The sequence below is a fragment of the Panulirus ornatus genome, chromosome 61 (assembly GCF_036320965.1).
Source record: "Panulirus ornatus isolate Po-2019 chromosome 61, ASM3632096v1, whole genome shotgun sequence".
In the NCBI taxonomy this organism is placed as follows: domain Eukaryota; kingdom Metazoa; phylum Arthropoda; class Malacostraca; order Decapoda; family Palinuridae; genus Panulirus; species Panulirus ornatus.
The window spans coordinates 7,138,196-7,206,587 of record NC_092284.1 but is presented as its reverse complement, the minus strand read 5'-3'; the positions used below and the strand labels follow the sequence as shown (position 1 = coordinate 7,206,587).

The following is a 68,392-nucleotide window of genomic DNA, read 5'->3' as shown; positions in this document are numbered from 1 at the left end:
GTTAGAATACGTGAAATGTTCCAAGACGCAGGAGGTCGAAACTACTTGGTATAAAGCAGTGGAGAACCCCAGCCTAGCCATTACTGTGGCCATAATAAACTTACCATTTGGTCAACATGATGGGTCATGGTGGCTTGACCTGACCACCAGGGAACATGATACAGGAATATGACTATAACAATGATCGTGACCTGACCACCAGGGAACATGATACAGGAATATGACTATAACAATGATCGTGACCTGACCACCAGGGAACATGATACAGGAATATGACTATAACAATGATCGTGACCTGACCACCAGGGAACATGATACAGGAATATGACTATAACAATGATCATGACCTGACCACCAGGGAACATGATACAGGAATATGACTATAACAATGATCATGACCTGACCACCAGGGAACATGATACAGGAATATGACTATAACAATGATCATGACCTGACCACCAGGGAACATGATACAGGAATATGACTATAACAATGATCATGACCTGACCACCAGGGAACATGATACAGGAATATGACTATAACAATGATCATGACCTGACCACCAGGGAACATGATACAGGAATATGACTATAACAATGATCATGACCTGACCACCAGGGAACATGATACAGGAATATGACTATAACAATGATCATGACCTGACCACCAGGGAACATGATACAGGAATATGACTATAACAATGATCATGACCTGACCACCAGGGAACATGATACAGGAATATGACTATAACAATGATCATGACCTGACCACCAGGGAACATGATACAGGAATATGACTATAACAATGATCATGACCTGACCACCAGGGAACATGATACAGGAATATGACTATAACAATGATCGTGACCTGACCACCAGGGAACATGATACAGGAATATGACTATAACAATGATCGTGACCTGACCACCAGGGAACATGATACAGGAATATGACTATAACAATGATCATGACCTGACCACCAGGGAACATGATACAGGAATATGACTATAACAATGATCATGACCTGACCCTTGACCTCGTCTGGGTCTTTAACACAATTGCACTTTCCTCCGTAAAATGACTTGTATATTCCCTACAATTTCTACCTACAACACACGAATAATATAACCTTTCCACAACTTACGGTATTTGAAACCTATAACCAAATTATTTCTTTATCTATTTAGTTATAATTACGTGCCATGTTATTACTACGTACTATCACCTCTATTTACTACGTACAATCACCTACACATCGTCACAACTCCTGGAAATATAAGTGTAAACAAGTCTCTTAAGTGTAAGTAAGAGTCACTTTATTAAAAGTCATATGAAATAGAAATGAGCATTGTTGATCATCAGAGACGCACAACACCAACCTTCCTCAACACCAGCCTGACGGCAACTGGTCGCTGGCTGACCCGCACACCCCGGCAACAAGTCATACTTGCCAGATATGACTTTATAAACCATCAAATTACACTTATTACATAAATAACAAAGATATTTATCATTATAATCATTACTTATTATACTCATAAATCATAATATATATCAATAGTTGAAGTAATTCTCAACGAAAGGTTTAAAATACGTATTTTTTATATTATTAATGATGGAGCCGCTGTGGGCAACACTGATATGTAAACATTGGCCAAATTAAATCCGGGTTGGACTAACTATCGTCCTATTGTTACCATCCTCATCTTAACAACACATCTAGGCATTAATTACCATCCCATTAATACACAGAAGACTGATTAATAAACGTATATATATGTAATGACAAGAGACAGGTCAGTAAACGTACATATATGCTGAAAATCATGAGTAAATATAAGCCAACTGGCGAATGACATAGTTTGAGGATTTCTCTCCTATTCTAAGGACTTAATCTTGCTTCTAGAATTATATATAATTATTTTATCTTTATTTATCATGTAGATAAACGTAGGATAATTGAGCGAGGTCACCACTGGAGACCAGCAAGGTCACTACTGGAGGCAGGTCAACCACTGACCTTGTTGGTCTGATCTAGTGACCTTCCCCGCTTGTGTTGTGACCTACAGTGACCTTCCCCGCTTGTGTTGTGACCTACAGTGACCTTCCCCGCTTGTGTTGTGACCTACAGTGACCTTCCCCGTTTGTGTTGTGACCTACAGTGACCTTCTCCGCTTGTGTTGTGACCTACAGTGACCTTCCCAGCTTGTGTTGTGACCTACAGTGACCTCCTGCTTCTTAGTGTGACCAATCACAGTCCAGTTTAAACTCCCTGAGGGAGATGGACGCCTTTATAGTGCTAGTTAAATCAGTGATCGAGGCATTTAAAGCCAATGGCCTCATTTTAAATGTCTCTTGTGGGCGCTGGCGTTTAAATATCCCAAACACAGGTGTGACCTGGCGAGACCCGCTGGCCTTTAAATGCCTCAGACCCGCTGGCCTATTAAATGCCTCAGACCCGCTGGCCTTTTAAATGGCTCAGACCCACTGGCCTTTAAAATGACTCAAACCCGCTGGTCTTTAAATGGCTCAGACCCACTGGCCTTTTAAGTGCCTCAAACCCTCTGGCCTTTAAATACTTGAGACATGTCCTTTTAAATGTCTCTCCGACACGAGTCTTAATGGCGCACTTATGAATTTAAATGTCTCACGAGGCGGCCATTTTGGGTGGGATAATCCCAATAATTCTGGGTGGGATAATCCCAATAATTCTGGGATAATTTGATAATTACGACATAAAAGCCAGTGTCCCAAAAACACTGGGTAATTGACCAGGTCACACCATGCTATTTCTAACCATTTTTTTTTAAATTTTTGATTAAATTAAGGCCTTTATCTCTTGTTTCTAGGCCATTTAATTTAAATGCCTTTCTCAGTAAAGTAATATGGTGTTCGAGAGAAGGATCTCGTAATGTACGAGAATTTGTATCAAACATGGTTCTAACATGTCGTTGGAATAGCTCTGGAAACATGGAGGTCAGCCACTCTGTTTTCTGGTACATTTTTGTGCTTTTTTCTGTCATTTTGTGGTACGAAAAACCTTCTAAATATGTCTAAATAAACCTAAATACTGCTACTGTATCCCTGGGGCTACTCGCCTCCCTCTTATTTTGAGGTACTGTACTAATTTTACCTCTAAATCTACACTTTCGAATGTTACAATAGGTTTAAAAGAGTCCCCCTTCTACTACCATAGAAAACTGAGTATGTCAAGTACTCACAGAAAACGGCTTCAAATAAGGGTATACTAGTCAAAGCTCACGTTGAAAGAGTTTCTCGAAAAATAAGAGAAAAACGGCTTTAATTTCAGGGTATACTGGTCAAAGTTCGCATTTAAGGACTTTATAAAGTGTTATGTTCATGTGTGATCTACCAACACAAAATATCAAAGAGCTTAAATGTTACTATAAAGAACTCTACTCGTTTAATTAATGCAAAAATACAATACTCAATACTTTCAGTCTCTCTAAGTGAAGTTCCCAGCCTAAAATATACAGTAAATATTTATATTTCTGAATACACAATTGACATATATTTAACATACAAGTTAAGCCTAAAGTTCACTCTAACATCTAATAGGATTTACTGACAGTACTCATTTTCATGCCTATCTACTCTTGTTCTCAATTCTTTTACATCCTTTATTACCATTCTTAAGGCTTCTGTTTCTAGAAAAGGCTTTATACAATTACAATTTGACTCCTGCTCTCCCACAGGCCTATGTGGAGGTGAGGGAATCCACAGTAGTTTCATATGAACCCCCTTGAGGAGCAGTATGCACTTCCCCTTATATCTGGCTTATTACAGACAAGTTACATTCTGGTTTCTGGTTATCTGTGACCTATCATTGAGGTCACACACATACACATGATTAACAAGGTGACCAGCCCCAGAGATGGTGGGGTTACAAGGAACAAAGTCCCCGGTTGGGCATTTGAAGAAAGGGAAATGTATCACAAAAATACTGATAACTTAATTGGTCACATCACAGAAAATATGATAAACAATTTTCATATTAGGTTATCATTATTGTCTTCAATTGTGTGGGTTTTATCAACCAAAATGACAAGACAAAGACTGTCACTGGCTTTGTGTGTATGTGGTTTAAAATGGTTGGGTTGTGGACACGCAACTTCCAATGGTTAGCATTTCACTCATCTGCATATCACACCACACTCAAAGCTTCTCCTTTTATTCTAATTCTACTCAGGACTATTATCATATTCCTTCTGTTGATTTGCCTCTCTCGCCCTAAGTCCCTTCTTAATGGTATACCTCATTAAAGACAAGAAAAGATGATGGTGCAGATGAACTCAAACTCATTGGTCTTGCCTTCATCTTACAACCTTCTTGGGAACAAGGACTGGTTTTCCCTCATTCTTCTCACTGCTGTCCCATGATTTGTCTTCTACTATATTGCTCAATCTGATTTTCTTGAACACCTTGGGTCTCAGACTTTCCTCTGGACAACAGTATGGCTTTTGTAAATAAAAATTATAATTGACATTCGTTCTTCTCAAAACTGTTTCTGGTCCTCCATTTCAGACCTCAAGGGATATTCTTCCTAATGACCCTATATAGTTGTTGAACTTTGGGTAGGGTCCAGCATGTCTCATTTCTAAATTTCCATCCACTAGATTCACATCCTTGATCTGTACAATTCCTTTCCAAATTGTTATATTAATTTCCTGTTACCTGTAACTGAAAATAAAAAAACGCTGGGTGCCATTGTGAGCAGAAGTGGTGAAGAAGTAATTTCCTGTTACCTGTAACTGAAAATAAAAAAAAGCTGGGTGCCATTGTGAGCAGAAGTGGTGAAGAAGTAATTTCCTGTTACCTGTAACTGAAAATAAAAAAAAGCTGGGTGCCATTGTGAGCAGAAGTGGTGAAGAAGTAATTTCCTGTTACCTGTAACTGTGAGTAGAAGTGGTGAAGAAGTAATTTCCTGTTACCTGTAACTGTGAGCAGAAGTGGTGAAGAAGAACCCCAGACACTTCTCACAACAACTGCTTCCCCCAACTTGTATCAACTGTGATGTTCATCTGAGAACTGGTCGAGTCTTACCCTAATCCTTCTCTTACCAGTGATATCTTTGTTCTACTATGATAATGATTCAACTCTACATTCTTCCAGTTATTTTAAATAATGTATAAAGCTTCCTCATTTATGTATCCTGGTTCCCTTCTCACTCCCAAGTACTTTCTTCATTACAAACTTGGACATTTCAGTCAAATAGTTGTGATCAAAGTCAATGGTTCTACAATACAACTTCCTACACTTAAACTTTTGACTTGTTATTTCCTTTTAAGACTCTGTTGCACAACCCCTCAACTCTATCAACATATTTGACATTAATTCAACCTCTACTTTATTTCCTAGAAGAACTACACAGAAAGATTTTAGAATCATTAACTAGCAACTATATCAAATTTTAGAATCACTAGCAACTATATCAAATTTTAGAATCACTAGCAACTATATCAAATTTTAGAATCACTAGCAACTATATCAAATTCCGACATAATGAACTACTATAAGAAACCTTTGGACAAAGGTGGTCTAAGTTTTACTTGTATTCACTTACTTTCCACAAATGATCCTTCTTTTAGATCTTCCACAATACTTCGCATTAATCATCAGTTGTATGTCTTTCCGTACTTTCTTCTATCGTATCTTTGAGTACTTCTTCTTCAACACAATTAGCTCCATGAACGTTTCATTTTTCATCCATAAACTTCTAGCATTTTGTCCCTTTCTTGACTACTATTTGCCTTCCTCAATACCCACATTTCAACTGCTCAAAAACAATTATATCCTGTTGGAATCATAACCATATAAGACTATGCAAAATAGTTGCATTATTGTTAGTTCAATACAAAATAATTGTTAAATCCCAAGCTTGAAGCACCTTATGTCTTTAAATATATACAACTTTATCAACAACCAGAATAATATGGTAACGTGATCAATCAAGGTGTAAAAACTGGCAGTTTATGGTCTTAACAACACCCAAACTGGCAGTTTATGGTCTTAACAACACCCAAACTGGCAGTCTATGGTCTTAACAACACCCAAACTGGCAGTTTATGGTCTTAACAACACCCAAACTGGCAGTTTATGGTCTTAACAACACCCAAACTGAGTAGCAGAGAGACAGTATGGCTTGGTCCTAGGGTGTGATGCCATATACATCATTAGGGTGTGATGCCATATACATCATTAGGGTGTGATGCCAATGTTGACATTTGCCAATGTAGTTTTTTCCAATACAAGAAACAGTGTGTAGGGTAATGGTGCTGATATCTATAGTGAAAATAAAGTTCTGTCTATTACTTTACATCAATAGAGTCATCTAAACAACATGTACTCATGTATCAAAATAAATAATTATGCCCAGCAACAAATCATACTAGTGTGATGTGATTAAGTGTATATAGAATGCAGTCACGTGTGTAAATAGCCAATAATTACATTATACTTACTAAAGAGACGAGGCATCAGCGCACACTCTTCCCCATCACCTCAATGTTCTCCAACATGGAAGAAAGTAGACTCATTCTCCGAGGGGAACTTCCTTTGATAAACAATAATATATACATCTGCGAAGAGAAAGAAAAAATAATGTTTAGAATATTTCATATTATTCACTTATTGGGATGAACTTACAATATTTCAGATTATTCACTTATTGGGATGAACTTACAATATTTCAGATTATTCACTTATTGGGATGAACTTACAATATTTCAGATTATTCACTTATTGGGATGACCTACAATGTATGTGGATGACCTACACTCTGGGGAGACAGGATACTGCCTACACTTCCTACATGTCATGGAGGGTCACTTGGAAGGGAGGGAGTCAATGTGTAACTCCTTCCCTCCTGTATTACTGCTCCCGATCACATGGGATGAATCATGTGTACAGACAACTTCTTAAACCACTTAATATATACCTTCTCAACTCATGTCTATTATGATAAAAGTAAGATGTGAACTACACATATATGTGGGCATTTTCCTTCCTCACTAAAGCAAATTGGTTTGAGTGAAACCAACGTTACCAGTCACACAACCTCTGCATGGTTCCACTCTATTCAGTTGCACATCATTCCACTCACATCCTCATCTGAAATGCCTCTCAGTCTTAAACCAAAGTCTCTGAATACAATTTTTCCAGTCTACCGATCCTCCATGTATCCTCAACTATGCTCTTATACATGTTCACTAACTATTTGTCTATCATAAAATCTACATAACACCCTTTAAAATACTTCTATCCATGTACTTTTTATATTTCTCTACACCATGTATCCTCACATCTTTGTTCTCAATCTATCCTTCCAAGTCCAACTATACTATGCAAGTTATCTATGTCCACTGTTCTTATTGTTTCTATCTATCTTAACATCTATACACTTGATTTGTGACAACCAAACATTTTTGCAAACTTCTTATTTACTATGTCAAGTTTTCTGTTCACTGGAGCTTTGAACACACCTGCCAAACACTCAAACTGATCCACACTCATTATCAAACTCACACACTGGGGAATAAAGTAGAGTAAGTATGGTAATAAAGGTTATAGTTGTCTTACAAGTGAGAAAACTAATGGTGGTCCACTGAAATGCTTTGGTTTACATAAAAATAATTTAGTTATATGTAAACTACACATGACAGGTGACTAGATGTGTGTAAATGGAACTATTGTTTCTAACACTAGATTTTTGAAGTAGGAATGGCAATTAGGGAGAAAAAAGAACTATCCAATTTTTCAGGTTGTATTCCAATTTATGTAAGTAAATACATATTCATATAAAACTTTTATTAACAGTTCACAGATTCTATCATTGTTAACTCCATTTACATGGGGGTGGATAAAGTGCATAGGGTTATGCACCTTCTGTGGTACTGGATTCAGCAGGACTGGGGTTCCCAACCCAATCCTGAAGGCAGGTCATTTATAAAAGTCAATTAGTCTCCAGATCTTGAGACTTATTTCTGCACTTAGAATGGGATATACGGACTGGTAGTTATTACAAACGGTGGGGAGAGGCAGTTACACAAATACGAGAAGAATGCCAAACTACCATAGTAATGTGTCTGCTCCTCATCCAAACCACTAACTGCCCTGGTCTATAACCAGCTGTCTAATCAGCAAACAAACTGCCAGGCAATGTGTCATTTAACCCTATGTTACATGTGGAATAACTCCAAAATTTGGTTGGTCATACTTCAAACACTCATAACATACACGTCAAGCACAGTTAGACAAGGAGAAGAGAGTCTGTCAACTTGAGTACAATCTTCCAATAATGTGATGAACAATCTATCCATCTCTCTGTATCTCTGATGCCCATTCCCTTTGGGAACACCCCCCTTCAAAGGGGGGGCCACAGCAAAAGGGTCCCCATAACTTTCCTATCGGTAAAGTTACTGACAAAGATTTGGGAGATGATGGTGAAGACGTATTTAATAACTTGCCTGGAAAAATGCCTCAGGTCTTGATTTAACTGATGATCAAGACATTGGTAATATAAACATTGAATCAGACATAAAACCTGCTTACAATGAACAAAAGACAGTGACTGAATCTATGGAGAAGTGAACATAAAGATGGTCAGCATCAAAATATGGAAGTGAAAAGCCCACAAAATAGATTTTGATCATAACAGAATCTCTCTGAATTATTTCTTGCCCACAAAATAGATTTTGATCATAACAGAATCTCTCTGAATTATTTCTTGCCCACAAAATAGATTTTGATCATAACAGAATCTCTCTGAATTATTTCTTGCCCACAAAATAGATTTTGATCATAACAGAACCTCTCTTAATTATTTCTTGATAACATTTATAATTATACAGAAAAATGTGTACTTTAAAGTTACAAATAATCAAATCCAGGGATATCCTTTGTGCAGTGAGCACATAGTGCTAACCCAGCCTTTTGGCAAAATGGTAGGATCAATAAACAGAATGAACATTTAAGCAGGAGCAGTAGGTAATAGTAGTAGTAGTAGTAGTAGAGGTAGGAACATTAGGCAGGAGCAGTAGGTAGTGGTCAGTAGGATCATTAGATCAAAACCTTTAAACACTGTGCTGGAGTTGCACTTTGCTGATGATCCATTAAAGATGAGGCACTAATGGCTCAGAAGTGGCACTGGATTCCTCTAGTTATGGAGACTTGACTGCCACCTTGAGGGAGTTGCAGGTGAGCATCAGAGATACAGATATAGATAGATGGCTTCCTTAATGTCAAACTCATATCATATTTGAAGATTGTAGAGATAAGGATGATCAAAGAAGTTTGTGACGGTAGGACTGAAAATATGCCCATTGTTGAATACAAATGAAATTCAAATAAGTGAATGATCATCAATTTCAGGCTATGAAAATGACAAGATAAACATAAGGACATGATGGTAATAGTACTGAAATATGTTCTCCAGTGATATAAGCACAGAACCATGCATCTAGTAACTTGTTACTCTTCTCAACGGAAGAAAAAGCTTTAAATAAATTAGCCACTTGCACTCAAACCTCTTTGGAAGGCATATGGGATGTGTGGATAAGATGGGTCAAAATACATACAAGTACAGAGTGAACAGTAAGAGCAAAGAAACATGATTCATTATCATCTATCTGTTTATAACTCTGATTCCCATTCCCACTGGGAACTCCCATCAACAGGGTGACACAGCAAGAGTCTCCACTTATCCCTGTCCTTACATACACCATTCCACACATTCCTTCACCATTTCTCTCCCCCCCAGCATAATCTTCCACTCTATTTGCCCAGGTCACAGGTGGCCTTCCTCTCACCAACCCCTTTAACTGTATTATCATACACTCTCCTTGTAAGCTCCAAGACTTCCATTATCATTGTGGAGATAAACAATACATCACAGCTATACAAAAAGGGAGGCATATGTTCCTTCAGATCTGGATTTCAAAGATATGTTTCTCACTTCAATCTGGAATTTTAAGCATATCCAGCATGCCAGGGGAGCAAAATAGCAGACCAACACATGATATTACATGATTTCCCAGTGGATGGGGTCTCACAGCAAAAGAAATCCTATGTATACAATGCCATCCAAAAGCCACATGATGGGAAGAAAAGTTAAAAAGGCATACAAGAAGGGGATTGGGGTGGAAATCCTATATATAGGATATAATTAATGTCACTGTTCTATGCAGCTTCCTTTTTTTATATTGAATCCTAATTGTTTTATATTTGTCTCATTCAACCTTATCACAGTGAAGTACAAATACATTTCCAAAGCATGTCTATTTAGGCATATGTAGCTTAATCATACAACTGATGTATACAATTATCCTACGTTTGCACATAAAGCATGAGGGACCAAGTGACCATTGGAACACAGCCATCCCAGTTAATTCAGTTCCAAAGTTCCTTACAGCTCCAGTATCATACTCAAGCATACAGATGAAGTATTCCGATCCATTATTCCAACCATCAAAATCAACTGGCTTAACATCAAATTCAACAATAAAGTATGGCGAATACAGATAATAAATCACACTCAAAACCCATTTTGAAAAAAAAATGGAGGAACACCAATGCATCTAGATATGGGCCTGTCTCTTTGAGACCAAAAGTTTTGGAAGAAACGTTAGCGAGGATAAGCCTTCCTTGCAGAATTACAACCTACATACGACTCAGGTAATTTTGATGATAAGTTCTCAGAACATTTAATAAAGTCATTTGTACTTCATCAGTCCACTTGCTGCTGCACAGATGAAACAAAAAGGTGTGGCCTTGTGTATATTGTATGACATGCTTGACCTCTGACAATAGTCATCAACACTAAATTTCACAGCGCACTCACAAATGCCCGAGCCAATGACAAATGAGACCAAGATCCACAAAAACAATATTAGGAAAAAATTAAAGAAAAACATATTTCAATGCTTTTCAATCAAATTTCTGACAAAATTCTTTCTTTCCTATCCTTTGGGAAGAAAGAATACTTCCCACACATCTTGTGTGTCATGGGTGACTACAGGTTTGGGAGGCTGGGAATTTTCCCCTCTTGTATCACTTTTCAAAAATAAAGGAATAAAACAAATAATCAAATGAGGATTTCATATCCTCTATGGCTTAGTCAACTGTCCTGGGTGCTACCTTGCTCACGCAGAAGTAACAGCAAAAATGTATGACAATGAAAAAGAGAATAATTGAAAAATAATGCATTTTGCAGGAGGGAAAAAGCCACATTCCACCTTCCTTGTTTCACCTCAGGTACTCAAGTCTTCCATAATGGTACAGTGGTTCTACATGACAACAGATGGCTTCACTTGCAGCTCATGTGCTCATCAATTTCTCATTAAATAAAGATTGGAGAACTCATGGCAGTTAATGACTGGCAAGAAAAAAGCAGACACCTTTACTTTGGTAGTCTGGCTTCCACTCACTGGTAACCTAGCCGCAAATCTCACCCAGATGTCCAAGTCTGTATCTCTTAGTGTCAAGTGAAGAAATAAATGAGATCTTAACGTTGAAGTTTCATAAAAATATTGTGCTGTGAAAACCCAGCTGTACTTCAAATTGAATGTAAGAAAATACTGATTACAAAATCACATTATGCAGTTAATTCCTGTTATAACCAATCAATATAATAATCATACATTCACTAAAGAAATCCAACCAAGTACAGATACCCAAATGGTTCTAAAAAAACAGTAGAGCTGGAAAAGTGAATTACCTTCATCCTGATAAGCATTTACCATACTAAAATAACCCACTATTCAATGGAACACTGAATAGTATATATCAACTTGGATTACCAAAACAATATGAACAATTGGTATCTTAACACCTACTATATACATAGCGATACCAATCCTATTCAACTTAATACATTTATATCAATGGAGACTTGAAATAGTCTACCATATTTTTGGGTAAACATACTGACCAGTCAACAAAAAATGGCATGAGAGTAGGTAGGCCTTTATTCACCAACAATATAGTGAGTAAAACTTTGGGGAATGTACACTATATACATCCTTGTTTGATTACTGATGTGTCAGATTGGAAACATACTTTATGCCTAACACGACAAACACTTTCTGAAAAACACAACAGAATGTACTAGTTAACATATTTCACATAATAGTAGGTTTACATATGTTAACCTCTAGTTAACACAAATAAATGTTGTGCTTTTCCATCTTTGTGTAATTACATGGCTTCTACTGTTTGTCTGACAACAAAGGCCTAACACAAAAAAATTACAAGTTAAAATGCTGTCAGTTTATGTGGACCCAGGCACCTTTACATTGACTTGAATGAATTCTGTACAATGGTAAATCTACCTTCTGCCTTCATCTACAAACTCAAAGTCATATCTGAAAACTTAAAAAAAAGGAAAACATATTAACAACCATGAAAATAGTGAAGTCTGAACACGACTCATAACTCAATAACCCTTATATGTACAGTACTTCACATTTTGGGTCTAAACAACCCCCATGTGTACTCTGCATCTTGGGTGCAAACAACTTTCATGCGTGCTTCACATCTTGGGTATAAACAACCCTCATGTGTACTTTGCATCTTAGGTATAAACAACCCTAATGTGTGCTTCACATCTTGGGTACAAACAACCCTCATGTGTATTTCACATCTTGGGTATAAATGGCATCAAAGGCATCTATTCTGATTCTGAGGCTGCTGATGATCGCTCCTGACGTTTCATTGACAGTAAGGCTTTTTCTCGCAGTTTTCGCTCCAACTCCTCCCCGCCGATGCTTTCGCCCGACTCACTCTCAGACTCCTGATAAAGGAATCAGTTGTGAGTGACACATGCTACTGAAAAGAACATACAAGAAAATTTTCATCTATCTATCTATATCTCTGAGGCTCATTCCCTTTGGGAACTCACTCAAAGCAAAAGTTTTCAAAACTGGTGAATTTCATTGTGACTTCTTAGCCACTGGCAATGGGGAATTCAAACACTGCAAAGGCCTAGGGGAAAATTATGAAAGCTTACAGTAACTTAAAGAGCTAATAAAGCCCAAAACCTACTTACCCACGTACTTTCCTGGTACATTACATCACCAATTCAACCTTCCCTTCTAGAAAAGATGTTCTGCTTCACAATGCTAGGAAATGGTGTATGGTATAATTACATTATGAATGCAACCATAACTTCTTTTGCACAAAGCATATGCTTCAGTGTTCTTTGATGGACAAATGGAAATGCTATTTTCCCAGGGCCTGCCCATCTCCAACAGACTGCTTCTTCCAAGACCCTTGCAAACAGCCATGGTGACATCACATGTCCCTGCCACTGACCCATCCTCACCTGGAACCACTCGCTATCCTCTCTGCTGACAAGAACTTCTCACTGATTTCAGCAGCTTTTCCCCCTCACAGCATATTCGTAACACCTTCCACAAAGCATCCCTATCAATTCTTATACTTTTTTTCCTGATACATAAATACCACATAGAAATCCCTCTGTTTCTCAAAGCATCTCTTACAAAAATTCTTAAAACATCTGTTCCACACATCCTCTACCACTCCTGACACCATATTCTTCCTCACATGTCACTCACTACCCTCTCAATCACAACTCTCCCATATACAACTTACTGGGATACTCAACCAACTTCTACCTCTGTAATTCGAACACTCATGTTTGTACTAGACAGTCATTCTGGTACCTCACCTTGAGCCATACATGTACAACAATCCTAACTAACCAATCAAAAATACCATCAGCCCCTTTAGTGAGAAACTTAATTGCAACCCCATCCTATCCAGCTGCTTTGCCGGATTTCATCTTACTCATGGTATTTACCACCACTTATCTTTTCACCTAACCACTTGCCATGACTCTCATGATGTATATGTTCAGCTTGTGGCTCTTCCTATAACAGCACTGTAATGATGGATAATACACTGAGCTTGGGGCCTCTTCTCACTAAAATAATGATGACTAATACAAAGAGCTTGGGGTCTCGTCTCACTAAAATAATGATGAATAATACATTCAGTTAGTGGCTCTATCTTATGATGCACGTTCCCTCAAGGAGGTGGTGACGGCAAAAGAGACCCCATAATATGTGAACTCCACTACAAATGGCTCTTCCTCCTTTCCTCCCCCAAAAGTTAATGTATGCAAAATAGCACAATACAAATATGCATGAACTAGTGTCTCACAAATTTCGATCTATAACAGAAGTCAAGAGGAAGCACCTAAAAATAACAAGTCAAAGATGTTTAAAAGTTACTTTAAAAGACTTCTTGCTTTAACCGTACCCAAACTGAGAAAGACATGCTCCATACCATTGTAGCTCACCTCATGTCTATGCTTTTTGTGTTTCTTCTGCTTCTTGTGTTTCTTGTGCTTTTTTTTCTTATCCTTTTTCTTCTTTTTCTTCTCTTCAATTTCTGACATCTATAAAAAAAAAAAAAAAATATGTATTACTTAATCATGAAATAACTTCAAAACATGATCCACACTATTTTGAAAATTTTCTTTTTAAAGTATCTAATATGACACACTAAAAGCCTTCTTGAGACATGTAAATGTATGTGTAAAAGTGTATGGACAGCTGAGCAAAAGTTTCAGTATACAAGTGTGTGATGTCATCTTGTCTTTTTAACATATATATTTGGATTAAGTGATATGAGAGATGAAAGTAAACCTTGGGAAAGGGGGTGCAGAGATGGAGTGTGGCGTTGAGGTATGGTGGCTAGTGACAAGCCCGTTTGCGGATGATAATGTGTTGCTGAGAGTTGCAGAAGGTTGTAAGAGTCATTTATGATGTGTGGAAGTGTAGGCAATTGAAGATGAATGCAAGTAAAAGTAAGGTAATGGTGTTTGAAAGGAAACAGAGTGAAAGTATAGATTCTGCAAAACCCTACAAAGTGAAAGAAGAAAGTGTACTAAACCATGTTATAGATACAGGAGGAGAGAGACTGGAGGAGGTGAGAGAATTCAAATATTTGGGTGCAATTCTTAGGCAAGTTTGGTGATATGGAAGGAGAGATAAGGGAGAGAGCAGAACAATGTAGAAGAGTCATTGGATCACTTAACATAATAATGAAAGGTATGGAAGTAAAGAAAAGATTAAGGGACATCAAAATCCTCCCAACTCTGACTTATGCAGCCGAAACACAGACATGGTGAAGTTCAGCGAGGTCAAGAATCCAGGCTGTGAAACAGAGATATTTGAGAGAAGAATGTGGTATGACTATATTGAATGAAGAAGGAAATAAGGTGTATGAAAGATGTGGTATGGCAAGGAATGCAAAGGGGATAAATTGTTTAGTGGCAGAGTGGGTGAAGCATAATACTCTGAGGTGGTTTGAGCAAGTGGAAAGAATGCAAGATGGGGCATTTACAAGGAAAGTCCATGACAGTATGATTACAGAGGTTGGTGTGAGAGGACGACCACCTGTGATATGAGGAAATAGATTGGAAATGTACAAGGAGAGAAATAGAAGAATGAGTGGAATTGCATATGAGTGTGAGGCATGTAAGGATAGGGTTAAGTAGAGACTCTTTTGCCATCCCCTTAATGGGAGTTCCAAGAGAGAATGGACATCAGACATACAGACAGAGATACGAAGATAAAAAATACCTGGTCCACACATCCTATACATCTTCTGATGCACCATCGCTCTTCTCCAAGGAGACATGTTGGAAATGAAATGCCTGAGGGCAATTTGTGGTGTAAGTTGATCTTGTACAAAAAGAGAGTGTAATAATGAGGGGGACTGATCCTGCATAAAATGACAATGCAAGGTTAGCACAGTCTAATTGAGAAATCTGAACAGGGTACACTGAAATGAATGGGACTGTGAAGAGGAAGAACTATGAAAGGCTAATTAAAATGATCTATGAGTCAGAGTAAGGGGTAAGGGAGAGGTGGAGACGGGACAGAGCAAAGGAAGTTTTAGGATATCAGGACCTGAACATTCAGTAAGAAGAAAGGTGTGCATAGGACAGAATGAACTAGATTTATGTGGTATATGAGAGGAATATTGCTGTCAATGGGCTGAACTGGGGAACATGACACAGTCAAGATGTTTGGCTAGAAATGACTCCTAGAATGGATGTGAAAATGAGGCTGTCGTCCTTTTCCTATCCCTACCTTGTTAAAGAAAGAAAAACAATTAGGATTCAAAAACTACCATTATAAGAAAAGTAATACATCCAACCTCAAATTTCAGAATAAGAACACTATTCCGAGGAAGTGGAGTGTGCATACAAGCAAAGAAAGACCCATCAATCAGACTTTAAGAAAAAAGATCAAAATCTTTAGAACTTTTTCCCTTACCTCTGAGTCTGAACTGGTATCTTTCTTTTTATGTTTCTTCTTCTTTTTCTTCTTCTTCTTTTCAACTGGTGAGGATTCTCTGCTGGAGGAGCCCTCATCTTCTTCTTCCTCAACTGAACCCTCTACAGAGCCAGAGTCCAACCTCCTCCTCTGCCGTGGAGATGCTGATACAGTCACAGACCGCGATCTTCTCTTCTGTACTCTTCGCACTGTTCTGCCTTCATCTGAATCAGAATCCTCACTGGCAGAGGCAGGATGATTATTCTCATTTCTGTGAATAGGATGGATGATTATTTGATTCATAAAGCACATCTTTAAAAACAATTCTAATCACCATGGTTATCTCAAGGCAGTATTACCTGCATATTGCAAAAAAAGGAAAGCAAAATAAAAAGTAATACAAACCAGTAAAACCCATCTTTCATCCTTCATTTCCTTCCCATAACACAGTGGACTAAGTGCATGCAGCCTCTCACTTTACTTATAAGCACCCTGATACCATGTCCGGTGTGATTAACTGAAATGTACTTCCAAGCCATTATGAAGACTTCTAGCTTTTACACTGTGTTCTGAACTGATTCACCACAAGAGACTGTAGTCTCCATTCATACCTACAACTTTAAAAACAGAGCCAATCAATAATATACAATAAAAAATAACTCCTCTGGAATAGTCATCAGTAATACCCATAACCCTGATACATTCTCACACTGCCTTCAACTTCCACAGTTTACTTCTTTTAACTACTAAAACAACGTATAATCATAAATCTTGGCCAACCAATGATCTACAATACAATACTACACATTCTACATAACCAAATATTTCTCAAAGTCTTTCTAACAAGTCCTTCGAGTCACATGCTGTTCCCAAATCTTCAGTTTCTTATTCTCTTAATTCCAACAAAGAAAAATAAACATGGTCAGTACTAATGGCTCAGAAATATCTGAGAAAGTGCATTTATTGCTGAGGCAAGCAAGTTGGTAGTAGAGGGTAGGCAGGTATAATCCAAGTCCTACCTGTGTGAGTATCGTGAGGGTTAGTAATGGCTGTGGAATGAGCCAATGGTTGTCAAATTGCATTACTCTAACCCAGGTGCCTGTCTTTTCTTTCTGCCCCATCCACACATAGACTGTTGGCATTCTGTCCACAAACATACAATCTCTCCCTGTCACATCTTAACTCACACGACTCATTTTTCACAAATTTAGATTTTCCTGTAGTGAATGCTATGTGCTCGCCCTACATTTTGGCAAAACTGTTGGAGAAGGCAGGAGCATGAGGTAGAAGTAGTAGGCAGGAACATGAGGTAGAAGTTGTAGGCAAGAACATTAGGTAGAAGTACAAGGTAGGAACATTAGGTAGAAGTTGAAGGTAGGTACATCAGGCAGGAACATGAGGTAGAAGTAGTAGGTTGGAATATTAGATACGACACATTAATTAGAAATAAATGAGGAACATTAGGCAGGAGACTCTGGAAACACTTCACTAGCATTGCCCTGAGAGAGTGAGGCACTAAAGGCTATAAAGCAACACTGGGGCTCACCAGTTTAACATGGCCACCCCCTTGAGGTAGTTTCCACAGGAAACACGCTTCAAGGGATATAGATGGAACAGAAGGAACAGAGAATTGGGCCAGGTGAGGGTATTCCCTCAAAGGCCCAGTCCTCTGTTCTTAACGCTACCTCGCTAATGCGGGAAATGGCGAACAGTTTGAAAGAAAGAAAAAGGAAATTGCCTGTATGGTCAGGGGTCTGGACATTTTTAATGCATTTGAAGTACTTTCCAATTATTTAATGATAGAATTTTCCCCAAAGTCTTTGAAGCATGATCAGGAAATTGTACAATATCTAGAAAGTCTAGAAAGTACTCGGACATCTCCATGCAAGCCAAAAAATCATATCTCAGCATAACTTATCTATCTGTAAGGCTTCTATTCTTTACCAAACCTGAATTTAATAAAGCTTGAGTTTCCCATCTTTATAAGAGCTGGGACAAATACTTCATCAAACAAACTTATAAATTCTGTAGTTTAATTCTTCCCATTCTCTCTCTCTCTCTCTCTTTTAGGGCATATGGACAGACATATGCCCTAATCTAGGCATTCACACCTACCAGTTTATCTCTAATTTCCAACCATTGTAAAATTCAGTTCTGAACTTCAGCATTTTCCCACTACCATTTCTGCTATTTACTCTCTTCCAAGGAGGATAAACTAAAGGCCTCTAGTCTTTCTTTGCAAGTTATTTTCCTCCATTCTGTTGCAGTCTTTGCTGCTCAATTTGGACCTCCCCTATTAGCTCTTTGTGCATCTCTATGAACAGCGACAAAAGTTGAGAGGCATACTTGAGTTTTGGCCTTATGTAAGACGTGAATAGCTTGCTGAACAAATATTCCCTTATCCATGAACTTGACCGCATTTCTAATATTTCCTGGAAGACATTTGGTCTCTTCAGCCATTCTCCCAAAGTGGCACTCTGCCCAGGTTTGTGATGACCTCAGCTCCTAAGTCTTTGTCATGTACAGGTTCCTGCAGCTTACTTTTTGTCTGATGTAATTACCTATTTGCACTTAGCAGTGAGGGAGTTTTACACTGATGGAGCCTCATCTTTTAAACATTCTCAACTATCATACAATTTCTTAAACATATGTCTGCTGTCGGCATTAATCGTGTCCTCAGTCATTTTTTTCCCATTAATCAACCATTTTTATACTATAAAAGTACTTATTCACATCTTTTATGTCATGTTTCTTGCTTAAATTCATGCTATGTCCTGTGTGCATGTATGTAATTACCTATCTAGGAACAAGTTTGGCATTTAAACTCATAGGCCATCTCAAAAACAAGAATGCATGTACACATACATAAATTAGTCAACATGTGTATGGTGGTGGTGGTGGGGGTGGTGAGGAATAATCTGGCACCGCTGTATGCTAAAATGCTGACATGATTTGGGCTCCCATCAATCATCAATTACTTCATGACTAATTAAAAGCAATGCATATTTTGATGAAAACATTAATACATTTCCTTACTATATCAGTCAACATTATCAGTGTTATAAGGCAGAAACAGCAGGCACACAAAAAAAATAACTGATGCTAAAACGTATATTTGTGTGAGCAGTGTCATTGTGTACGAGTCTCTGGAAACCTGTACAACAAAAAAAATTGGTGAAAGAGGCTCAGTACTGACCATCCTACTGTTCAGCTAGAAACAGGCAAAAGAAAAAAGGTTACTTACTTCTTCGTTAGCTTATACTGAACCTCTTTAATGGTGTCAGCAGAATAATTGGCAAGTTGCATCAAACGACTAGCATTGCTAATATTGTGTTTCTTGTCAGTAGCTGGGAGAAGAGCTGGGCCACCACCCCGCCGAGGAGATCTTGAAATACTTCTATGCTTCTTGCGAAGTGGGGAACGTGAGACAGAGCGACGATACCTGTGGGTATTTGGAAATTTTTTCTTTAAGTCAACCAACTAACCTACTGTTCAAGACATAAAATTGATTTCATGAAGTTTAGTTGAAATCTGATAAGTGTACTGATGCTTCTGAAAGGCAAAAGATAAATATGAGAAGAACAGAGTGCATTATGGATGAGCTAATTAAGCATGAGTAATACCAGTAGTGCTAAAAGCATTTAATGAAATAAAGCATAGGTAATCATTACAAATTAAATTTGTTTTCTGACTGTCAGGATTTTATCTAAGGAAAATTTTCCCCTTCATCACTGCTAGTTCTATAGTCTTGTTACCTAACATACATTATCTCAATTGTTAATTTCCCTTCAATCCAGGGAAAGTCACTCTTCACATAAATACAGATACCAGGGATCTATTCCTACAATCAAATACATAAAGATAAAACTGGAAGGTGGCTCTCTGCCTAAGTTCTACTGAGAGAGAAAAAAAAAAAAACCTGAAGCAAGCTTGCATGGAACGTGACAGGAGAGAATGAACTGAAGTCAGACTATAACCTAACCTAACCCTGGCCATTGGCTGCCAACCTACCAATACCTAAAAATATAATTTGACGACAATATTGTGAATGAGGGCCATGAATAGCTGGACCATGCTAGCTGGACATTATAGGGCCCATTAAGTTTTACATATAACTGTCCAGATATGATTTGCCAGAACTGCCTAACATAGAATAAAAAAGTTATCAAAACTGTGCTACTGGAAAAAGATGTACAAATGGCACCAGTAAATAATAACTATTCTTACCTCTGAGGAGGAGTTACAGGTCTCCTGTGAGGACTTGCTGACCTTCGTATCCTTGGACTGGGTGTTCTGCGCCCTCTTGAACTAATTGATCGTCTCCCTCTTGGACTAAGAGATCTACGACCCCGAGGACTTATAGATCTACGTCCTCTGGGACTAGGTGATCTCCTGATTCGGGGACTTGGTGATCTGCCTCTCCTCATGTGTGGTGACATTCTTCCTCTTAGACTAGGTGATCTGCGCAGCCTTGGGCTAACCTTTAGACTAACAGACCTCCTACCACGAGGAGTGGGAGTTCTCCTATGGAACTTTGGGCTTGGTGAATGACGGCGAAGGCTTGGAGATCTGTAGAATGAATATATCATAAAGGTGAAGTAATCACATGCACGTTTCTCTAACACATGGGTTGGATCAGTGCCTATTTAAAGATAACGAATACGATTCATAAAATCTTCATCACAATGCACATTTTGTGTTAATGCCTTATATGTTGGATATTTTTGGGATGATACATAATGACAGTCAGCAGTCAAAACAAACATTTATCTATATATCAATTGAACCAGGGCAGCTGGAGGGCACCACAGAAAGGTCTGTGGGGTCTGGATGTTGAAAAAGTCTGTGGTTTCAGCGCAGTACATTTGACAGCCAGAGAATGGATGTAAGCAAACGACTATGTTTCTTCATTTGTTCCTGTGCTAACTTCCTAACAAGGAAAATGGCATGCAAGTATAAAAAAATGTATATTGACTCTTCCTTTATAATTTTCATGAGAAGTACATTGAAAATATTATATTTCTTTTAACAGTACCTTGCCTATAGAGGTTTTATACATACACTTAAATCAGTGTATGCCATTTTACGAACGGCAGCAACAAGTTTTGAGTATCTGTGGTCTTCAATGGCACCACCATGTGGTAAACTGTTGAGATGGAGGTACGTGGACCACTGATGCTTGGGGAAGGCAGGACGAGTGTTACAATCTAGTGGTGTTACTGGGGCAAGCATCAAGGTAACCTTCTGTGGAGATTCTGTGTCGTCCAGATCATGAGAATTTGCTACAAAATCCTCCAAAGGAAATGGGGGTCTGAAGGCCCAAGAGTGGGCTTGAAGATACTGGGCACTTCCGACAAAATCTTCAAGGAATAGCAAGACAAGCTGTCTGATCACTGTGGGAGACTGTCAGCTCGAGAAACGTTATCTTCCAGGGAGATGGTTGTTCTCAGGACCTCACGACCACAACCAAGCTCCTTTGAATGCTGTCCCACTCGGAGGTTTCTCTCAATACTCCTCTTTAACAGCCAAGCTACAATGAATGCTTCCCATTTTATTTATTTGTTCCCCAAGACTTTGAACCTACTTTCTCTATTTTCAAACTATGGAACCCCCAGAACCAATTCGGCAACACAGTCAGTCCAACAGCTGGATTTTAAAATTGTAGGAAGCTTTGAAAAGGACCACATCTGCCCTAGTAATGCCTGGGATGGCTCTTCTTCCACCTCCTTAGCCAGAGTAGAAATAAAATCTTTCCACTGCTTATTCTCCTAATACCATCTCACTTCAACCATCCCATTCCATCTACCATGCTGTTGGTTCACTTCCCCTACTCTACACATATAACTTAACACCACTGCTCTTGTGTGCTCTACGTTTTGTGTCCAGCCTCGTAAGATCTAGGTTCACAACATGACTGAGTGCTGCTTCCTACAGTCTGTGTGTGGAAGGCGAGTCCCTACAATATAGTCCCTAAGATGAGGCAGGCTGGCCTGGAGGGGCAGTTCCCATTATTTAGTTCCTAGGATGAGTGGGGCAGACATGGAGGGACAATCCTTGGGATACAGTCTCCGGGATGAGTGGGGATGGCCTGGGGGTACACTCACTGGGGTGAATGGGGTTGGGCATGGGGGGACAGTCCTTGAGATACAGCCCCTGGAATGAGCAGGAAAGGCAGGGAGGGCCAGTGTGGAAACTGGCTGCACAGTTGACAGTTATGATACCACTTTCTTTTCTTGTCCAGTGAAGACGTGGAATTCTTTTCCATTTTTCACTGATAATGTTTGTACATTTGAAAGTTATGTCTACACACACCTCCACAACTCAAATAAATCCCTGCTATATCTTCTCTTTCCCCTTTTAAATGGGACAAAAATGACTGGTATATGCTTTTACCCATAAGATGAACACCATACTAAAACAAAAATGAACTGTTTCATGGTTATGCAATCCTTTATTTGCATGTGTGGATTTCTTACTTTTTCTGATATCTAATTATTTCATGGAAAATGCCCATTTCCAGTTTGTGCAAACATGCTATTAAAAATGTAAATGACTATATCTATTTCATATACCTTCAACTTAATTCTAATAGCAGAATTTTTTTATGCGAATGGCTTTACCTGTCACTCTAAAGGGGATATGCACATTACTGGTGAAAACAAACCAATGATTACCTATCTATCTATCTATCTATCTATCTATCTCTCTGATGACATTTCCCTTTCAGCACTCCTTCAAGGGGGTAGCCATAGGGAAAGTCTTCATAACTGATGAACTACACCGCCGCTCTTCTTAGCCTTCGTTGCCTTATTCTTAACAAGCTGCTGGCAGAGAGTTGCGCAACTAACAAAAAACTTACCTTCGTCGGTACCGAGGCGAGGGAGACCTTCTCCCTCGACGTGGTGAAAGTGATCTTCTATTGAGATGAGGAGAATTGCGGCGAAGGGGACTTCCACCTCCTCTATGCTCACCAACAAAGTTACGGGATGGGCCCTATTGGAGAGATATGTAACTGTTCAAACATAAATGAATGGTTATAAAAAATTTGACTCATATGCCAAATAGCCCAGATGAAAACTCACATAATCAAGAGTTTACACGACTCATATGCCAAATAGCCCAGATGAAAACTCACATAATCAAGAGTTTACACCAATGTTTTAATATATGCTGATTTCATGGACAGAAAAGACTTACCTCTTCTTCTGAACTGGAAGGATCTCTATTGGACCTGTACTGTCTTTTCTTAAGGACAGAATCTTCTTTCCGATGAATCTCAAAGTCATCTTCCTTATTTCTTGGGGCTGAATGACTCCGAGACCTTGAACCACTTTTTATTGGGGAGAAAGGAAACCTGGTAAAGTACATTCAGCTAGCAGTATCTTATAATCTCTTTTTTAAAAATAGTACATTTCCTCAGTGATTTGAATCAAAGCGCAGTAAACTATGGGAAACTTCAAGCAATAATATTACAGCTACTTGTTTATTAATCAGTATCAACAATAATCAAAATTTTTTACTGACCTGGAAGACTCTGAGTTGGAACTGGGAGACCTTGAAGGCCTCCTTCGAAGTTTAGGTCTTGGTGAAGCAGATCGCTTTCGTGGGCTTCCTCCTATCTTACGGGGGCTTGGAGAACGCTTGCGAATGATAGGAGAATGCTTGCGTGGACTGGCAGAACGTTTACGGGCATTAGGAGACCGTTTACGTGGAGTAGGTGTTCTTTTACGCAGACTAGGTGACCGTTTACGAAGACTGGGTGACTGTTTGCGAGGTGTGGGTGTCTGTTTACGAGGAGAAGGTGACCGTTTACGAGGAGTGGGTGATCGCTTACGAGGAGTGGGCGATCGCTTACGAGGTGATGGTGACCGTTTACGTGGCGTGGGTGACCGTTTACGAGGTGTGGGTGTCCGCCTTCGAGAACTGGGTGACTGCTTACGAAGATTAGGAGAATGTTTTCGAGGACTTGAAGATCGTTTTCGAGGAGAGTTCCTGCGTTTTCGATGATCATCTTTCCTGGGAGATTTACCCCTAGGCGATCTGAAATGAAATATTTTCATAATGCTCCATCTGAGCTCTAGGAAAACATATCTGGTGCTAATCTACACATCACAAAGTGATGTACTGTTTTGCAACCTTACAATAATAGTCCACACCAACCAATCACTTCTTATTCTCCTTTTACCTCCCACCCATCTGTTCATATCAATTATCAAAATTTACTTCCCAAGATTTCTTTTCTTAATGTTCTTTTCAGATTTTTTCCAATCTTAACCCCCATCTCTATCAGAGTGTAATTCATATGCAACTATTATGATCAAGTCAGAATTCTTTCTCTACAGCTTTACAAACTAACTTTTTAACTACTATCTCCATCTCAAAAATTCCATCCTCTAATACATGTAATGACCCATTCTAGCTTGGCACACCCTCATACACTTCCTTTATCTCTCTTATTCTATTCACCTCCTTCCAAAAAATTTTGTTCTCCCTGAGGTTTGCCAATACTTACCCCAACCCTCATTTGCCCTCATTTCCAGCCCTGCATCTTCCTCTTGACCTCCTTCCATTTTCTCATGTATATCTCCCAAAATTTTGCATTTCTTCATCACAGGTATCACATATATACTTCTTATCCCTTTGGTTAGCTACAAATTCATCCCATCACTCAACTACCCTTCCTTAAATGCCTGCGTCCCACCTTTCATCTACCAAAAACTTCACCTTCAAATATAATCAACGCTTCCTTAGACACTGACTACTCTTTGCCCACATCCGAAGTTCCAATGAATCTAACCTATAGCCATGCTCCTCCCAGTCTGTCCTGGTATCCCTGCTCAAAAGATCAATCTTGGGAGCAGTTCTCTTTCTCATGTATATTAATGACATCACTAATAATCAGCATGGTAAAGACACTGAAATTTGCAAAAGTTGATCAGTTGGAAAATAAATCTGTCACAATCTATGGTTAGTACATAAAACACAACAGTAAAAATGGCAAACTAAATTCTTGGATCCATGGTTAAGGCTATTGAATCTAAGACATCACTCTTTACAATTAACTTGAATACTGTGTTAAAGTTTTGGTCAAGCTACTTGTAAAAAGAGCTAGTAAGCATCAGCAATAAAGATTAGACAGACAGATCCTCAAACTACAACTCTACCTGTCTGTTCGTCTGCTTTTCTTATCACGCGAGTGTCCTCTCTCCCCCCTTTCTCCTCTGTCACTGCGTTCCTTCTTAGGGGAAATTTCAGGTTTTTCTTGTTTTACTGATACATCATGTTTTAGATTAGTTTCATGTTTAGGTGATTTGATAGCTGCAGATCTCTCTTTTGCTGACACTTCACCATTGGTTTCTTTCTTTTCCTCTTTTACTTTAGCTGAATCATCCTTTTTGTCCCACCTGAAAATAAGTAAAAGAAATCCTCAAAAGTTCTTAAGCATGCAGCCACCAAACAAAAATTATCTCATATGTATCCCTAAGGATAGGGTAGAAAGAATGCAGCCTATGTATCCCCTGCTATCTGTAAAAAGCAATTATGAGGGACGGGAGCAGGTGGCTGGAAATCCCTTCTTTCTTTATTGCTTTCCAAAAGTAGGAACAGAGCAAGGAACTAAATAAGGAATTTTCCCTCTATGGCTTTGTCATCTGTTCTTGATGCTATCTTGCACACAAGGAAAATGGCAAGCATGTATAAACAAAATTATCTAACCAAATCCTTCACCTACCTGAACGCTTAAAGCTAAAGTTATTACCAATTAACTCAATTTAAAGTCAACAACAATATCAATACCACATTGTCCCTATCAGTGCCCTTATCTTTCATCTTTTATTATATTCCCACTTACACTGGATACTATGAATACACACAGTGTCAAAAGCTCATTCATACTTGATGTCATCTATATCTATTGTGACATCTCCCTCCACAAAACCATCTACACAAAGCATAAAGCCAATAACAATTCACCCAACATCCTCCTCTACAATGCCATAGCCTTCAAAATTTCACTCATTATACAAGTTCTGTATGTGAATTAACTGAGACAGTCTCTTGCCCTCATGCATTCCTCCTCTATCCCAGGGATGATACATGTTCATCACTTCCAACATTATAGAGACAGCAACAGGAACAGACCCCAGCAAGTGCAAACAAAGAAGATGAATACCCCTTGCTTGGTTTCTTATGTTCCATCTCTTAGAAACTGAAATACATGGGAGGGTTTCCAGTCCCCTGCTCCTATATATAAATCTAAATTTCTGAATATTTTCATAAATTCTGCATGGATTAGAAATTTCCTGAATCACAACACTATCCATAAAATTAATGAATCATTTTGTACAGCATTTCAAACATCTAGACCATTTGACTAACTACCAATGCAGTACTTCACAGAGATGCTAGATTATACTCTTACTCGAATTCACTTTTATTGTCTTTCTCCCCTTCAAAAGTCTGCCATTCAATCCAACTGCCACTCTAATACACATAAGGGTATAGCATTATCTGCATACAGCAACTGTCAACTGGGTCACTTCTTCCTTCATATATCTCCTGTTACTCTTTTTTACCCTCCTCACTGGTTGATAAACACATTATGATATGAGTTTCTCCTCATCACTTACATTATCCAACAAGCTATGTATTTTCTGAAGGGTCACTGTAGACACAACACACCTAACACAATTCATGAAGACGAGGGGAAATTCTAACATAAGAGTGAAAACAACAAACAATCACTTGTATGAGGAAAAACCTGCTTACCGTGATGATTCTTTCTTTGAATCTTTTTTGTCATCTTTGGAACGTGGTGATCGTGATCTGTCTCGTCGAGAGCTTCTGGAAGTTCTATCTTTGCTGCGACTTCTCCTGTAATGGAGGAATACATAAAAATTCACTTTTGACAAAATAAGTAACAAACAATACACGCTTAAATATTCAAGACAAACATCCGAAATCAATATAATAGAGATATAATCCTTGGCTTGAGTTACTTTCTCCCTACACATATATACATTAGAACGAGTTGGGAAAATTATCCATACAAGAATACTACACCAATTTTTCCATTTAGGTTGTTAAATGGTAAAAAACTAAAACAGTATCTATATGCAAAAGATCCCTTGCCTACCATGGTTTCAAGTATAAACACTTACAACAACGTATACCATTTTACCAACAATAGCAAAATGTTATCCTTACTGTGAATGAGCATTGTGTGGCCATGGGCCACTTGAGGTTAAGCCCGGAAGACTATCATTTCTATGGATAGGCTGGAGGAATATCACAACCAGGCAGTGTAGCTCAGGCAAGTGTCAAGGTAACCTTTTTTGCAGCATTGCTAGATGCTACGTGGCATTTATGGATATGGAAAAAGCATTTGATAGGGTTAATAGAGATGCTTTGTGGAAGGTCTCAAGAATATACAGTGCAGGAGGAAATCTGCTATAAGCAGAGAAGCTTTAACCAAGTGAAGGTTGGTTTGTGGTAGGGGGGTGGGATGTACCTATGGTTGTTTCATTTTTTTATGGATGGAATGGTGAGGGAAGTAAATGCAAGTCATGGGAGAGAGGGGTAATTATGCAGTCTGTGGAGGATGAAAGGGCCTTGGAAGTGAATCAGTTGTTTGCTGATGATACAGCACTGGAGGCAGATTTGAGCGAGACACTGCAGAAGATGGTGGCTGAGTTCAGAAGTGTGAGTGAAAGGAGGAGGTTGAGAGTGAAAAAGTACAGTACAGAGCAGCCTTCATTTATTTCTCACATGAAGTATAGAGTAGTATATGGGTTGTCTGCCATCTTCTACAGAGTCTAAAAATAATTCATCTTGAAAGTTAACTTCCACGGTGGTCCTCACAATACTAATGCAAAACACCAAGGAAACTAGAATAATAGAATTACCTATCCCTGCGGTCTTTTTCTTTCTCCTTGTCACGATCACGGTCACGTTCTTTTTCTTTTTCTTTGTCTTTGTCTCTCTCACGTCGAGCTTCCTGAATCTTCTGTAACCTCTCTTCTTCTTCCTGAAAATATAAAAATGTTATTAACACTAAGATAATAAGCTCCTATTACTTAAATTCTTTATAATAAATACTTATAAGCTCCACCTTCATTAATTCAGATTTTCAACATTTAAAATATAAAAAGGATAAAATCCTAAGCAAGCTTCTCATAATCTTATCTTACTGACATTTGTCTAACTGGGTCAAACAGCCAAAATCAAGGCTCACATGTGCATAATATTCTCTACAGAAATGAGTTTCAAAACATAAAAAGTATTCATCAAAGAAAAATATTAATTAGTTTACATAAGAGTTTCTCACAATACACTACCTGAAAACAAAAGAAAAAATAAACAACCTTTTGTATGGGAAAGTAGCCAAGAATAACCAAAAGACTATCTTTAAATTAATTCTTTTATATCTTACTCAAATAGGAAAATTGCAGCACTTCTTAGGGTAGAAAGGAAAGTAAACATGCAGCTACTACCTTGGAAATAAAGGGCATCACTTCATAAAAACTTAATATGAATGTAGTAGTAGTCAGTAGGAACAATTGGTAGGAGACACTGCAAACACTGCACTTAAGTTGCCCTCTGCCAGTGGCCTGTTAAGGGCTAGGCACTAAAGGCCAAGATGCAGCAATGAAGTTCACTATTATGAAGACTATACTGCCGTGGCCACCCCCTTGATGGAGTTCCACTTGGGAACATGCATTAGAGATAGGGATAGATTGAGAGATGCTCATGTAATCATGAATAAAGGGCATTACTACATAAACAATCAAACATCTTTGCGTAAAATGCTCCTTATACACTCTGATGATAATCAAGATGCTTACAACTGTTAAATTTCATATCACTCTATCAATAACACGGTAAAAGAAAAATACCATCATTTGCTCCTCCTGATATAATGTCTAACTTGGGAAACTTACTAATTTCTTTTTGAGTTCCTCTTTTTTCTGATCAAGAAACTGCTTTGGTATGCCTGAAGGACTCGCCTGGGCAGATACCAAGAGATCCCATAATTCACCCATGAAGATCCTAGCATTCTTGCCATTCAAAAACCCTGTCAACATGATCTGCATTTTCCGGGGATCTGGATTCTGTAAGATATAACAGATAAACTTTGAAAATGGGCAAGCATGATAGGGTATGCTTGGGCTTCAAATTCCTGGGAGCAGTAAGCAATGATTTACTGACAAATAGAAGACCAGAACATGTATATCATAACACTGACAAAACTATCAATATGAAGTATATGAACAGAGCAGTAAAATAATTAATCCAACTGTTTACTTTCAACTGTATGTTCACTAGTGCTATGGACAGCCACCATGAGAGCTGGGTATACTGTCCCAGGAAAACATCTTGAGTAACGATAAAGAACGAGGGCATCTATTCTTACAGGAGACTAACACAGCAAACCTGAGAGAGCAGCACAGACTCCCACTACAAGGCTGAGGTGCAGCATTAGTCTCCATCCTCCTCCTAGAAGGCTGAGTCAATGTCAATATCAGTTTCAAGTAACTGATTGGCAAGTTATAACATACAGTATAATGCATTAAAATCTTTCCCTCACATAGAAACATTAGTCACACACATCTTATGTTATCATGCATATCATATTTGTAATGACTCACTACTATAAAATCTTCATTCTAACCACATTTTTTTTTTTACCAAAATGAAAAAGTATTCTTAACATTTGTCACTGGGAGTTAAATCTTAGAACTTGAGTTACTGTCATTGAGATTTACATATACTATCACATGGCAAACTAATCATTTCATTACAATAATATCTGGGTATCATAAGCTTCAACATCTTGAAAGATAATACAAAATACGCTGTCATAAAAATACGACAGCCTGTTTTAATGTTGAAAGATACTGCAAGTGTTTTCTACATACAAGTTATGTGATTTTAAGAGTATATATACAAGTTTACATGTTTACTGCAAGTGTAAGTGCATGTGTTCTTTTATTTGTAAGTTTGCACACATGCAGAGGGATATCCAACTGTGAATCAATGTGTGTACATGGATACGCATATGTATGTACAAGTCTGTCATTCGAAGTTGCTATAAGTATGGATGAATCAAGTGGTTTGGTGTCTATATATTCCAGTCTTTACTATATGGGAAAGGAAGTCTACATGCATGGGGCCCTATCTCTCGAACTCTCTGACAGAATCCTTGAAGTATTCTGCACAATGAGCACATCAAAAGTTACATAACCTAGTAAATTCCTACATTCCTTTCTTCCACCACTCTTATACCTCGAAAGTACTTCTTTACATTATCTCTCTGCTTACTTTTTCACCATTTCTCATCTAAGCAAGGCTGCACTTGCAACAAATGAACAACAGCCTCCCTAATAAGACTTCAAAGTGTAATCTTTGCATAAATCTTCTGTCTCTACTTTGGAATAGTATTATCATAAAGTTAAAAGGGTTTTCAACTTCCTGCTTTGGCCCCTATTTGTTACATTTCATAAACTTGATATGTGTGGCTAGATTTCTTACTCCCATGGTCCCGGGAAAAATACAAAACCTTTTCATTTAGAGCCAGGACTCCCTCCTAAGGGACCCCCTGCAGTACTGAGGAACCAGCAACATCCACTGGGTAGGGCCAAAGGTCAAAAAGCGTGGCACTGTGTTCAAGTCTTTCTTGGGTGACGGAACAACTGAGTACTCGAGTAAGTGCTCAGTGTCTTCAGTGTGGAAGGTGCAGACTGGACATGAAGAGTCATGTGATATGGCGCAAAGCATTTGTAATGTAGAGATGAAAGGTGTCCCAAAAGCAGATGACAGAGGGTAACTCGTAAATGTCTGTGGTGTTGTTTTGGTTTTTAAAACTAGGTTGGAAGGTTGGTTCTTTATTGCTTGCCAGATCATTTTCTGTGCATATTTGTTTTTGCTGTGTTTGTTCAAGTTGGGTGATCTTTTATTAAAAGGTACTGAGTAAGAAAGGCACCAGCTTTATTATTTCTAACGGGGGGGGGGGGGGGGGGGGGGGGGGGGGGGAGAGAGAGAGAGAGAGAGAGAGAGAGAGAGAGAGAGAGAGAGAGAGAGAGAGAGAGAGAGAGAGAGAGAGAGAGAGAGAGAGAGAGAGAGAGAGAGAGGTTGCGGAGTGGTATGGACGAGAACGGTCTAGCATGGTTGCAAAGAAACGAATGCCATGGATATTCAGGAGAGATCTTACTGTTCCTGCTTTTGGAGAATGACAAGGAAGAGGAGGAAAGTTTCCATCCCAACACTCCAGTCCTAACATGTAGGTAGTAATCCAAATCTCCCCCTTACACACATGGGGACATGGAAGTAAGAAAACTACTTATGTATCTCCTGCTTTCACATGAGGCAACTCGCAAAGGGCATGAACACTAGGAGCCAGCCAAAGTCTTGAAAGCTCAAGCTGGGGTGTCTGAAAGTGCATGCTGTAACCAAAACGAAATGAGGGGACAAGTAAATACCGTGTCTGAGTGAAAGAAACCTGGGTGTTCTAGTTCTGAATGAAACTAAGCTAAAGGGGCAGGAGGGTGAATGGTTCAGATATGTCAAGAGGGTAAAGTGGGGCCAGTGGGAGAACAAGAGCAAAAGGAGGTGGCATTTCTAATAAAGAATAAGCATTGGCAATGAGTGAAACATCAAAAGGAATTAGCAATGAAAGAGCAGTGAGACTATGTCAAAGAGTGTAAGGAATTAAGTTCAAGAACGTTGTGGATTACAATCAACTGATTATGAGAGGTGGGTAACAGTCAGCGTTTATGCACCTGGAAGTGCAAGCTGTAAAAATGAATGTTTTATGAGAAAACTTGATGGAAAGCTTCCACAGTTTTGACGCATAATAGAGGATCTACACATAAGGAAAGGTAATGTGGCGACTAAGGGTTGAACTTGGAAACATGGGGTTCCACGTAAAAGACAATGGGCAAAAGTATGATGAGACAAGAATGAATACTGAGAATACATGGTTCCTTAACAGGTGCTTACATTAAATTACATGTGTATAACTGTATATGAGATAAAAAATCAAGTGTACTTACAGGATATACTACTATACATGAATGTACTACGATGGAAAGCATATGGAATGCCTCATCATTTCTTCATGAAGGTAAGTGAGAAAGTTCGTGCTAGATTTACGGAAAAAGTGGCATGCAAATTTAGTGCAGAAAGAAAGCAAGTTGGGAAATGAAGCCTGCATGCCAAGGACGACTGAATGAGGAATGGTATAGGGAAGGAGTTTAACAAACTAGGTTCCGTGGAAGTCAAATGGGATTATAACTTTTGTGCTAATCCAAACGTGTAAATTCAGTGGCATCAGAAAGTTCGAAAACCTCTGGCATGGAGGGGGGAAGAAGGAAGGAAGGAAGGAAGGAAGGGAGTGGCTTTGACAGTAAAAAAAACTAAGGGATTGGAAGAGGGGTGGAAGGATTCTAGGGCAGCAATGTTTTAATATCCAGCTAGGGAAGCATGTACTGCAGAAGGTAGTGTGTGGAAATATGAGTACGGGAAGCACGTAATGAAATGAGGAATTCGGCTCATTTCTAGAAAAGAAAAGAGAAGCATAATTACAGTACCTGTAGAGAAGGAGAGCAAACAGCTATAAGGAGTATGTAATAAAAGGGCAGGAGGTCAAGAAAGAGGTGTGGGAGATCTATAAAGACAGGAAATTAAGGATGCAAGAATAAGAGAGATGTGGCAAGCATTATGTAGGACTACTGAAAGCATTCGATGACAGAAAGGCAGACAGGGTGAGTTTGGGACATGTGGACTGAGAGTGAGGGTAAATGCTGCAGTAAAAAGTTAGGAAGCCATACAAGCTTAGCATAAGATGGAATTGCAGCAGAGTTTCTAAAGAAAGGGGTGTCAGTCCTTCTGAATGTTTGGTAAGGATGTCTGACTTTTGAATGGCTGAAGGTGAAGTCCAGAAGAACAGACAAATGCATGCTTGGCACCATTGTATGGTCAAGGAGACAAAAAAATTACTTTACAAGAGACGTATTAGTCTGTTGAGTACATCTGGCAAGGTTTGTGGTAGAGTGGTGGCAAGCACATAGCATTTGACTGGGAAAGGGAATGTGGCTTCAAGATCAGCAAAGGGTGCATGAACAAGGAATATGCTTTGAAGAATTTTTTGCCAGGCAAGTAAAGGTGCACAAATTAGAAGGGAAGATAGAGAGTGATTCCCAGTGAAATTAGGTCTTCATTTGGGAGGTGTGACACCATCAAAGATGGTTAATCTGTTCTTGGACAGCAATAAGACAGAAGGTAATCCAAGAGATATGGGTCTATAGAAAGCTGGGGGAAAGGGGATGTCATGGAGGTGGATCACATGCTGTTTGAAGATGACAGCTCTAGCATAAGGGTGTGGTGAGATGTAAAAGAAAAAAGACGAGAATATATGTGAAAAAAATTCAGGTAATGAGGTGCAGTAGGGGGATGAAGAAACTTTAAATGGATAGGGCATTAACGAATTGAGGTGCTTTAACCAGGAGTGGATGTAGCAGCAGATGGAACCATTACAGGTGCACTGTGGATCATATGGAAGGAAAGGTCAGCCTCTTGAAAGGCAACAAAAAAATCAGTCCGTATGAACAAGAAAGAGCATGCTTGAAGGTACAGTAGTGCAAACAGCATTATGAGTCTTTGGCCTTGAATGCATAAGAAAGGAAAGGGTGAATGAGTAAGAAAAGAAATACCTGTGAATGTTATGCAATGAAAGGCAAGTGGATCATGTAAGGAATGACAATGTCGTAAAGAGGCATGGAAGTAAGCATATTACAAATGAAAGGGCCAACCATGGCATCCTGAAATGTTTTTGCATAGCAAAACAATAAACAGAGAAACATCAACTTAGAGGACCTGTGTTGGAAGTGAGGAGGGTAAATGGGAAGAAGAGACCTACAAAGAAACGAAAGGGCGTAGACTATTTTGCCATGGTCACCCCTTAAAGGAGTCCCCCAGAGGAAATGGGTGTCAAAGATACTGATGGATAGGATAAATAAAAAAGGGGGATTTAGGGAAATCAGGCAAGCACATTCAGAGGAGCACGAGGTATACATTAAACAGAGTGAACTGGACTGATGCAAGAAGAGCATGCTGTCAGTGAGCTGAACCAGAGGACATGAAACAGTCAGGGTAAACAAAAGAGGAAGCTAAAGAGCCTGGGTCTGGATGGTAGGCTCTCGTTTCAGTGCATTATACATGACAGCTAAAGAAATGGTTGTGCAAAAATGAGGCCAATGTTCATTGGTCCTGATACAACTTAGCAAAAGTGGGAAAGGAAAATAAAAAGCTGAGGGCATTATTTATAATGGATATGTGCCATGGTCTGCGATGTGGTCGTCTTTCATGCAGCTTGGAGTTGTAAGCTTGGTTGATTTGTTGGATACTTTGAGGGTTAAAGTGGTTGATTGGCAGTTCACCTTGAGTGTGGATGCTGAGCCAGCTAAGTCAGTGGGCAATGACATCTCCTTACAAAAGCACTGGGTGTACCCAGGGAATGTATCTGGAAGGGAAGGTAGTCGAGGGAGGGCAAGAACTTGCTTTCTAGTAGCAGTCATTTTGTGGGTGTATTCCTATGGATGAGATTTCAACAGTGTGGTCAGATTTTCTCCTTTGTTTTTGTAATGAGTAGTGCCAGTGAATAAAATATCAGGGTGGAAAACCATTAAATATGCTCCTCTTTGTATCTAATGTGCCAGTCTTATGTTAAAGCTGCACAGTTAGTTTTCGGGCAGAAGCAAAAGGTAGAAGTAGTTGGTAGGAATGTTTGACAGGAGCTTTAAGTAGTTAGAAGTTGTAGTTAGGTGCATTAACTGGGAGCATCACAGAATTAGAGTAACATTTGGCAGGAATTCAAGTAAACACATTATGTAGAAGTAGTAAGCAGGAAAAGTAGGTAAGAGCCTCTGAAAACTACGCAAGAGTTGCCCTCTGTCGGTGTCCTGTAAAGGGTAAGGCACTAAAGGCTAAAAATTGACACAGGAGTTCAATAGTTACGGAGACTCTTTTGCTGTGGTCATCCCCTTGAGGGAGTTCCTAAAAAGAAAGGGCATCAGAGATATAAATCAATAGACAGACAGAATGATAGGGTATGAATATGTTGTGCTCGTGGACTAAGTTGAACAGTTTTGTGTGTTTGCTCTTTGATGATGATGGTGTTAAACTTAATAAAGATTATGAAATAATTGGGGTTCTGAGGGGTTATAATGCTTTAATTTGTAGGGTGGGGATGCATGTTTTGTTCTCAAGTAAGCTGAGTATTTTGTGATGGGATTGTGGGGGTTTGAGTAGATGTTGTGTAAATGGCATCTGATGTCTTCAGCATGTCTGCACTATGGTGTATTTTATGGAAAGGAGTTGGGACATGTGTTATATTTGACAGAATATTACTGTTCTGTGACAACATTATAGCCCAGCAGGTAGATGGAAGTAGATGATTCAAGGCTGGTCGTGAATGTCAGGTGCCTGTAATAATGGGGTAATAAGAGGAAAAAAAAATTTTAGATCTGACCCACAGTCTAGCACAGCATCTGGAAGTGGCTGCACTCCAAGCTGATGCAAATTATGGTTGGCTCACTTAGCATGGTAAGGTCCATGGCATTGGATCCCACTAATGATGTACTCCTGCCAATAGTTGAAGTCTATTGACGATGAGAGGAACACCGATGACACATCTTCACCATGGATGATTTACTACTTGCACAGCCGCTGCTGGCAGGTACTTCTTATCATTGCTTTTCCTGCTTTGGTAAGGCTGTATCAAGTACCAAAATCAGAGACTACCAACAACATACAAGACCTACAAACTACCTTACGGTTTATCATGTACATATACACATGGTAAACAACCAATACATGTATAATGCTAACAAACAGGGCCCCATGAGTGTAAAACTCTCAGCATGTTATGTAGCTGGGGTAACAACAAATGTATACAAATGGATGAATGGATGTATGTGTGTGGAAGTGTGTTTTGCATGTATGCTTGTACATTGGTGAAAGCCAACACATTACCAGGTACTTAATTATGTCTGGTGGCTTAATATAACAATCTATTGGTATAAGCATAATAAAAGGACACGTAACTCTGCTACCCATAAGTACTAAATGATGATAAATCTATCAACCTTCAAACATATACATAGACAATACTTTCAGTGAACTGTAGAAATTTTGATTAATGTTTTATGAACAAAATCTATCTACACAACACACAGATTCCCCTGTTTGTATATCTGGGTTCATAACCTCACTCTATTCCAAAATCTCTCATCTTATTTCCCTAACACTGTTCTTTATTTCATTCACTGTCCTCTAAATCTAGTCAACTCATCTTTTTTTTTTAAATACTGTCTATTCATCATCCTTTCCTTGCTCATACCACTATGGCACTCCCTAACTCTGTGAACCATTCCAATCAGATAACCACGTCATCATACAATTTCCGAACCACATACTCATTTTCCAGAAACCCAACTCAAGAGCCATGCATTCTTCAAATATTCGCTCAATATATATTTCTAGGTTTCAGCAACACACATCAAACCTTACCACACTTCACAATTCATAGTTTTCCTTCGGAATCATTGGAGAAAGTATAACCAAATTAATGCTTTGTAACCTGCTTTTCTCAGTCCTATGACATTCCGTGGTGACTCCAACTCTTAGAGCAATTATCTTGGCTTATTAACATTCATGTTCAGTTCTGAATTCCAGCCACTGTTGGTCATTATTATTCATATATCTAGATTCGTATCATCAGCACTACCTGCTTTATATTGAAGGCTCCAATCAGAGAAATACGAAAAAAAGGAAACAGGAATATTAGAGGAAATGGAAAATCTGATTTTAGGGGAAAAGAAAAGGGTCAGGTTTTACTTAAGAAAGATATGAGTAGAGATTTCCAGAACTCAGGGGTGAAGTGAAAGAAACAATCATGATAACAGTCCTAGTTTCTTTCCCTTCACCCCTAAGCTCTGGAATTCTCTACTCGAGTTGCTAACAGCCAAACATTTGTAATGTGGTTTAACTGATGATGAAGGGACAAAAGCAGTCAGCTCTCAAGGGCACAAACCACAGTAAACGGTAAATTTACAAACCCATCATCTGTGATAGGAAGGTTAAGAAGAATTTTAAGGATATGGCAAAAACTGGATTTTTGGGTCACTACACTTAGTCAGATTCCATCTACCTAACTGAGATATCCTATCCAAGTCTGAGTTATTGAGGGTTTTGTGTCAATACGTGAACAGATTAAGTGAAAGAGGATGAAAAAGATATGAAGGACGTGGGGGAATAAAATGCTGAGTCATCAGCATATGAGCATATTTCGTTAACTCTTGAAGAAAGGAAATTGTTAAGAAAAGGAGGAAGAGGGCACGAAACAAGACAAAACCCCAAGCGAGACTGCAATTGATAGAGAAAGGGGAGGGGAGGCTGATCCATCAACAATTACAAAGATAAATCAGCTTAAGAAAGCGTTGGATATGAGGGAAGGAAACCAAAAAGAGGGGAGCCCCATTAAGGGCTAATATACTGCATTCTCCAAAATCCCTCATGGATGATGACAAGACATTATTAAGATAGGAAGGGATATCATCAGCAAAACCAGCTGAGTGAAAGCCATACTGATTACTACAGAGAAGCCTGGGCGATTCAAGGAATTTGAGGGTATGGGAGTTAAGAGGGGATTCAAAGACTGGAAATAAACAAAGTCAAAGCAATTTGATAATAATTGAGGCAGAGATTAAAACAGTCCCCCTTCTAAGGGATGATATGAACAAATGATTGTTTTCACGAAGGAAAAAATTTTGGTTTTTACACAAAAGCAGAAAAGATGAGCAAGGGCAATCGCAAGTTCTAAGGCACACTTTCAATACATGGGGATTGATGCCATCTGGTCTACATGCCCTGCTTTATATAAACAAAAGTGATTTTTGTACCGTGCAAAGAGATTACAGATTACAGGGAGGGGCAGAGGATTAGTAAGAGGAGCAACAGGGGGTATGAGAATGTTAGTCATCTAGGGCAGAGTTAGAGAAGAACCAAAAAAGTAGCTTTGTCAAAGGGAGAGACATAGATCTGTAGTATTGTCAGAATAGAAAAGTAAAGGATAAGTAGGGGAACTGAAGTTGTTAGCGATGTCTTTAGCCAAAGTAAGGAACGTCTTATCGATGAATGACGTGAAAAGGCTGTCACACTTACTGATATTCCTAATATTCCACACTAACTTTACTGCTAACCTAAACTTCTCTCATCACTCAGAACAATGCACATGTTATACAATCTTTCAGATCAAAAAAGACCAATCTTTAATGTGAGTTAAACCTTCTATATTCTAATTCTACAGAAGACTCAACTGCTGAAGCTGACTTTATGCTCAGAAAGCAAATTCTTAAAAAATGCTTACAATCTTTCTCAATTAACACTTACCACAAGCCTTTCTTTAACAAAATAGCATACACATGGCTCATCTTGTCTTTCTAACATTCTCAGTTAGCATTCTTATCATGAAAATCTGATTCACATCATAAACTCAATCCATAACTCCTTACATGATTACACAAACTACTAACTATTTTCTAAATCCTTCCTGTTACCACGCACAAACAATTTCTTGCTTCCTAGACAGGCAAGCTGTCACAACCTAATATCTATCATATACATTCCTGACACTTCCTTCTGCTAGCATGGATGTAATTACAGCATCTATTTAATCCTCTAACTAATTTTTATATTGTGTTCTACAGAACAGTGATGGAGAGATGTTGTCAACCCTTCTTCAGTATCTCGTGTCACTCAATCCACTTTAGGATTTTTCATATTTCTGGGATTTATTTCTAGCCAAGCTCCCTAACAGTGACTTCCTTCTGCAATAATTACACCCTCAAACTCCTTCATCCATAGCTGCTACTGCTAATTTCTCCATCTGTATCCTGAACAGATCCTAAGACTTACCCATCCAACCTTAACTTTTTCATTTTTCAAAGCAATCATTCATTACAATTTTCTTTCTCCCTCTTAACCATTTTTATCTTATGAATGTAAATCAAGGATATCCATACTTAATCATGGCATCCTTCAGTTTTCTCCACATGATTTATCATAAAGCTGTCCAATTTAAAAAATCAGTGAGTACTAACAATTATTATTTCAAAGACAAGTCAATGCAGGAATCTACAACCATTCTAATGAACAAATGAAACAATATGCAATTCCATCTGATTATTTCTCATAAGTGCACGCAATAAATCTGACGTCAATTTGTAACAGGCTGTGAAAAAAGTTTGCCATTCATGTTCCCATTCATCTCAACTCTTTCCCATTACAACAAATTCCCTTGAACTTTTTCTCAACCTAAGCCATCAGTAACATACCCCATCCTAGAAAACCTTATAAATTGTTCATGCATCATCATTTTGGGATACTTCGCATCACTACATTTGAAACAACAGATACACCTATCTTAAAAGGATGACCTATATTATGACTGACTGTTCCTTCCTTCCAGCCGTTCCTTTTAAGGGTTATCCTGAAATATGATCAATCAGGCCTAAGAGACTTCTGTACCTTAAATATCTTATGGCATTAAGAGCCATTTGTGGGGATGATGACTCCTGTGCAAGACGTAGCTCCTGGAAAAGGTTCACAATATTCTTATTCTTGTTATTCACCAACGTGGTTCAGCGTGGAGCCCCCAGGTATGGAATCTCCAAAGAAATGTGTCTTGGACCTTTGATGATTGATGGTCAAGGCCAAGCCCACACAGGCCTGAGACTTCTAGTTATCCTCAACCGCACTTCCAGAGGAGGCCTGGAAGTGTCCAGGCACTATGCCCGAAATCCGTGCTGGTATCCCTCGAAGGCTTCCATGAATGGCCCAGGCTCCTAGCCCAGGTTGGTAGGGATGGATTTCCAGAAGACTGGTCCCAGGTCAAGCATCATGTGACCTAGGCATGTGGCCCAGTGTTCCAGGCCAGCACCACAAAAAGTATGATGAGACACCCAGACTATCCCAGGCTTTGATACCCAGAATAATCAAGGTAGACGAAGATCAGAAGAGATGATGATATGGCCCAGTGACCCCAGGCTTACTGCCCAGGCTGTTGTCCTTTGCTGCAATACCAGGCCATGGCCCAGTCTCCCAGGTCAAGTGCCTGAGTAAGAGTTGCTATCCAATGATGTCGGAGAATACTTCCTCACAAGGTGTCCAAGCACACGTGCCTTAGACCCCTGGGAGAAAGAACCCAGACAAGAGGAGAAGACCAACCCCATGTGGTTGGCCAGCCAGGTGCAGTCGAAGATCCTACCCTACAGGTAGCCTGGAGCAGGTCGTTGGCTGGGGCGCCTCCATCGCCATGGACCAACACCCCTTTGGCATTACTTGCTATTACCAGGAAAGATTGGCAATATCAGATCAATTCTGGTTAAAGATACACATACATTGTATCTGCGTACTAAGAAACGCACAAACTCTCATACATCAAAACAGATCAGGTAAATACTGAGGATGAGTATGAATATCATTCATACTTATCCTTTTTAAATTTAGTTACGATATGTGGACTTCTGATTTACCATAAAAAAAAAAATTACATCAGCCATGCCTTACATACCAACGTTCAATTCTTGTACTCAACTCTCCCCCCCCTTCGCTCTAGACTCACCTTCTCAGCTTCCAACTGGTTGAAGACATACTCTATAACAACATCATCCTCCATGCCTAATATTGCAGTGATTTTTTCTGTAGCCCAAGGCTTTATCACTTCCAAACGTACTTTTGTCATATCAACCTGCAAAAAGGAAGTCGAGAGTCACTGAAACATTTCTGCAACTTACAAAATCTAAGAAAAACAAGTGCTGAACAAAATTACTTAAGTACAAACAATATAGAGGATGTTTCCCTTAATCAAAGCCACAAGAAGGAAATAGCTAAATTAACAAATAAACAAACAAACAAATGGCATGTATAAACATTCTGATATGAAGACAAGAATGACGAGGTTCAAAACCTGGGTGCGGCAGCCTGTTAACAGTTCACCAAGCTGTTCATCCTCCACTCAATGCTCATCAATGAACTGGGTACCTGGCTTTGGCTAAAGTATACACATATAAACAGAGAGACATTGTCCAGAATGGATAACTGAGCATCACAGGCAAAAAAGATCCTCATTTGGCCCCTTCCTCTATTCCTATCTACCCATATCTCTGATGCCTGTTCCCTTTAGGAACTCCCCAAAGGGATGGTCACAGCAAGTCTCTCTATAACTGGCAAACTTCAGGTCCACTTCTTAGCCTTTAGTGCCTCACCCTTAACAGGCCTCTTGTAGAGGGCACTTATAGCGCAGTATTTTCAAAGGCTCCTACCTAATGCTCCCAACAAGTAATATTACCTAATGTGTCCACCTAACGTTCTAACCTAATGCTCCCAGCTAATGTTCCTACCAACTACTTCTACCTAATGCTCCTGTCTATGTTCTTACCTACTACTACTATCTATTGCTCCTACTATTTTTCCAAAAGGTGCACAGTGCTCACCCCATGGCTGAATAATGCCAGAAACATAAAGCTACCACTAATGCACTAAAAAAGCCCCATGGAAAAGTTATATGAACTGCAACTACGCAGAGTGAACTTGGGTTTATTCATAAAGGTTAAGGACTCTAGCAGGTTTTCAAAATTCATCAAACTGTAAACTTATATTAATAATACAAAATAGTAAATTGATACCTTTTTCCCTAAACTTTCCGCAAATTTCATCTCCTTCATGAGCTTCTTGTCTTTATTACTGAAGCGATTGTCTTGCTCTGCTGAGGTACCCTGCAAAGATAAAAAAAAATATTATGCACATTACTATACATTATAAGAATCTTTTCACTAAACATGAACACCAAAGATCACATACACTAGATGAATCTGCTATAACAAACATGATGTTCCTGCATATCCGTACTCACAATTTCCATTAACCTTCCAGAACAAATATACAGATTTGTATTAACATTCCACTAAATTTCAACAAATTTAGGTACCACTTAATACTTATAGTCATGTGTATGAACCTTAGAGACTCTTCTATATGAATGAGGACTGTACATAATACAACCAAATCCTACACTTAACTGGATCATATATAACTATAAAACACATACACTTTTAGTGTTAAGTACTCTTCACACAATTAAAGACTACTACAGTACTAATAACTGCTTTCTCGTCTTTAAGACATTTGAAATACATATATTGACATCAATTATACAAAAACTGGATTCTTGTGAGCAGCAGCATAACAAATAAAGAGCATAGTCTCTCCTGTTCTCTGCAAAGTCATCTCCTTTACAGTATTCTGTTAGTCAGGAGGGCCTAAGATGCTGCAAGATGATACGGGGAGAGAGCACAAAGCCAAAGGAGGGGTAAAAGGAAACACTTCCGTATCGCATAGCAAATTGGGAGTTTAGTAAGTCAAGGATCAAAGGTATGTATGGTATTAAGCACTGAACATCTCACAACGAATATTCAAGAGAGCTGAGAGATGCCTCTCTTATAAATCCATGCATTGAGCCTAAATGGCAGATGGGCGCGGAGGTACACAGTAATTTCTTACAGCTATGCCAGTGTGTGTACCTCTTCCAGTACATCTTCAAGAGCTTTCCAGGAAGGAGTGAGTGGCTTTTAGCAAAATTCTGAGGAACAGGCAGATGACCCTAAATTATTTGATGATGATGATCTGCCCTCAGATCACATAAGAGTGATTTTAAGGACCGACTCTTATAACATTAAAATTTTGACAAGGCAAATGGTTTTCTAAGTGGGGGGGGGGGCAGCGTTGCCAGTGCCTGCTAGGCCTTAGCTGGTGTGGTTAGCAATTTATCAAACTTTCATAGTTTTGCTGTTATGAAAAAATCATCATCGAATCACACTGTAAAACATGATACTAGGCATACTATACATAATAATAATCACCAATCTGATTTTTTAGTGCTAGTAAAATATAAATAAATCATTTGTAGTGGCAACTCACTTGATATCTGAACCTTACCCCTGCACTTTTTAGCATGTGCTGAAACATCGACAAAACTTCTACACATTATTAAAGTGAAAGTACGAGATGAAACATACTGCTCAAGTGATTCTCTTTCACTGCTGTATGTCATCAAAACCTTGAGGTTCAATAATTTTTTTAAAACATGCATTTCAAGGGTTGGAAAGGTAAACTTAGTGAGTTGTTTACTTTTATGATTGACTAATATTTCATAATTTTTGCACTGACAAATTTTGCAAAAACTTTTTTTTTTTTTTTTGTCGCTGTCTCCCGCGTTTGTGAGGTAGCGCAAGGAAACAGACGAAAGAAATGGCCCAACCCACCCCCATACACATGTATATACATACGTCCACACACGCAAATATACATACCAACACAGCTTTCCATGGTTTACCCCAGACGCTTCACATGCCCTGATTCAATCCACTGACAGCACGTCAACCCCGGTATACCACATCGGTCCAATTCACTCTATTCCTTGCCCTCCTTTCACCCTCCTGCATGTTCAGGCCCCGATCACACAAAATCTTTTTCACTCCATCTTTCCACCTCCAATTTGGTCTCCCACTTCTCCTCGTTCCCTCCATCTCCGACGACACATATATCCTCTTGGTCAATCTTTCCTCACTCATTCTCTCCATGTGCCCAAACCATTTCAAAACACCCTCTTCTGCTCTCTCAACCACACTCTTTTTATTTCCACACACCTCTCTTACCCTTACGTTACTTACTCGATCAAACCACCTCACACCACACATTGTCCTCAAACATCTCATTTCCAGCACATCCATCCTCCTGCGCACAACTCTATCCATAGCCCACGCCTCGCAACCATACAACATTGTTGGAACCACCATTCCTTCAAACATACCCATTTTTGCTTTCCGAGATAATGTTCTCGACTTCCACACATTCTTCAAGGCTCCCAGGATTTTCGCCCCCTTCCCCACCCTATGATCCACTTCCGCTTCCATGGTTCCATCTGCTGCCAGATCCACTCCCAGATATCTAAAACTCTTTACTTCCTCCAGTTTTTCTCCATTCAAACTTACCTCCCAACTGACTTGACCCTCAACCCTACTGTACCTAATAACCTTGCTCTTATTCACATTTACTCTTAACTTTCTTCTTTAACACACTTTACCAAACTCAGTCACCAGCTTCTGCAGTTTCTCACATGAATCAGCCACCAGCGCTGTATCATCAGTGAACAACAACTGACTCACTTCCCAAGCTCTCTCATCCCCAACAGACTTCATACTTGCCCCTCTTTCCAAAACTCTTGCAATTACCTCCCTAACAACCCCATCCATAAAAAAATTAAACAACCATGGAGACATCACTCACCCCTGCCGCAAACCTACATTTACCGAGAACCAATCACTTCCCTCTCTTCCTACACGTACACATGCCTTACATCCTCGATAAAAACTTTTCACTGCTTCTAACAACTTGACTCCCACACCATATATTCATAATACCTTCCACAGAGCATCTCTATCAACTCTTATCATATGCCTTCTCCAGATCCATAAATGCTACATACAAATCCATTTGCTTTTCTAAGTATTTCTCACATACATTCTTCAAAGCAAACACCTGATCCACACATCCTCTACCACTTCTGAAACCAAACTGCTCTTCCCCACATTGCTCATATTATATCATATTCCTGAGCAAAACTTTCCCAAGTCTAACTTTTGGAATATAAATGCAAAGTCATAGCCTAAGGACAACCCATCAGACACTAGTACAAGTCAATTTATATGATATCTAATGAAAACTTGCCAGATATGGAGATTTTTTTTTTTCCATACTATTCGCCATTTCCCGCCTCAGCGAGGTAGCATTAAGAACAGAGGACTGGGCCTCTGAGGAAACATCCTCACCCTGGCCCCCTTCTCTGTACCTTCCTTTGGAAAATTATATACCCTGTATTCCTTTGTGAATCTTTTAATAATTTTCAGAATATGATGAAAGAGTTACAAATAATTTGAAGGCATGAAACAAAAGGGAAAGTTGAAAATACACTGTGGGGAAAGCAAGCATTGGCAGACATATTTCCACTAACAAACTGACAACCAATCCGGGGATACAAATCAAAACATTTTGCGAGTGGGAGGGACACAAATTGAAAGTACTTTACCAAGACAAATCAGAAAACAATGATTAAAACTAACTTTAAACATCTTGATATATCTTACTATTAAAGGAATAAATATTCTATTAATCAAGAACATGAAAAAGTTTAAATATGTCACAACCATCTGGGGGCAAGTTTGTACCCTACTTCTCAACAGTTTTTAGAGTGAAATTTCACTGTGTTAGCTGTCAAAACACAGGATGTAATTACCAAATCTCTGAACACTTACCTGGCATACCGAGATCATAGATCTGTAGGCCAGGGGTCCAGACCTCCAATTCTGCATTGGGCCCTTACAAAACTTTTGTTTTTAGATGATGTGGTGCACCCTGAGCATATTTCCGGGTGTAACCAAGAACTTACCTAAATGGGTCATAATGGATGAAAAGTGATGGGGATGCAAAAATATAGTCAGTCATTCATGTGATTAACATAATCATTATTAAAGTATATAACCCCAGATCTCTTCTCCAAGGGTTCCTGTCGTTTCAAGGATGCATTACAACCAGCAGCACCAAAACGAAGGACTCCTTGGAGTGAGACATTCTTCAATGAAAGTGTATCGTAATCCAAAGATCCAATCACAAGCTGCAGGCGGAGTCCAGTAAAACCCATTCACTTCATTAAATCTAAAATGTATACATGAACATACCTCTGTACATAGAAAATTTACGCTGCAATATTTGGACACAATGTGTGCGATACTATCATTACCATCAATGACCATATATTTCACGTCATAGCAGAAGCAAGCGAGAAAATATAACACCTTGAGGTATTAGTTACACATGAAGCAGCTGTAGTGAATGGGTTACCTTCACCAGCTGCAATACGTCAAACATTTTTCAATCAACATCTGCTATGGAGTTGTGTGAGGATTTTAAGGTTCTAGTAATTCCTGCGGGCGTTTTACCTAAAGGACTTTTATATCACATAATACGATTTACTCTTCAGTAGGTAATTTATTAGAAAACAGATGTCCCTACTCTAAATCTTGGGAGAAGTGGTGCCAATGGATTCCTTAAACTTTGCAGAGCTGCTAATTTAGTTTGGGTTTTTACTAGTAGAACTACTTATTCCCATGGATTAAGTCCCAAATGAGGTGGCATGACTTTGATTTCAAGGAAAATTTTGGGGTAAGAAATCAATGGGTACGACTTTTGACAATGTAATTCCACAAAAGAAGGGAGAGCAACAACAGAGTCCCAAAGTAATTTGCGAATGTCTTCATGCATAATGCAAGGACATTTTGCTGAGAGCTAAAGACAAACATCCATCTGGCACTTGTTTGGATTATAAAGAGCTTTCTTAGGTTTGTAAGTCACTGTACAAACTGACCGCAGGCTGCATAAAGGGCCAAAAAATCTTATAACTCTTATAACTCAATTAAATTCCCTATTGGCTTCTTTGGCACCACCGTGCAAGTCCTGTCATGGCAGAAACGCAGCATTTTACTTTATGAGCCCACTTCAGCACCTCAATGTGCATGCTGTTATCTATCGACTGACTTACCAGAACAAAGAAAATTAATGTCTTCTGGTACTGCAATAAATACCAAAAGTTCAAAATTTGCAAAACTGCAACTTCTGCAAACTATTTTAAGAAATGTAGAAACATTGAAAATTACATCTTGAAACATAGACTTTTTATGTCCAAATTCATGGAAAATTAATAAACAGATTCCAATTCACATTACACATTTCAACCCTTTACAGAATATTTACATTCCATCTACGTACAATACTAAACTGCAATGAATAAAGGTGTCAAATCATAAGGAACCCCATTCTATGTATAAAGATAATGATGACTCATAAACACACAGATGACCAAGTTTATTCCAGTGGTTTTCTGCTGTTTTTCTCTTGGCGCCCACCATAACTGACAGTAACCATTAACGACAAAAACACTAACAACACATTTTCCCTCTCTCATAACCTGTTTCACTATCAAACTGTCAAAGAATGATACAAACTAACATTAAAAAAGATTTTTTAGAATCAAAGATCTTTAAGTTGAAATGCACGTCCATTTTCTGATAAAGTTTCGCACTCTGCCGTCCTTACCACTGTCTTATCTAGTTTCATAGGATAAGTGAAAGTTAAAAGTCCAGTTAAGCTCCGCAGTACTACTATGTTTTGGATACTGAGTAACTGTTCGACATGCTCGCATAAAGTTTATAGATTACATCAACATTTGTAGAGCAAGAATTGCAACATAATAATTTACTCTGTAGCTCCAAATGACGCCATAGTAGAGGATATACGTACATGCTAAAATAAGACGCTACACAAAATATAAGTAGGTTAAAAACTTGTATAAAAAATGAGGCAAAATTACACATGAAAACCTAATATTCAATGAGAAAAGATCGTTTAAAATTAATATGCAGCCACAAAGCAGCTACCTTATGGAAATGTCGTCAACAGCAGAGGTTTTCAAAGAACAGGATATATATATCGTGGTATGAATATTCTTAATTAAGCTATACTGTGGTGTGAATATTAAAGTATATTGTAGTGAATATTCTAAATAGTTATAGTGTGGTGTGAATATTTTTTTTTCTATTTTGCTTTGTCGCTGTCTCCCGCGTTTGCGAGGTAGCGCAATAATGAATATTCTTTACAAAGCAATACTGTGGTGAATATTATGAATAGCATGAATATCCCTGATTAAGCTATACTGTGGTGTCAATATTCTTAAACTATGTTGTAGTGTGAGTATTCTTAACAAAGAGCGAATATCAAAGATATATTGTGGTGAATACTTTTTTATAAGGCTACGCTGTGAATATCCTTAAGCTATCCTGTGGTATGAACATTCTTAATATAGTGTGGATATCCTTGATCAAGTAATATTGTGGTGTGAATATTCTTAAGTGTAAATATTCTTTAAAAAGCTATATTGTAATTTTTTTTTAAAATAAAGCTATAACATGGTGTGAATATTCTTCGTACAGCTATATTATGGTGTGAATATTCTTAATAATCTTTAAAATAATCTTTAAAAAGCTACATTGTGGTGTGAATATTCTTAATAAAGCTATACCGTGGAGTGAATATTCTTTGTACAGCTATACTGTGGTGAATATGCTTCGTAAAGCTATACTGAGGTGAATATTCTTTGTACGGCTATACTGTGGCGTGAATATTCTTACTATAGTGAGAATATTCTTAAGGAATATCAAAAGATCTGTTGTCATGGGTATACACCACCTCGTTAGCCATATATTCCTCAAACCACCCAATTTAAGGCCACTCTGAGGCCCCATTCATTAATTATACCTCCTAATTCCTGCATAATTAACATTAATGAGAATATTCAACCGATATTCCTCCTACAACTAGGCCAACATACGGTATATAAGACACGATATTCATAATGCATCACCTACAAGGACGAAATTCCCCTTAATTAACCAAGACTTGAGTCTAAACGAGGTGAAAATAAGGATTAATGAGTCATTTCGATATTATAAATACCATTCGACATATTGTCGGTGAAGGAGACATGAGAGAAACGTGTAATTAAAGGAAAAAAACTGAATATTTGGTCGGCCATGTTGACGGTAGACAAGCGTCGCTCCCTGGCAACACTTACATCCTCCATTTTTTGACCCTTTTGTCCCCCGTCATGCCACTGCCACCTGCCTCAGGTCATGCACGTCCCTTATGGAGGGTCACTTACGCGGAAAAAGCCTGCGTCCGCCATGGTTTTCCCTGGGATGATCTTGCTCGTGTGATGATCCCAGATGACGCCAGACTTGCCAGCGTTGGCCCAAGGTTCCTACGACAGTGTTGCCAACGGTAGGGTTTTTGCACGGACCGCTAGATTCACCGCCACCTCCGGGAATCGCTAATAAAAGCAGTAAACACTGACATGAGAGCAGATAAATGCTAAGAAAAGAAAAAAAGGTGGTAAACTTACTCAAATGATAGTGGAAAAATTTATTTATCGATCTGTTTCTCCTCTTTGATGTTGCAGATTATTTAAAATAGGGATGAATGACATGACAGCGAATAAATGCTAAGAAAAGAAAAAAAAGGTGCTAAACGTACTCAAATGATAGCGGAAAAATTTGTTTATCGACTTGTTTCTCCTCTTTGACGTGGCAGATTATTTATAACAAGGATGATTGACTGATTTAATATTATTTATTTCCAGTCTGCAAGCTCTCCCTCCTGGTGCCCTGTTGCTACAGAGACATAGATGAAGAACTGCTAACTTGAGTCTAGCACATATTCCACTGGTGTTAGCACGTCATCACAAAGGCATTGGACGAACCAATTACATTAATTATCTCTAACTCAAAAAGCATAATTTTTCAACATTCATTGATAACGTGACATACCCCAGTAGCATTATTACAGTCACTCAGCTCAATAGGGTTTAAAAACTCACTACCAGTTATCTTAATTTCAAAATAAAACTGGATAGTTTGTCTGTAAGTTCCAAATGGCTCTTTAGAGTTCTTATGGTGAGTTAATTTGCTGTCTTTCTATGTCACTAAGTTTGACGATAGACAATGGATGATGGCGGTAATTAGAGAGACATTTTGAGTCATCCCTCCTCCCCCCCTCTACAAGTACTGAACCACTTTTCATATTTATGGTCTTTCATCCACTCTTCTCTAAAATTATGAGTATATCTTTTACTCATTGTTGTGTTCATGACTCATGGGTAGTTCCCTCACCACTGAGAGGACGACTGAACCTAAATTGAACAGGGAGACTTGAGGAGGGGGGAACCTCAGTGGAATGCACCCGAACTGAACCTGTTCAAAAAAAATTTCGGACTCGTTTGAAAATGAATTACGTGTAATATTTGTGTTGTTTTTCCTTATTATCTCAATAGATTTCGATTAAACTTAATAAATGACATTAACATATTCTAATTCATTTTTGAATTTCCTCAAATATTGAAATAAACAAAAGTTTGGCGCTAAATACAAAAAAAAGGGGGCCGAAAAAAGGCGCTAAAGCGCTAAATACGAGATCTAGGCGCTAGATCTCTCTATAAAAAGCGCTAGATCTAGCACCAAAAGCGCTAAGCTGGGGGTCCAGTCATAGTCTTATTCGTGAGAAAGTTTCAAATACAATTATTCTTTAACAGTTTCGAACACATAATATTCGAGAGAAAATTTGAAAATCAATTATTCAGGGCGAGTTTTAAGCCATATTTATATATATTTTTCATCATACATATAATTGGTTACGTTTGAAACTGAATTATCTTTCGAGTAACTTTATCTTATATACAAACTTTCAAGTTATCTAAAGTATACCCTAAAATATACCGTTTTTTCTCACAACTTTATCATAGAAAACAATTTTATATAGGACTAACTAATTCATTTTGATGTAAATGTTGATAACTGGATGAATTATCATTTATGACGATAATTATGGGTAGGGGATTACCATTTTTTCCCTTCTTTATGGTAAGAAAATTTATCTGTTCCTTTGCAGTGTAGCCAGGGCCAGTCTACGCGCTGCCTGTAGTGAAGGGAATTTACACGAAGCTGAAATGATAAGTTGGTTCTGTCCCTTGTAGCTCTTAGGGAGGCCTTTTCCACCTCCTGCCCTTGATTCTTTCATATTTGCTTATTGGCATATTAATCCCAATGGCCTTAGTGCCTTATCATGGGACTTTTATTAACTCAAGCCCTGTAAGTTTCACCAAAAGCCCTTAAATGACCTTACTCCAGCTATTAAATGGCCTTTCTCCAGACCTTATTGGACATTGTGCCTTGGCATTGACGAAGAGCCTTACACCGTAAGATAAAGGACTTAATGGTGTCATTAGGAGATTCTACCGGGGCTGAACTCACAACTGGAGCGGTTGTGGATGGAAATTACAATCAAAATCAACACGCCAATAGCGGTTGTAATTGGAAATTACAATCAACACAGCCTATAACCACTTGGTTATGTCCAGGTCTTAAGATGGTGTAGGGAGGGAGGGCTGAGCCTGTGCAACGGATAGAATGGGAATTGGTGAGTTGAATCCTCTGGTAGTTTGTCGCTGTCTCCCGCGTTAGCGAGGTAGCGCAAGGCAACAGACGAAAGAATGGCCCAACCCACCCACATACACATGTATATACATACACGTCCACACACGCACATATACATACCTATACATCTTAACGTATACATGTATACACACAGATATATACATATATACACATGTACATATTCATACTTGCTGCCTTTATTCATTCCGTCGCCACCTCGCCACACATGAAATAACAACCCCCTCCCCCCTCATGTGTGCGAAGTAGCGCTAGGAAAAGACAACAAAGGCCCCATTCGTTCACACTCAGTCTCTAGCTGTCATGTAATAATGCACCGAAACCATTTTTATATGAGCCTTAAAATGGCGTCTATTGCAGGAGGCGTGGAATAAGCTAGTGTCAGTGTTAAAGAGTTGCAGAAGTTACTTGAGAGAAGAAATAAAGCAAACTGTATTAAGATAAGACACCATGAGGAGGAAAAATATACAGGACGTCAAAAACAGTATAGTATACGAAGTTCCGTGCAACGGATGACAAGAAATACTGTGGCTATACCAGGCTGGGCTTACAGGTACGGGAACACAGCTGACGTCACACACCACCAAACCACCCGAGTTTGGGTTTGGTTATGTGGTTAAGGAGGGAAACTTGCCAAGTTGAGGTGAAATGAAGATTCTATATCATGGAACAGACCAGAAGGCGAGGAAAGCCTTGGAAGTAACCCACATTTCCTTAAACTACCACACCAAAGCAGGTAACTTCATTTGGACGAAAGTGGCAACAGAAATGGTGCTCTGTGATTGGTCCATTTGCAGCCAAACGATTGTCACGTCATCTGGTTGTCAGTTGTCCAAACAAGCCATATTAATTCACAACCCACAAGACCATCAGGACACAAGGTACAATTCAACTTATATGTATCTAGTCGATGGTAAATTCCAAGACAAAATTAATGTTCATTTTCTTTTATTTCATCTATAGACCATTTGGTACATAATTGGACTCCATGAATGTGAATTAGAACAACCTGGTGACCATTTTCTAACATGGATCAGTCGTGATATAGAATCACAAAGATGACATAGCTTCTTGCCAAGATTAAACCACCTTAGATAAATTAAATCCACAAAAAATTCTTACATTTCATCTAATCTGACCCAAATTTAAGATGACATAGATTGCTTTTAAGACCTGAGGAATTACCCCATTGGGACAAAATGACTTGACTTGGACAGTAATTAATGATACATCTCTTCCAACTACACAAGTCACTGGTCAAAATAACATGGTTATGGGAGCCATTAATATCTATCTACGGGACACAGGACACTGGTCCAAAATGAATAGACTTTGGAAGATTTTGGATAATTTTTAATTTTTTGAAGAACATGGAGGATGTCCAGAGGAAGCCAGACTGTGCCAATGTTTACGTTGCTACGACCAGCCTGCAGCTGAGGATGACAACCCCAGATGGGTTTATTGATTCCCATCGCCACCCCGCCACACATGGAATAACAACCCCCTCCCCCCTCATGTGTGCGAGGTAGCGCTAGTAAAAGACAACAAAGGCCCCATTCGTTCACACTTAGTCTCTAGCTGTCATGTAATAATGCACCGAAACCACAGCTCCCTTTCCACATCCAGGCCCCACACAACTTTCCATGGTTTACCTCAGACGCTTCACAATCCATTGACAGCACGTCGACCCCGGTATACCACATTGTTCCAATTCACTCTATTCCTTGCACGCCTTTCACCCTCTTGCATGTTTAGGCCCCGATCACTCAAAATCTTTTTCACTCCATCTTTCCACCTCCATATTGGTCTCCCACTTCTCGTTCCCTCCACCTCTGACACATATATCCTCTTGGTCAATCTTTCCTCACTCATTCTCTCCATGTGACCAAACCATTTCAAAACACCCTCTTCTGCTCTCTCAACCACACTCTTTTTTATTTCCACACATCTCTCTTACCCTTACATTACTTACTCGATCAAACCACCTCACACCACATATTGTCCTCAAACATCTCATTTCCAGCACATCCACCCTCCTGCGCACCACTCTATCCATAGCCCACGCCTCGCAACCATACAACATTGTTGGGACCACTATTCCTTCAAACATACCCATTTTTGCTTTCCGAGATAATGTTCTCGACTTCCAAACATTCTTCAATGCTCCTAGAATTTTCGCCCCCTCCCCCACCGTATGATTCACTTCCGCTTCCATGGTTCTATCCGCTGACAGATCCACTCCCAGATATCTAAAACACTTTACTTTTCCAGTTTTGCTCCATTCAAACTTACCTCCCAATTGACTTGACCCTCAACCCTACAGTACCTAATAACCTTGCTCTTATTCACATTTACTCTTAACTTTCTTCTTTCACACACTTTACCAAACTCAGTCACCAGCTTCTGCAGTTTCTCACATGAATCAGCCACCAGCGCTGTATCATCAGCGAACAACAACTGACTCACTTCCCAAGCTCTCTCATCCCAAACAGACTTCATACTTGCCCCTCTTTCCAAAACTCTTGCATTTACCTCCCTAACAACCCCATCCATAAACAAATTAAACAACCATGGAGACATCACACACCACTGCCGCAAACCTACATTCACTGAGAACCAATCACTTTCCTCTCTTCCTACACGTACACATGCCTTACATCCTCGATAAAAACTTTTCACTGCTTGTAACAACTTGCCTCCCACACCATATATTCTTCTCTATCAACTCCATCATATGGCTTTTCCAGATCCATAAATGCTACATACAAATCCATTTGCTTTTCTAAGTATTTCTCACATACATTCTTCAAAGCAAACACCTGATCCACACATCCTCTACCACTTCTGAAACCACACTGCTCTTCCCCAATCTGATGCTCTGTACATATATATATATATATATATATATATATATATATATATATATATATATATATATATATATATATATATATATATATATATATATATATATATATTCCTGTACTTTCCCCGAATTTGAAATTGCTGTTTTAGATAAATCATTTATGGTGCAAAATGATAATGCATATGGACCATTATTCCTATATCTCCCTCAGTGATGATTGCTGTGGTCTGTTTGATGTTGAAATTAACGAAATAAACTTTGATAATATTATAAATGAAGGGAAAGAAGGAATATATGAAGGAAAGAAAACAGCAGAATACAATAAGATTTCCTCCATGCAAGTTCATAGATGGTGCAAAATCCTTTTCATGTTCTATATTCCTGTAATTCAATATCTAAAATAGTATTAATGATGTATATATGATTGAAATGGGATATAGAAATATACACAAGTACTTATGTTACCATTGATCAAGTGTTATGTGTTATAGAAGAAAACGACTAGAAAATGGGAGGGAGGTGTCTACATAAACTCTTCAGAAATGTAATATCCACAAAAGATATAGACACACACACACAAACCTTCCGTAATTTGAAATGGCTATCTATACAGAAATTTTTCGTAACGCAAACATGATAAAAGAGACTTTATTTCGTTAATTGTTTTTATAATCAGATTAAGTTTAAACTCTAACAAAGAAAACGGGTTGAGTAAACATATTTTGTAACGGGTCGATAATGGACCAAGAAAAACAAAATGAATTCAAAGACATTATGATAATATACATATGGAAAGTTAGGTCATATATCTATATATCTATAAGAATCAATAGTTAGATCTATGATTTAGATACACAGAGCTCCATACGAGTGAGAAATAATCAGATATCAATACATTATTTTGTGTTTTAAGGAATTTGACTAAATTGACACAACACAGAAGGCAGGATTGGAGTGGGGGGTTTAGGGTATGGTGTATGGTTCATAATAGGGTATGGTGTATAGTTCATAATAGAGTATGGTGTATGGTTCATAATAGAGTATGGTGTATGGTTCATAATAGAATATGGTGTATGGTTCATAATAGGGTATGGTGTATGGTTCATAATAGGGTATGGTGTATGGTTCATAATAGGCTAATTTTCAACTCAGCGAAAGTGAGGTTCCATAGCAACACGATGGCATTTCCAGCCATACGTGAACCAGCCATCAGCAACCATTCGACACATGTTTCGTTTCCCAGCCTCGAACCCTTGTCCTCAAGTTGACCCCATGTGTATATAAACCAGTGAGCGACCCTGGTAATGGGTCAGTTACCCCTGGATCTTTAATCAGGTAGGGTCTACATCGCGTAGTCTAAGTAGATAATGGTATGTAGGGCTTGTTATACACTACATAAATGTAAAGTGATGGATGAGGGATAATTATAATTATAATTGGAATAATCATTAGTGTAGGAATGGGTCATAATTGGTGAGTTCAAATGATTGCTAGAACCATTTAGTGTTGGAATGGGGCACCATTAATGTTATTTTAAGATTTTTGTAGTTAGGATGGAATATAGACTTTATAGCTGTATAGGAAAAATATAGAATATTGAATATCTATGGCTACAAGAACGTACATCAATGTAAATATAGAAGGAAAGGTTGGAGTTTATTTACTCTTTGGCGTATGACCATGATTACTTAATTTACATAATGAAATAGGTAGTGGATTTATGTGATTAATTTCAGGTTTCAGTGACCCTGGTTTAACATAACGTGGGTGTAAATCAGGGTCGTGTAGTGTGACAATGACTCCATGGCTTTATCTTCTTTTTTTTTCTTTAAAGAGAATTGGTTAAGATGAGGTGAATGCGAAGGTTGAACCCTGGTGGAGAAAATGTAGAAATTGCGACACTTGCTGTTTGCAGATGACGCTGTTGTCTGACAGGAATGGAATTGAGAGTGTGATGTCATGTTAGGTCGCACTCATGACCAGAGGTCTGAAGGATTTTGTGGATATATTTCAATATAAACAATAGTCTATCCTATCGACATGTTGGTCATCGCAAACTACACGATACGAGCCTGGAGTACGTCAATATGACCCTAATGTACGACGGTTCGACCATTTCACCAAACCTCTGTGATGTAGCGATTAGCGTACCTGACCATGATGCATTTAAGGGCCGGTCGGAGGCGAGTGCACAGGTTCGAATCCTGGTTGCAGCAGTCGGTCCACAATCAACCCCCCTGTTCATCCACACTTAGGGTTTGGTCGATGATTTGGGTACCTGGTTCATGCTGGGGTATACAACTCCACAAGCTGTTCACTATTTCCATTTATGACACTGAATACCCAATACTCTCCGAGTATACCCTCAACTGCCAAATTACTCAATTGGCAGTTAAATCACCAATCATCAATACCCGGTCTCGTGCATCAAAACTACTGACACACTCACTCAGCTGGTCTCATGATCTCAGTTCTCAGGCCCAGGTGCATAGGCACCAATAATCATCCATCTCTCACCCTTTATTTTCAGTTTTACCCACATCAATCTAGAGTCTATTTCCTTACACTCTATCATCACACACTCCAACAACTCCTGCATCAGGAGTAGTGCTACGCCTTCCTTGGCTCTTGTCCTCTCATCAACCCCTGACTTTACTCCCAAGACTTTTCCAAACCACTCTTTCCCTTTACCCTTGAGCTTCGTTTCACTCAGAGCCAGAATATCCAGGCTCCTTTCCTCAAACATACTACCTATCTCTCACCTTTCTTCTCATCTTGGTTACATCCACACACATTTAGACACCCCAACCTGAGCCTTCGAAGAGGATGAACACTCTCCGCGTGACTCCTTCTTTTGTTTACTCTTTTAGAGATTGAAATACGAGAAGGGGAGGGACTTTAGCCCCCAACTTCCCTCCCCTTTTGTCGCTTTCTAAGATATGCAGGGAATACGGAGATATAACTCTCTTTCACACGTCTATACACTCCAGCCAAGAGTCTGAAATGGAAAACACACTGTCGTTCCGTGTTTGGAATTCACAACACTCCGAGGCAATGTAATCTTCACAGTAGGGCAGGTGTCTTATCAGAAAGTCTCCCATGGTGACTGACGCATTCCCTTATCTGTTGTTATTGTTCAGATAAGGTTGGGCTGGGAGTGGCCACAGCTGTGTTGATGATAACACAAAAAGAAACTGGTGAACAGACGTGAGTGGTCTTAGTGACCAGATGCATACATCTTGGTCTCTGACCTTCCATGGGACATAGACCTTGAAGAGTTATGAAGACTTATGAAGGTTAAGTCTTCGGATGAGACATGTACTTCCTCGTAGTTTCCCGTCTTAGCGAGGCAGCGCCAGACGAACAATATGGCTTTACTTCCGCATATCCAGCCTCTGGTTGTCATGGATAATGCACCGAAACTATAACCCACCATCCATAGCCAGACCCCACAAAGCATTCTGTGGTTATATCTTAACCGTGGTTCAGTCCATTGAGAGCACGTCGCTCCCCGCACACCACATTACTCCAAATCGTTCTTACTCATTTACGCATTTCACCCTTCGTACTCCCTCTTCTTTAGACACGTAGATCCACTTCGTCCATCTCTCCTCACTCACCTTCTCCATAAGTCCAAACCATTTCAGCACACCCTGGTCAGCTGTCTTCATCAGCCACTCTCACACCGTCATTCCTCACATGATCAACTCACCCCACACCAAATATTGTCCTCAGTTATTCATTTCCAACATCTTCTACCTTCTTCCATTCTTTTACATCCGAGGCTTAAGGTTCGAACACATACAATGCTGTCGGGACTACTATACCTTCAAACGAACCAATCTTTGTTCTAACAGGCATTGACCTCTTCTTCCACACAATTCTCAGTGCACCCAGAACATCTTCTCACCATATGATACTTCATCTTCAATGGCGCCATCTACTGATATCTAAAACGCACTCTTTAACGCAGTCAAACCACAGCTGCACCGCATTCAGAGAGAGAAAAATTTATAGATTTGGAGTAAGCATATGACAGGGCTGTTAGAAATGTTTATTGGGATAGTAAGGCGTGTGTGCGAGTAAGAAGGGAGGAGGGTAAATGGTTCCAAGTGAAGTTTAGGTCTCTGGGAAAGGTGTGTGATGTTACTTGATCTATTCGTTTTTTTTTGTTTTGTTTTTAATGAAGGGGATGATGAGGGAGTAAATACGAGGGTCATGGAGCGAACCTATGTTTACAATGTTGGAAATTGGGTAGTACGTTAGGTGGGTCAGTTGCTGTTTGCATATGACACGGTTCTGGTGGCGTATGGAAACTCCAGAAGCTGGTGTCTTACTTGAGGTGTGTGTGTGTGTGTGTGTGTGTGTGTGTGTGTGTGAAAGGTGGAAGCAAGAGACTGAGTGTGCACGAATGTGGCCTTTGTTGTCTTTTTCTAGCGTTACCTCGCGCGCATGCGGGGGAAGGGGGTTGTCATTTCATGTATGGCGGGGTGGCGACGAGAATGGAAGAAGGCAGCAAGTACAAATATGTACATGTGTATATATATGTATATGTATATATACGTTGAGATGTATAGGTATGTATATACGTGTGTGGACGTGTATGTATATACATATGTACGTGTATGTGGATTGGGCCATTCTTTCGTCTGTTTCCTTACGCTACCTCGCTAACGCGGGGGACAGCGACAAAGCAAAATAGATAAATACATATATAAATATATCCTACCATATTCTAGAAGGTTTATGTAAGGTGTATGTATCTAGCCACACAGGATGAAGGTTGTGGGATTCGTATTAATGACAATGATGGTGGCGGGGGTGGTGCAAGGACTGGATAATGGTTTAGCTCTCACTCCACCAATGGGGTGGCTCGCTTGGGAGAGGTTTCGCTGTAATGTCGACTGTGTTAACGACCCTCAAAATTGCATCAGGTAAGTGGTGTGTGTTCTCTCGTTAACCGGATCAGGTGTGTTACATTACGTTAACCGGATCAGGTGTGTTACATTACGTCAGAGTCTCTCGTTAACCGGATTATATGGTGTGTTACATTACGTTAACCGGATTATATGGTGTGTTACATTACGTTAACCGGATTGTATGGTGTGTTACATTACGTTAACCGGATTAGATGTGTTACATTACGTTCACAGTCTCTCGTTAACCGGATCAGGTGTGTTACATTACGTTAACCGGATCAGGTGTGTTACATTACGTCACAGTCTCTCGTTAACCGGATTATATGGTGTGTTACATTACGTTAACCGGATTATATGGTGTGTTACATTACGTTAACCGGATTATATGGTGTGTTACATTACGTTAACCGGATCAGGTGTGTTACATTACGTCACAGTCTCTCGTTAACCGGATTATATGGTGTGTTACATTACGTTAACCGGATTATATGGTGTGTTACATTACGTTAACCGGATTATATGGTGTGTTACATTACGTTAACCGGATCAGGTGTGTTACATTACGTTAACCGGATTATATGGTGTGTTACATTACGTTAACCGGATTAGATGTGTTACATTACGTTCACAGTCTCTCGTTAACCGGATCAGGTGTGTTACATTACGTTAACCGGATCAGGTGTGTTACATTACGTCACAGTCTCTCGTTAACCGGATTATATGGTGTGTTACATTACGTTAACCGGATTATATGGTGTGTTACATTACGTTAACCGGATTATATGGTGTGTTACATTACGTTAACCGGATCAGGTGTGTTACATTACGTTAACCGGATTATATGGTGTGTTACATTACGTTAACCGGATTAGGTGTGTTACATTACGTCACGGTCTCTCGTTACGATACGGTTGTGACGCACTTATTGCCTGTTACGACATTGGACCGTCACGTCCGCTAGCCAATCCGGTCTCAGAGCGGGAGAGAAACGAGTCTTTTATATTAACGCCAAACTGAACTATAGCGAATAGATCAACTAATAGATGGCTAATAGATCAACTATCTCCATCAACCTTTTATCTATCGCCATTTGTGTCTCTGTTCTACGACAGGAGACGTAAAAACGAATTTCATGGTCGCTTTGGCTTAAAATGTTTTTAAAAGCTCGTGTGTTTCCTCATTCCACCGCCTAGTACTTTTTGTTTCCACTGAGTAGCGTGTGTTTCCTCATTCCACCGCCTAGTACATTATATTTCCAGTGAGTCGAGTGTGTTTCCTCATTCCACCGCCTAGTACATTATATTTCCAGTGAGTCGAGTGTGTTTCCTCATTCCACCGCCTAGTACTTTATATTTCCAGCGATTTCCGTGTGTTTCCTCATTCCACCGCCTAGTACTTTTCATTTCCAGCGAATCGCGTGTGTCTCCTCATGCCACCGCCTAGTACTTTTTATTTCCAGCGAGTCGCGTGTGTTTCCTCATTCCACCGCCTAGTACATTTCATTTCCACTGATTCGCGTGTGTTTCTTCATTCCACCGCCTAGTACATTATATTTCCAGTGAATCGCGTGTGTTTCCTCATTCCACCGCCTAGTACTTTATATTTCCACTGATTCGCGTGTGCTTCTTCATTTCACCGCCTAGTACATTTCATTTCCACTGATTCGCGTGTGTTTCTTCATTCCATCGCCTAGTACTTTATATTTCCACTGATTCGCGTGTGTTTCTTCATTTCACCGCCTAGTACATTTCATTTCCACTGATTCGCGTGTGTTTCTTCATTCACCGCCTAGTACATTATATTTCCAGTGAATCGCGTGTGTTTCCTCATGCCACCGCCTAGTACTTTTCATTTCCAGCGATTTGCGTGTGTTTCCTCATTCCACCGCCTAGTACATTTCATTTCCAGTGAGTCGCTCTTCATGGTGATGGCTGATCTGATGGTGAGTGAGGGCTATCGTGACCTGGGCTACGATATAGTGTCCCTGGACGATTGCTGGCTGGACCATGAACGTGATGACGAAGGGAAATTACAACCAGACCCAACACGTTTTCCCTCCGGCATCGCTTCACTTGCAAACTACGTCAGTAAACAAACTATAAACATTCCCAGTAAACAAACACAATAAACATTCCTAGTAAACAAACACAATACATTCCCAGTAAACAAACACAATAAACATTCCTAGTAAACAAACACAATACATTTCCAGTAAACAAACACAATACATTTCTAGTAAACAAACACAATACATTTCCAGTAAACAAACACAATACATTTCTAGTAAACAAACACAATACATTCCCAGTAAACAAACACAATACATTTCCAGTAAACAAACACAATACATTCCCAGTAAACAAACACAATACATTTCTAGTAAACAAACACAATAAACATTTCCAGTAAACAAACACAATACATTTCCATTCGTTCCATCTTCAGTTCATAATTGCCACAACTACTAAATTGTCTCGTTCCATCCTCAGGTTTAAACTACCATAAATACCAATTATCTTTGAGTGAAATTACAGTTTTATTTAAGTGCAAAATATAGAGTAAAACCTATTTAGATAAGTGTTCATAAAGTGGTACAGAAGTATAATTAATTAAGTTCAAAATTACATATGTGGCAGCTAATGTTTTTAATGACAATATTAACCAAGACGTGTATGTATATACATGTGTATGGGGGGGGTTGGGCCATTTCTTTCGTCTGTTTCTTTGCGCTACCTCGCAAACGCGGGAGACAGCGACAAAGCCAAATAAATGAATATAAATATTAACCAAGAAATGAAACTTGAATCAATTTCTCATAACAGTTTCCAGACGCCATTGTGAACAGATGAAAACAAGAAGTGAAACTCAGACACATTTCTTATAACATCTAATTTATTTCTTTTCCTCATCTGTTTTTTTGGACGTATTATCACACAAGAAGTGAAACTCAGACACATTTCCTATAACATCTAATTTATTTCTTTTCCTCATCTGTTTTTTTGGACGTATTATTAAACAAGAAGTGAAACTCGAATGTATTTCTTTGGACAGAGATCTCAGACGCAACACCAGATGTGAAACTCTTTTAAAATGTCTGTCACATTGGACCGTTTTTTTCCAGATGCACGACAGAAAATTACGATTTGGCATCTACGAGGATTACGGTAGCCATACTTGCGCCGGATATCCGGGTATTTTGGGCCACCTGGAGACGGACGCGCGTACTTTCGCCGACTGGGGAGTCGACTACGTCAAATTAGACGGTTGCAACGCTGACCCAGCTGATATGGACGAAGGTAAATCAAAATGGCCGCTGCTACTAGAGGCGAGCTGGTGAAATTCGTATGTAAACGAATTTTCCTCATGTAAACTGAATTTTCTACTCACTTCTTCGTATTTTCGATGATTCAGGATCGTATTTCGAAGTTGGTGTGAATGACGCTGCTAAACTATCTAGATCAGATGAAATGATAAACATTATTTGATTTATTGTATTTACACTCAACAACGAACGTGAGAATTCGTAAACAAACATGGCGGCAGTTCAATGGTTGATGTTATCAAAACATTAACATGTAATGATTACCTGTTTGGATTGTAGGGAGAGGGAGTTGTGCACTTCTCTTGACTTCACATCTTTTCCTGACTCACTCTTTCTTCAACTGAACCATCGTATATTCCCTCTTGGTCGTTAAAATCCTCTGGAGGGTTGTTAAACATTTAAACTACTGTCCACTTGTCCAGTTTTGCCACCACAACTCCCACTATTACTTCTACGCCACTAGTTCATCTTCAGTTGTTATAAATATGGCTTCCAGTTCTGCTATGTCCACCACTGAAAACATTTTTAATCTGTCTTCTGCACTGACTCCGTTCTCTTGCCTGATGTGGTGTCTCCCGTTCTCTCTCTCTCTCTCTCTCTCTCTCTCTCTCTCTCTCTCTCTCTCTCTCTCTCTCTCCCTCTGTATCGCCAGGCCACCTAACTTCACTACATTCGACCAAGAAATCCATTACTTAGTCGCTCCTCTCGTGTCTCCGGCTATCATTCATTATTCCTCTTCTGACCTTTGGAAAATAAAGATTCCTTTCCACTTGGCATGTGTCCATATTGACTCTCCCCATCTACCATATTCATTGTACAGGTTTTTCCTTTAATTTGGAACGATAATCGAACTATAGCTTTTTCTCGTCTATCATCAACACTTATCCTTCTGGGTTTCAGTCATTATCATCATCTGTTTATCATCTGTTCATCATTCTGGGTTTCAGTCATTGTCATCATCATCTGTCCATTATTTCAGGCTATCCAGCTTTTGGTTACCACCTGAACAAGACGGGACGACCCATGATGTATTCATGTTCATGGCCTGATTATCAGGCTCTGCACTGGCATGACTGTAAGTTTACTACACTACATCACGTCACTATATATATATATATATATATATATATATATATATATATATATATATATATATATATATATCCATTGTTCTCACCTTTTTCCATTCTGTACTCAGTGTCTCCTGGTACTTCCTCACACAAGTCTCCTTCCCAAGCTCACTTACTCTCACCACTCTCTTCACCCCAATATTCACTCTTCTTTTCTGAAAACCCATACAAATCTTCACCTTCGCCTCCACAAGATAATGATCAGACATCCCTCCAGTTGCACCTCTCAGCACATTAACATCCAAAAGTCTCTCTTTCGCGCGCCTGTCAATTAACACGTAATCCAATAACGCTCTCTGGCCATCTCTCCTACTTACATAAGTATACTTATGTATATCTCGCTTTTTAAACCAGGTATTCCCAATCACCAGTCCTTTTTCAGCACATAAATCTACAAGCTCTTCACCATTTCCATTTACAACACTGAACACCCCATGTATACCAATTATTCCCTCAACTGCCACATTACTCACCTTTGCATCCAAATCACCCATCACTATAACCCGGTCTTGTGCATCAAAACCACTAACACACTCATTCAGCTGCTCCCAAAACACTTGCCTCTCGTGATCTTTCTTCTCATGCCCAGGTGCATATGCACCAATAATCACCCATCTCTCTCCATCAACTTTCACTTTTACCCATATTAATTGAGAATTTACTTTCTTACATTCTATCACATACTCCTACAACTCCTGTTTCAGGAGTACTGCTGCTCCTATATATATATATATATATATATATATATATATATATATATATATATATATATATATATATATATATATATATATATGCTGATAACCAGGAGGAATATGAAACACGATAAGTTCCCCAAGTGCACTTTCGTGTAATGATCACATAATCATCAGGTGAGATACAAGAATGAGATAGAAGACGTAGAACATAAGTTCACAAGTGCACTTTCGTGTAATGATCACATCATTATCAGGGGAGACACAAGAATGAAATAGAAGAACACCAGTCAGTTGATATACAAGATAGAGACGTAGCTAAGACGCCATTGGTCAACAAGATTTTTCAGTAGGAACTTATGTTGTATTTTCTTCTTGTTTATCAACAAATACTAGATCACACGCATCCCTGTCAACTATTGCAATATACATCAACTCAGTTTAGAAAATGAAATAGTAAAGTCCAATTTTCACTTTTGATATCTTTCGATATCTTCTCTCTGGTTTGGTAATGCCGTACGATATCTTCCCTCTGGTTTGGTAATGCCGTACGATATCTTCCCTCGGGTTTGGTAATGCCGTACGATATCTTCCCTCGGGTTTGGTAATGCCGTACGATATCTTCCCTCGGGTTTGGTAATGCCGTACGATATCTTCCCTCGGGTTTGGTAATGCCGTACGATATCTTCCCTCGGGTTTGGTAATGCCGTACGATATCTTCCCTCTGGTTTGGCAATGCCGTACGATATCTTCCCTCGGGTTTGGTAATGCCGTACGATATCTTCCCTCGGGTTTGGTAATGCCGTACGATATCTTCCCTCGGGTTTGGTAATGCCGTACGATATCTTCCCTCGGGTTTGGTAATGCCGTACGATATCTTCCCTCTGGTTTGGCAATGCCGTACGATATCTTCCCTCTGGTTTGGCAATGCCGTACGATATCTTCCCTCTAGTTTGACAATGCCGTACGATATCTTCCCTCTGGTTTGGTAATGCCGTACGATATCTTCCCTCTGGTTTGGCAATGCCGTACGATATCTTCCCTCTGGTTTGGGTAATGCCGTACGATATCTTCCCTCTGGTTTGGTAATGCCGTACGATATCTTCCTTCTAGTTTGGCAATGCCGTACGATATCTTCCCTCTGGTTTGGTAATGCCGTACGATATCTTCCCTCTGGTTTGGTAATGCCGTACGATATCTTCCCTCTGGTTTGGGTAATGCCGTACGATATCTTCCCTCTGGTTTGGTAATGCCGTACGATATCTTCCTTCTAGTTTGACAATGCCGTACGATATCTTCCCTCTGGTTTGGCAATGCCGTACGATACCTTCCTTCTAGTTTGGCAATGCCGTACGATACCTTCCCTCTGGTTTGGTAATGCCGTACGATATCTTCCCTCTGGTTTGGTAATGCCGTACGATACCTTCCTTCTAGTTTGGTAATGCCGTACGATATCTTCCTTCTGGTTTGGTAATGCCGTACGATATCTTCCACAGCCAAATTACACCGCTATCATCAACACTTGCAATCTCTGGAGAAATTACAACGACATCCAGGACTCATGGGCGTCGGTGACCGCCATTATTGACCACTACGGAGATAAACAAGACTTCATGGTGCCACACGCTGGACCAGGACACTGGAACGACCCAGATATGGTAAAACACACACACACCTGCGCAGGAATGACCCAATATAGTACCATTCCTGCGCAGTCAAATGACCAACTTAGATTACTAGTCAATATACATCATCAGAAAATCTTATTGACAAGGGAAATATAATTATCAATACATCTTATTTAATAATAAAAAAAATGATGTTTAAAAATCTCAAATTTAAATTTGAATTTTAAAAACTATGTTTCTAATTGTCAACTTTGCATTTAGGCTCTCAAAAACTAATGATTACCTCTGATTACAAGCTTTTGACTCTTAAAAAGTAATGATTACATCTGATTACAAGCTTTTGACTCTTAAAAAAGTAATGATTACATCTGATTACAAGCTTTTGACTCTTAAAAAAGTAATGATTACATCTGATTACAAGCTTTTGACTCTTAAAAAAGTAATGATTACATCTGATTACAAGCTTTTGACTCTTAAAAAAGTAATGATTACATCTGATTACAAGCTTTTGACTCTTAAAAAAGTAATGATTACATCTGATTACAAGCTTTTGACTCTTAAAAAAGTAATGATTACATCTGATTACAAGCTTTTGACTCTTAAAAAAGTAATGATTACATCTGATTACAAGCTTTTGACTCTTAAAAAGTAATGATTACATCTGATTACAAGCTTTTGGCTCTTAAAAAGTAATGATTACATCTTATTACAAGCTTTTGACTCATAAAAAGTAATGATTACATTTTATTACAAGCTTTTGACTCTTAAAAAAGTAATGATTACATCTGATTACAAGCTTTTGACTCTTAAAAAAGTAATGATTACATCTGATTACAAGCTTTTGACTCTTAAAAAAGTAATGATTACATCTGATTACAAGCTTTTGACTCTTAAAAAAGTAATGATTACATCTGATTACAAGCTTTTGACTCTTAAAAAAGTAATGATTACATCTGATTACAAGCTTTTGACTCTTAAAAAAGTAATGATTACATCTGATTACAAGCTTTTGACTTAAAAAAAGTAATGATTACATCTGATTACAAGCTTTTGACTCTTAAAAAAGTAATGATTACATCTGATTACAAGCTTTTGACTCTTAAAAAAGTAATGATTACATCTGATTACAAGCTTTTGACTCTTAAAAAAGTAATGATTACATCTGATTACAAGCTTTTGACTCTTAAAAAAGTAATGATTACATCTGATTACAAGCTTTTGACTCTTAAAAAAGTAATGATTACATCTGATTACAAGCTTTTGACTCTTAAAAAGTAATGATTACATCTGATTACAAGCTTTTGGCTCTTAAAAAGTAATGATTACATCTTATTACAAGCTTTTGACTCATAAAAAGTAATGATTACATTTTATTACAAGCTTTTGACTCTTAAAAAAGTAATGATTACATCTGATTACAAGCTTTTGACTCTTAAAAAGTAATGATTACATTTTATTACAAGCTTTTGACTCTTAAAAAAGTAATGATTACATCTGATTACAAGCTTTTGACTCATAAAAAGTAATGATTACATCTGATTACAAGCTTTTGGCTCTTAAAAAGTAATGATTACATCTTATTACAAGCTTTTGACTCATAAAAAGTAATGATTACATCTGATTACAAGCTTTTGGCTCTTAAAAAGTAATGATTACATCTTATTTCAAGCTTTTGACTCTTAAAGAGTAATGATTACATCTTATTACTAGCTTTTGACTTAAAAAATAATGATTACATCTTATTACAAGCTTTTGGCTCTTAATATGTAATGATTACATTTCATTAGAATGTTTTGACTCTTAAAAAGTAATGATTACATCTTATTACAAGCTTTTGACTCTTAAAAAGTAATGATTACATCTTATTAGAATGTTTTGGCTCTTAAAAAGTAATGATTACATCTTATTACAAGCTTTTGACTCTTAAAAAGTAATGATTACATCTTATTAGAATGTTTTGGCTCTTAAAAAGTAATGATTACATCTTATTACAAGTTTTTGGCTCTTAATATGTAATGATTACATTTCATTAGAATGTTTTGACTCTTAAAAAGTAATGATTACATCTTATTAGAATGTTTTGGCTCTTAAAAAGTAATGATTACATCTTATTACAAGCTTTTGACTCTTAAAAAGTAATGATTACATCTTATTAGAATGTTTTGGCTCTTAAAAAGTAATGATTACATCTTATTACAAGCTTTTGACTCTTAAAAAGTAATGATTACATCTTATTAGAATGTTTTGGCTCTTAAAAAGTAATGATTACATCTTATTACA

General features: G+C 38.7%; 2 protein-coding genes across 5 annotated transcripts in view; one reads left to right on the top strand and one right to left on the bottom strand.

The window, feature by feature from the left end:
- Nucleotides 1-7,768: 7,768 nt before the first annotated feature.
- Nucleotides 7,769-49,342, bottom strand: Srrm1 (Serine-arginine repetitive matrix 1). 4 transcript variants are annotated; one of them, XM_071696773.1, is made up of 17 exons: nucleotides 49,209-49,317; nucleotides 42,067-42,156; nucleotides 41,004-41,129; nucleotides 39,908-40,723; nucleotides 29,263-29,433; nucleotides 28,228-28,349; nucleotides 27,092-27,196; nucleotides 25,489-25,728; nucleotides 23,849-24,364; nucleotides 23,522-23,654; nucleotides 23,184-23,317; nucleotides 20,552-20,893; nucleotides 19,569-19,766; nucleotides 16,325-16,595; nucleotides 14,338-14,436; nucleotides 8,830-12,807; nucleotides 7,769-8,729 (listed from the first exon to the last, which is right to left on the bottom strand). In XM_071696773.1, the coding sequence occupies exons 5-16, from the start codon at nucleotides 29,413-29,415 to the stop codon at nucleotides 12,685-12,687; spliced, it is 2,436 nt and encodes an 811-aa protein (XP_071552874.1). In that variant the 5' UTR covers nucleotides 29,416-29,433; nucleotides 39,908-40,723; nucleotides 41,004-41,129; nucleotides 42,067-42,156; nucleotides 49,209-49,317; the 3' UTR covers nucleotides 7,769-8,729; nucleotides 8,830-12,684. The 4 variants fall into 4 exon arrangements, with proteins under 4 accessions (XP_071552874.1, XP_071552871.1, XP_071552872.1 ...); XM_071696770.1 differs by lacking the exon at nucleotides 39,908-40,723 and having other exon boundaries at nucleotides 49,209-49,342; XM_071696771.1 differs by lacking the exon at nucleotides 39,908-40,723 and having other exon boundaries at nucleotides 16,325-16,565; nucleotides 49,209-49,342.
- A 6,383-nt stretch (nucleotides 49,343-55,725) lies between these two features.
- Nucleotides 55,726-68,392, top strand: part of LOC139767417 (alpha-N-acetylgalactosaminidase-like) — a 15,914-nt gene continuing 3,247 nt past the window's right edge. The window contains 7 exon segments of the mRNA XM_071696774.1: nucleotides 55,726-55,753; nucleotides 59,186-59,352; nucleotides 61,246-61,420; nucleotides 62,459-62,633; nucleotides 63,639-63,721; nucleotides 63,723-63,734; nucleotides 65,981-66,142. Coding sequence (XP_071552875.1) covers nucleotides 59,195-59,352; nucleotides 61,246-61,420; nucleotides 62,459-62,633; nucleotides 63,639-63,721; nucleotides 63,723-63,734; nucleotides 65,981-66,142 — 765 coding nt within the window. The 5' untranslated portion in view covers nucleotides 55,726-55,753; nucleotides 59,186-59,194.

What these genes read in the sequence shown, in the direction of transcription:
- Srrm1 (XM_071696770.1), bottom strand. Translation starts at nt 49,232, where the DNA reads ATGGCGGACGCAGGCTTTTTCCGC. An exon ending in TCCAACTCAGAGTCTTCCAG is followed by an intron (nt 23,655 to 23,848) that starts GTCAGTAAAAAA and finishes CCCAATAAAAAG; the next exon opens with TGGTTCAAGGTCTCGGAGTC. An exon ending in ACAAAAAGCATAGACATGAG is followed by an intron (nt 12,808 to 14,337) that starts GTGAGCTACAAT and finishes TTCCTTTATCAG; the next exon opens with GAGTCTGAGAGTGAGTCGGG.